Raw genomic sequence first — 67,823 nt, forward strand, 5'->3', positions numbered from 1 at the left:
TGTCTACCATGCTTCCAAATTTTTTTTTTTTTTTCAAATCATAGTAATCAATGCTTATTTAATGAACATTTCAAAAGGCAAGTATACCCTCACATGTTTTACAAAATTCCAATCTTTGTCTCTATGACAATAATTATATCACATTAAATATTATATTATCTTTAGTCATTTAATATATTTAAAACAATTTATATAAAAATTTACTAAACACTCAGACATTGTTTTTTTTAATTATTATTAAAATCACTTTTACAAAAAAAAAACTTATCAAATATTTAACAATTTTATTTTACAGTTGTTTATTCTTAAAGCACAACAAAATAATTTTTTTTAAAAGAACAACAATACCGAACTGGCACTCAAATGCCCGTAAATAGTGTCTAACAAAATAGTCTTATCAAAGTATCTTTCAATTCTTACATCTCAACTTAAAATATGATCCATGTGCTCAAACCAATAATGGACAATGGTAGCAAAACCGACGCTCAAGATTTTCTTTTTCTTTTTCTTTATTTGATGGACGCTCAAGATTCAACAATATAATTTGGTCAAATACCGTACGCACAACATTTAAGCCCGGTTCGTACACGTTCTATAATCGACCAGAGAAACCGGATACTACGGACAATTTTCTGAAAACTTAAATCCACGACCCCGGTTAAAATTTAACCACAGTTAGCTTACTTTGATTAAACCCAAACCAAAACGCCATCGAACCGGTTCACCAGAAAATAAAACAAAAAATAATTAAAAATATTAAAATAAAAAAGGTGCAAAAGAGACGGAGGGTGAAGACTGTTAAGACGTCATAACGGGGTTTAAAAGAGACGGAGCTGACGGTTTAAGAGAGGAAGATGCGGGAGCCGTTCGATGATGGATCGAGGGTGGAGAAAGCTCGGCGTTGGACGTTTGATGTGTGACGGAGAGAGTGACGGGCTTGGTATAAAAACTGGGTTTGAAACGCAAGAGTTCATTTCGTTCCATCAGCAAACCAGAAGAAAGCACGAAGCTCTCTCTCTCTCTCTCTCCCTCTAGAGTTTTAGCCTTCGAGTTTCATTTACTTTTTGAATTGGGAATTCAGATTCGAATTCGTAGAGCTGGACTGTGTGAATGTTGAGGATCCAATCGAAGCTTTTTCTCTGAGTCTGCGAGAGCTTGGAGAGGTTTGAATTCTGGGAACAGAGGTCCTTTTGTGCTGCTTTAATGGAATCTAAATTCGGAAAATTGACTTGGGTTTTTGTTTTTCTGGTGGAATTTATGTTTTGCAGATGCATTCCAAGAGTTTCCGAAGTAGAATTCGATTGCGATTTTGTTGGGTAATTTGCAAAACCAATATCATTTCACTGGAATTTGCAGAGAAATTCGGCGTTTTTCTTTGTTTCCCTGTTCTAATTCAGCGTTTGGTTTTGATTTCGAATTCTCAGGCTCATTTCGAAGAGATTCGACCCGTTGTCTGAAGAAATCCCAACTAGTTTTCTGAGAGTGTCAGGGAGACGAGCTCTGAATTTCGATCGTTTCGTCGATTTTTGGGTGTAGATTTGCAATTTTCGGTCTCAAAGGCCGAGCAGAACAAGATTTCCCAGAAAAAGCAAAACTTCATCTGCAAGTTCCGGATTGTAGGTGGTTGCGAAATCTGAGCATTACAGGTGAGGATTCATTTATCCGGTTCATAGATCAGAGATGAAACCAAAAGTCTCCGCCTTTGATCTTACTGTCGGATTCCATTTCAACCCGTTTTTTGAGTTCATCGAATCTTCTCATCTTTCAACTCCATTTTTGTCATCTCCATCGAGTCGAAGCAATCTGTTTGTTTCTATGGATTCTCAAAAGGACATACTTCTACATCATAATATATGCTTTTCCCATTGAAATTCCAAGAGTTCTCTCTCTCTCTCTCTCTCAAAATCTCAATCTCTGCATCTTCTAATTGAATCCATCTTTCGGTTCGAATCTTCTCTCAAATTTCGCATTCTGGGTTCTGTCAGTTTTCTGCAACTAATACCTTTGTGTTGGTGAAGATTTTATTTTCTTCTTTATTTTTGGTTTATTTATTTTTGTGCCGGGTCATTTCCATCGATTGTCCTTGAATTTTTTTCAGCATTCAAAAGAAACGGCCCTCTCTTTCAATATCCACCAACCTTCCGAGTTTTTTCTAGCCAGTTCGAACTCCGATGTTTATGTTCTTCTCCTGCCAACAGTTTTTTTAGAAATTGAAACACCAGAAGAAGTAAAAAAATTTCTGTTTGTTTCCTGGGAAACTGAGAGCAAGAAGAAAACGAACAAGGCAAGAGATGAAACTGCGCAACATCTTTGTCTCCCCAGTGATCAAATATCAAATTTTAATGCTTTGTCCTTTCCCTACATTTTCTGGATCTTCATCATCTCCATCTATTTGGATAAACTCAATTCTTTTTAATTTGAATTTTTATTTCTGGGTTCTTGCAGTTGCAGACAGACAGCCACAACCTTATTCCAGATTCTCGTTTTTGCCTCCTCTGTCCTCTTTTAATTTTGTTTAACCCCGGTTTAAAATGTAAAAGTACGATTTTAACCTAACCGCTGTAATTAAATGCAGATGGAAAGGGACTGTACCAGCAGTAGAGATAGAACCGGTGGGGATGCGGAGGCGGTTGCGATCCGACACCAAACGACGTCGGATTTCGTTTTGCAGTGGGGGAACCGCAAGCGCCTCCGGTGTATGAAGATCCAGGTCAAGGAGAAGGACGACTCCAGCGGCGCCACGGTTACCCGAACCACGGTCCGGGTTGATCGCCGGGTCGTTCGACCCGATAAGGACTTGGCCAATCAGCCTTCCACCACCGTTAATCAGACGAGTAACGGGTATTTGAATCTCCGTCAACGGCCGTTATCTCCCCAGCAACCGCTACCTCAGCGGATTCTCAGGTCACTACTCTCACTCACGCACTTACCCCTTTCCTTCGCCCGACGTCGTTTGGGTTCTCTTGCTCTTTGCTGATGTGTAGTTTCGTCGTTTAGTGAGGTGTGATTATGGTGGGTTTTTGTCGTTTTTTTAGTTATTTTGCGTTTGGTTTCTAGCCTTTGTCTCGAGGAGGAGGAGGAGGAGGATTTATATGGAATGAGTTCATTGTTTATTCCACTAGTACGGTCAGATTATTAGGTTTTAGATCACCAAGACTCGGTGTTGAGATTTTAGATTTGTGAGAAAATATTAGAATACTTGATCTTAAGCAAAGTGTTTTGTTGCTCTGATTTATCGAAGTACAGTTCTTAATGCACTCTAAACTTGGTGTGACCAATTTAAGTACAATTCTTAATGCACACAAGCTCGAGCCCACCCAAGTCGTCTCCTTTATATGAGTGGGATTGGATAGTGTTTATATAGGATTGGATAAGGCTAGAGAGTCAGCACTAATGATCTTTTTGTCCCACCACCACATGTTTTATATTCCTAAGGTCTCATTCATTTAATTATAAACTTTCAGCTTTAAGCATGTGTTTAATGTTAAGTATGTGTTTAATGTGTAGTTTAATGAAGTTTTTAGAGGATTAGGACAGGTGGGGGTGCAGAGATGGGTAAGTTCCAGAAGGAGAGAGCTCATGGTAAGTACATGAGGCCGCCTTCTTTCCTTGTCTTTCTAGGAAACCTAGTAGCTGAATCACTATAAATAGGTTGCTCATGTAGTCACAACTGACTTTGTGCAACAGAAACACGCTCCACGAAATACTAAATTTAGAGAGAGAGAGAGAGAGAGAGTCGCGCAAGGAGCGTTTACACCCTCTCGTACCTTAAGGTAAGAGTTCGACTCCTGCTCTTCTCATGCCTTAGATCTTAGATTGTGAAACCGATTCTATCGAGTAATTTAGGGGGATCAAGTCATAGTATTGGTGAGTTGTGTTCTAAGGGCAATGAACTTGATTCGAGTTTTAGCTCCAAGAATGACGTGCGCGTGGACAATTCCGAGCCATTGATGTTAGGCACAACTGCCCACCGCATCAATGGTCGGAAATCACTCACGCGTGCTCCATCCCAATACCTTAGTGTCATTGATGAAGCTGATTTGATCATGAATCTGGTATGATATCTTTCTGCTTTCCTGCTTTAAACCATCCAATCCGGTTATAACATGTAGCAGGCTTATTCCTACTGTGATCAGACCTGATCGGAACCTCCACGCCATCGTTTAGCTTGATTGGCATCCGATCCACAACGACCGGCGCCCTGATTCCACGGCCTCATTGGAAACAAGGAACGGGCAATTCCCGTTCCACGTGTCCATCCCATAACCGAATTCCACCAACAACCCATCATCAGCCGTCCGATTGGATTAGGCTAAATGTCGGCCTCTTTCTACGGCCGACACGTGTCCTTAATCCTCCAAAAAGGCGCCCTCGATCCAACGGCCGAAAACCAGCCGTAGAACCAGCTGGCACGTCATACAGTACATCACACATTGCTTTTCCGCACTCTCTCTCTGTGAAATGTATTATCTGGTTTTGTTATTTATTTAAAAAATAAATAAAAAACTAACAACTTCCCACCATAAAAGCAAAGCGCAAAGGTCCCGCAACGAAGCCAAATACCACGCTTCATTTTCTACGCCAAAAACCCACAGAGTTTCTTTCGCTAGCCTTCTGTCACCCACCGATCTAGATCGACCGAGGTCAATCTCGTAATTTGACGCACCCACATCAAAATTTTATTATCTCATTTATTTAGTTTTCTCTTTTGTTTTTTGCGAAAATATCATGTATTATGTTCTATCTTGTGTGCTTTTATTTGATTTGATGATTTGATGATTTGATTACATATCTGGTTCTGCAGAAACTCAGTGATTACGAGCGCTGCTGCCATGAGAGGCCAGAGCAACGGCGGAGGAGGAGGGGTGAGGGGAATTACCTCGCCGGACAGGGGTGCGCACGATAAGAAAAACCACCACCACCACCATAATGAGATTAATCATCACAACAAGTCTGCAGCGTCTTCGGACACGGCGCACGATAGCAAGAAGGGCGGGACTTCGTCGGGGAGCGGAGAGGCGGCGGCGGGGCCACCGATGGTGTGGCCGCCGAAGTTCGTGATTGCTTTGACCAATAAAGAGAAAGAGGAGGACTTCATGGCGATTAAAGGGTCGAAATTGCCTCAGAGACCAAAGAAGCGGGCGAAGTTCATCCAACGCACCCTCAATGTAAGCTCTCTCTCTCTCTCACTCAGTTTTTAATTTAATCTCTACTTAATTAGTTTCCTTAATTAATGATTAGGGATTTAAGTAGCTTTGAACACCATTGCAAAAACCTAGTTTGATTATTAGTTGCTTGATTTAGGAAAAAGTCAATTTGTCAAGGTAAAAAATTTACAACTAGTCGCGACATTATTTTAAATTAATCACGTAGAAAAAAAACATGAAAGTAGAAAAAAAACATGAAAGGAAAACGTTGGCACTGGTACAATAATAGAAGAAGAAAACATGTTTTGAGTTTTGTTCCAATGGTGATGTTGCATTGGCACGAGAGACGTCACTTTAACAGTGTATATGCGTCCTATAAATTGTTCTAGTGAGGCCGTTTGATTTTTATTGGAGACATGGTGTATGATTTAAAAAGATGATTACTTAACATTTTATTTTTATTTTTAGTTTTAGATAAAAAGCCAAAGGAGTATGCTAAAGTGATAGCAAGAACCAAACATACACGTGTCCCAAAGACGTCATCTATATCTAATTCATCCCTTAAAGTTTCTTAGTTGTCCAGGTGGAATAACGAATTATTGGTTTTTTGGGCTTAATTTTTTGTGTAATATCTAATATTAATTTAATTGTTAAATAATATGAACGTGGCAAATGACAATAGTTGGTGGTGGCCTTTCGGTGGATTTCATGGGAAATAAATCATCTTCGGATATCTTTCTTCAAAACTTACGAATAAGTGATCCAGAATTTTGAAATTTGATCTAACAATAAAAAATTATTATAACTTTTAAAAAATTTTATTAACTTTTTTGTTTTTAGTTGTTTGATCAAATTTTAAAGGTCCGAATCATTTGATCCGTGGGTTTTGAAGAAAAAATTCAGAAATGATCTCTTTCCGATTTCAAGGTGATTGGGCGGTGAATTGCCTCCCACGTGTACGCATGTGATTTAGTTGGTATTCGACTTTTAAAAGCCAGTGGGCCCTGAATTATGTTCTTGTGGTGAATAGGGTTATTGTGGAGGGCATATACGTACTTTCGTAGTGATAATTTTGTTAGGTGGCTACGTGAGCCTGACTGTCGTCCGGCTTGGACCGCACTGCCAAGTGCCAACTGCAGAGATAACAAAAACGCTCAATTAATCTGTTTTTTCGATTCCAAACGGAGAAAAGTGCTTATGAAAAAAGCCTGTAGTGCTTTTGCCCGTTACTTAAAGCAAAAGCCAATCCTTTTGCCTTTGTCCATAAAATGCAATGATTAATCTAATTCTTTCCATTATTTTTCTGCATTTATATTTAATAGCTTGTGAGCCCGGGATCATGGCTCTGTGATCTGACGCTGGAACGGTACGAGGTCCGGGAGAAGAAGATTTCCAAAAAGGTATTCAATTATTTCAAATTTTAAGCAATTTTCATCAATTTCGGGTGAAAGTAGTGTACGCGGTGGTTAGGCCACTCTCACAAATGGTCACCAAATGTAGGTATGTCTGCATTGGAAGTTATACCTACTTGGGCCGGATGGTATACAACGGGGCATGTTTCTTTGTGAGAGTGCCTTTCTAAACGCTAATCTCGTCGGTCAGGCTGTCCTATTCAAATTTTCTCATTTTCATGCATTATAACTAAGGAAAACTAATGAAAATGGCTTGAAAACTTTTGAGTTTAAATGATAAGGACAAAATAAAGGGTAAAGTGAATAGTATCAGGATTGATTTTTTAGTGTAAAAATGTGATTTTTCGTTAAAGTGAACAGTAACAAGAGTTTTTCGTTAAAGTTCCCTTATAACTAACTAGTGCTTACTTTTTGGATGATGCAGAGACCGAGAGGGTTAAAGGCAATGGGCAATGTGGTGGAGTCTGACTCTGAATAAAACGAGTTTTAGTAAAAAAAGATAGAATTATAGGGTTTGTGTTGATGGCGAAGATGATAAGGTTGATAAGGTCTTGGTTTTTTTCTTCTTCCTTTATGGCATTCGTTTTGAAGGGATGAGAAAATGTTAGAACTTTGTAAATCGTCCGCCTTTCAACCATCTGAAATAATTAACGGATTTGATTTCCGTTTGTGTATACTGTCTTTGTTTTTACATTCCGTCCAATGTTCCGAACTACACGATCACGAACGAATGAAAATTTACCCTTTGCGAAAGCGTTATTGGGATTTAATTACCTCGGGTCAGTCATGAAAAATGTTACCCGAGGAAAAATACATCGTCAATTGTGGTAACTAATTGTTCGATCTATTCTTAACCCAATGGTAAAAAAGAAAAATGTTCTTTTAACTTTTTTTTTCCTTTATCATTGGATTAAGATCGAAATTTAGGAGATTGACAATGCATAATTAACCTAAGGCTTTTTAGTCAAAATGATTATTGAAATTTGCATAACACATAACTTTGGTCCCTAAAATTGAAAATCAATATAAGTGGTATCTGAGATTGTCCACCATCCATTATTTTGATCAATCCGTTAAAAAACTCCGTTAAGTTAAGGGTATAACACATAACTTTAGTCTTTGAGATTTGCATAACATATCATGTTGGTCCCTAAGATTTGCATACCACATAACTTTGGTCTCTAAGATTGTCCATCATCCATCATTTTGGTCATTCCATTTAAAAGCTCGGGAACCATTTAACGGAATTTTTTAACAGAATGATCAAAATAATGGATGATGGACAATCTCAGGGGCTACTTTTATTGATTTTAAATCTCAATGACCAAAGTTTTGTGTTATGAAAATCTCAATGATCATTTTGACTAAAAAGCGTTAACTTAAAGATAATAGTTTGGTACAAAACTCATTACAAAATATGTATGATTCGTTCATCCGTGTGAATCGAATCTAATATCTCCTCTGACCAAGTAGAAACTAAATATGGACCAATTCATCATTGCATCGAATTGACACCTTTGATAATAATGCTCAAATGGATAACGGGGAGTCTACGTTTTGGTGGGGTGAGTGCTCAAAACATTTGAGTCATAGTCCTCATGGACAATGGAATGCATTTCAGACTTCACCAACCGAGTGGAAACCCGGACTCCATCGCTCTCTAGATGCCAAGATTTTTTTTACATCGTCGCATAATATTATTATTGTATCAGTTATAATATAAGCAGATGAATATATTAATATACCTCATTTTAAAACAAATACATAATTATAATTTAAATAAAATAATAATACCCTGGGACTAAATTCAAGATATAAAAAGAATCACGTACGTGCTAATAATATGGTGATAATAGTTGTTAAGATAATGACAAGTGAAAAAAAAAACACACAGAATTACGTAGACATTAGCAAATTGTCAATGTCACATTACGTTTTATGTGGCATCTCTAATTGGCATTTTACGTGATTAGGAAGACGTGTCAGTAGTAATTTATTTCTAAACGCAATAAACAATTTCAGCGGTAACCAATCAACTGCATTAAACTATATGAAAGTGAGAAAACATGAGTCATTTGGTGGTTGACAGAGAAATAAATAGGAGAGTTGAATAATGAGTCCGTTCACATTTACAATCATAATTCATCATCATTATCATTAAATTCTTAATCTCCTTTAATTAAGACAATAATCACCTCTTAAGAGCCGTTCTCTGAGTCTGGCCCATCACCCATCATCGGAGTCTTGTCAATGGCTAATTCTAACGCTGATTGTGGGGTCCGGATTCCTTTCTTCAAGTTCTCTTTATCAAACAATTCGAACTCTTGAAATTTGATCCAATAGTTAAAATTATTATAATTTTTAAAGTGAGCCTTTATTTGTAACCGTTAGATCAAATTTCAAGGATTCGAATTATTTGATGAGGAGGAATTGACGGAAGGTATCCGGAAAGAATCCCTTTCCCTGATTGTGGAGACCAAAAACTACACATATCACAAAAGTAAACTGCCAATTTGCCCCCTGAACTATCATCCAACTTTCGATTTCCCCCCAAAACTTTTTAATTGGAAAATTAAGGACTTAAACTAATTTTTTTTGGCAGATTTCCTCCCTACCGTTAGTTTTTCATAGATTTCATCCAAATTAACGTTAATTCTTATCATGTGCAAACCACGTAACTCTCCTTTGTGGACAAAAGCATCACTTCACCAGACCTTTAGACACAAAAGCTATAGGATTACACATATTTGCATAGGTTTATATTTTAAAAATCTAAAGTTTTCAATTATTTTAAAGAATGATGCGACTGAACTATCCACACATGTTGTGCACATGCTTCCATTTAACAGAAATTTGGATGGAATGAATGAAAAATTAACATCAGGGGCAAATCGGTAAAAAAAATTAGTCTAAGTCCTTAATTTTTCAATTAAAAAGCTCAGAGGAGAAATCGAAAGTTGGGTGATAGTTTAGAGGGCAAATCGATAGTTTACTCCATATCACAATATTCACAGGTAATTACAAAATATCGGTATTTAATAAATGTGAGTTCGACTAGTTGCCAGAGTAATAACCTTTTCCTTTTGCATTCAAATTCAAATTTCGTTTATTTCCTACAATTATGCTTGAAGGGGCGGACGACGACCCGAAACTTATAAACCAAAACGAAGAGGTTTCTAAAGGTGTTCGGCAACAAAAAAATATTCCGACGTCACATGTTAAATGTGAAGTAGGCCAATTGACCAGACCGTCTGCATGCCATGCCCCCCCCCCCCCAAAAAATTCCGACGTCAACATGTTAAATGTGAACTAGGCCAATTGACCAGACCGTCTGCATGCCAACCCCCCCCCCCAAAAACCCATCATGTAAGTTCGAATTCTATGCATGTGGTTAACAATTGGTACTTGACCACGAAAATTTCGTGATGCATTGTTTTTTCTTCTCTGGATTTATTTCTCTCGGCCAAAGAAAATAATATCCCGAATTGTAATTGTCGTGGCCACAAAACTGAAGAATTGTTATCCATGTGATGAGAAGCAGCTTAAAAATTATTATTTTATCTTTTGCAGCTGGAAAGTATCGCTTTGTTGGTTGCAATAAATAATTACCACCGACTCAGATACTCAGTTTTTTTGCAGTCCATTTCTTTAAGAAAATTCGAAAATTAAATTAAATAACAGATCTGGGAAGTCTGCGGAAACTCACATTATCTACTTGTAATTGCAAGATTCTCATGAAATTAAAATAAATTAAGAGAATAAACTTCGAAATCGCAAGCTAATCACACTCATCAAGCACAGAATTACAGATTTAGAAAGAGGAAAAGAGAAAATTAGACAAACGAAATAAAATAAATGAATTATTTACTCATAATAATACTCAGAAATCCACAAAATCCATCATAGCAATAATGATAATAAAAGCCATCATATGTAAATGAAATCCCTATAGATCCATAGCCACCCGTTACTAAAACGACACTCGCTACTAAATAAAACGAGTCATAAAACCCCAAACCGCTCTACACAGCCACATCCAGACCAGCAGCAGAAAACGCGAACTCAAGCCCTGAGCGCAGATCCGAAGGCCAGAGCGGCGACGGCGGCGACAATGGCGGAGGCGAACGATGGGTAGATGGATGTTGCGGGGGAGTCTGGGCTGGGAGCAGGAGACTCCTGGGCGGCGCCGAAGGCCAAGAGGACGGCGAAAAGGATTGCCATGAGGGCGACGACGGAGGATGCCTTTGAGACTGCCATTGTTGATAGGGTTCGGACCTCTGTGTGCTTTCAGGAATCTAGGGTTTTTGAAGACGTAGAGAGACTGAATGCACAAGTATATGACTTGAGGTGAGAGGTGGAATGGAATGGGCGTGAGGAATGTTATTTATAGGCGGAGTGGCGGGCAGGTCGGGCAGCTGCCCGCGGAACACAGGCTGGCTAATTGTTATTGTTCGGCGCGACAGCTCACATTGCTTGGTATGATAACTTTTTGTACGAATTACACTAATTGCTTTAATAACCCTACAGTTTACCTTAATTTTACTTTCGCTAAAATTTGACACATTTTTCGTTTTGTTTTCATTTCAGTTTGTCAATTAAGAGATATTTTTTAGTGTCTTGAAAACACAGTATAGTACATAAAATGTAATAATACGTTTAGTTAATTTTTTTTCTTTTCAATTTTCATCAAACTGTTTTATTATACTTAGTGTATCGGATCGTAATCTTAGCATACTGAAAAATTTGTTCATTCATTCTTTTGCAAATGTTTTCATTTCCCACTTAATAGCAGTGTTAATCTACTTACATATATATAAAAGGTCGTAAATTCAATTCTCATTCATATCAAGTTAGGCTTTAATTTAATACAATCAGTATATACTCCTCAATGTAAATATATTCATCATACATATTTGTTTTTATATATTTCTTGATTTTTCTTTTGCTTTAGCTTCAGTAAAAAATAAACTGAGTGCAAAGAAAGAAAACAATCACGCGAAAATTGTTTTCCGTGCACAATTGGTGCGAAGTCCAAACACAACTAAATTCTAAGGACTAATGTGTAAGAAGAAAAATTAAATACAGGAAGCTGAAAATTCAAATAAGCTACGGCGACTAATGCTGCAATTCAGCCGCTTTTATTTTCTTCGTAGGTCCCACTAACGTTAAAGAGATTAAATTTGTAAATTAAATCACGTGTTATCAATAACTTAATAAGAATCACGTTTATCAACTTCTAAGTAATAAATTTCAAAACTTTACCTACAAATTTAATATCCTTAACATTACTCCACCGTAAAACACATCGCGTGCGGCATGTGAATTCATTTGTGTAGGCGGGGTCGTTTTATATTTCGGCGGAAACTTACTATTAAATCCAAACGACGACGTATTCAGACACGCCTTAACGACAGGGGTTTCTTGCTTTGGTTGAAGTGGAGAATATATTCTCCGAGAGTTTTTGCCCTGACGCGTGGAAGCATCTTACTCGCGCGCATCAGAATCCGTACTCCCGAATCAGGTGAGTCGACCGTACGATCAACGACGGGGATGAACGCGTGCTAGCACGCGGTAAAGGAAGAAACTATAACCTTTTGCGCGTTAAGATGATTGGTTTTATATTTCTTTCCGTTTTTTCGGAAAAGTTTTGATTGGAAAAAAACAAAAAAGAACCGCCTACAATGCGGCAATCAGAGCGATTGCAGCGCAGAATTGCGTGACTCTCTGGTGAGAAACTGGGGGACCGACAGGGGTCCGACACGTGGGGAGTCTGTAAACGACAGGTGTAGGGTGGAGATTTGATTCTGTTAGCTTCTGATATTTAATTCACGGGAATTCCAGAACATTCGCTTGGCATCATGTATTTGGAAGTTGAGGGGCGCACATGCATGAGTGGAAGTTACTGTAGTGCCCCTAAATGGTGGGGTGCGGCATTTTTATATTCATATTCATCAACCATCATTGGGTGGTCTATCATTGTCTCCGTATGAAATAAAGGTACGTTAGACTATTAAGTCTCCTTTTTTAATTTAAGGAAATAAATTTGCTTTTAAGGCCCGTTGGATCGTTGGACACCAAGTTTCCGTCAAGTTTCCGTCAATTACATATTTCGAACGTTATAGTTTTGTCATTTCAGGTTCACTTTTCTTTTTTTTTTGGGGGCAATTTTGAAGTAGAAAAGTGATTTTTACAACTCATTTTCTTTTCTTTTTTTTTTTTATAAATATTTTCTATAATTAATCAATGATTGAATTTCATGTTAAGTCGAATTTGAGACGAGTGAATAGAGCTAATATCGTTTGAAAAATGAAAAGAAAAAGAATGTGTTTGACCAAAAAGAATGTGAAACCAAACGGGCTCGGAGGCTTTTCAAAAATTTCTTCCACATTCCATGGCGTGTCCAGAGGGCAATGGGTCTTATGTGGGCCCAACAGATTCTTTGTTGGTCACGTCAAATGAAGAGGTTGGGTGGTACACCTACAACATAAATGGGCTTCTCTCTCACGCGCCGTACAATCCTACCAACAATCGCCACGCGTGTAGAGGAGCCGTATGGTAATTATTGAGCCGTGTAGACTTACTGTTAACAATCACTGCACGTGATCAGTGACGGAGTCAAGATTTTAGTCCAGAAATGATCCAAAAGGCTCAATATGAAAAGCTCTCATAATCTTATAAAATTACTCTGCCATGTGTTGAGTAGTTGACCACCGTCGTTTAAGTCTACTATGGTTTCATTCTCATTATTTTGTATCTTGAACCTAAATTTCAAGTCTCTCTAACTTTCTTCTTTTCCTTCTCCTCAAAGCGCATATGCAACAGATTGCTTGAACTTCATAGGAGTCACTAACCTCAAATCAAAACCGATGAAAAAAATTAAACTAAAAACGTCAGATTGGGGCTTGTGCCTACGAAAAAACCCTGAACATCATGCATATCACTACACTTTTATGTGCGAAAACAAATATTAAAATGAGCCTAATACCATCGTCGTCCTTTCGTGACTCCGCCTCTGCACGTGAGCCACTCTGTAGCATATGCTATGATTTATGTACAGAGCAAAATATAGTGTGTCTATCAATCATCAAAATATCAAATTCTCAAATACAAAACTGTGAACAAATGATATTCCCCAATGCGAAATTGGGTGCTACTTCTCTGTAAATCTCAAACTGTTATAAACAGTATATTTTGCCAAAGACCTATCAGGTGAAACCCCAAACCAGCAAATATTACAACTGAGGTTGAATTTATGGTAACAAGTAAATACACACCGTGGCGATTGAGCTTTGCACGTTCTTCGGCTCGAGACGTCGACTTGGCCGACTGTTTATGTGTTAGAAACTTGCAACTTAGAAGCCCAGAAACTTTGGTGCTAAATGCAAAAGAGGTTCCATGGCACTCGGAGCAAACTTCCTTCCAAAAAGAAAGCAGATTGTTGAGTTCTGGCCATTGTAAGTGCAGCGTTGACCCCTGAAAATTCTCTTGAGAAATTCCTCGGTGATATCCGCTCTTCCAAAGGTAGCCGGGTGAGGTCCACCCCGTGACCAATCCACCCAAGTAATGCTTCTATTTGCTAAAGAATTCCCGGCTTCAATGGTTAGCATGGTGGGGAAGTAGTGCTCATCAACGTAACATGCGGGTCTACAGAACTCCTTAAATTTGGGGTAATATTTTGTATCCTCGACAATGCTGACGGCAAGCTTTCGGTTAACTTCGAACCACTGGGAGCCCTTGCGCCAATTGGATATTTTCACTTCAGGTGCCATGTTATAATTGTAGCGTCCTCTTCCATGTGGCCCGGGGTCATCAAATGCACCGACATAGCTGTACTTGGACTTCATCAAGTAGTGGTGAACGACACTGAAATTATAGAGCGGAATGCATGATTCAGAAAGAAGAATGAACCATTCGTTGGATACGTCGAGCAATGCATTAGCCAGGAGTCTTCTCTCAGCATCACATATACTCATTCTTCCCCACTCGGCAACCTGCGCAGGAGAAAACCAAAACTCTTAGCTGATATATTAGACCAGATCTAAACAGCAAGAATGTTTAATGGCAATCAAGATGGCCATAAAACGTTTTCCCTGAAACTCATTTTTGAAGCTACTAAATATGGACACTCTTTTGTTAATTAAATCGTTAAGTGAAAAAGTTAAACGAAGCAGAAAACATACGGAATATAGTCAAACATTTGAAATATATTCATTTATCTTCGGGCAAACATCGATACAAACTTCAATTCTATTGTCCGGTATCATTCACATAAATAGTTCACCTTCTTCTTACTCACAATTTGAAGGCATATATCAATAACACTGTAAAAGGAAACATCATAATTGTGGCACAAGAATGATAGTTAGAGATGAATCAAGAACGTTAATAAAAAATCATGAATATGAGATGAGGTCGGAGTATCGCCCAAGAAGTTATGCTTTTACATCATCTGTTCATATGAATGCATCTGTGCCTAGTGTATATTTCACAAGCAGGATTATCAACTTCATGAATTTAAAAAGTCAAATCCATTCATTCAATTGAGTACATGGAACAAATTGGGTTTCCTGCCCTCTCTCGGAGATGGTATTCTACGTCCCTGTAATTCAAAACATGATAAATTAGAATTGCCCCTTTTCTACCAATACACAGATAGGTTAAACCCTTTCTTTGATGATCTCTAAATATTACCGCCTCTTGCAGAGGCGCATTCCATTTTCGTTACAGTTTAAACTTCAGACAACAACCTAATGCAAGCAACCGGGGTGTGTGCTCACCACAGAGAAAATCAAGATGTGCAAAAAGTAAAAGCCAGAGAAACCATTGAATGAATACCGGAACCAAAAACATAAATTGTGCACTTATTGCAGAATCTTTCATAGAACATGAAATATCATAAAAGGATTTCATATAACATATAGATAGGTGCATACCTGGCTTGGTATATGTCTCCCATAAAAAACTGACGAAGGATTAAAATGGGGTTGAAACGACGGTAGTGAATGAACGTAGACTGAATAAAGCCCTTCGTGTCCCTTCAGAAACCTCTCCCAAAGGGGTGCCAGCGGCAACGGCCCCTTAGTCAAGAACATAAATGCAATCTTTGGAACTTTCTCAAAAGGATATTTCTTTATCCTAGGCGTAAAAGAAGCCCTCCAGAACAGTTCCTCATCGTTCATGGTGTGTTTAACACTTGATGGCGGCTTAATCCATCGGTCCAAACCTCTTGGTTCCTCAAGGCACGGCTGGAAAGAGGTCGCGGCTGTTGTCATGACGCCATTGATTCCAAAATGCCGAATTGTGTATACACCAATGACTGAGAATGTAATACAGAAAAGCAGAAACAGCGCGAATAACTGAAGTAGCCTAATCGGCAAGGCCTTCGTTTGGCTTGCCCGGCTGCTAACACCAGGGTCCTTGCCTTCCTCTAACGGCACAGCCCTCGATTGCAAATTCTGCATCTCAATAAAAACACCCCACCAGAATCAAATTCCTTAACTCTTCCGGTTCCTACAGACTACCTCCAAGTGTCTGAGATCAAAATTTTCCCCACAAACTTACTTCTTCTCTCAAACAAGCAGAAAATCCAGATTCCAAAACTACATCTTGCATCAAGGATAGTAAATTAGACTTGAAATTAACCATATTCCAATCGAAATCACACAGTTTTCTCCCAAATTACAACCCCACTAAGCAAAAACTAACTCTTGGCAGATCCGAAAACTAATTCCACAGCATCCCAATATCCAAACTAAACACTTACTGCATAAAAATCTTAACTTGTTCACATGGGTTGTCGATAAACCGAGGTTATAACTTAAAAACAAGAATCTAAGCTGGGATCAAATGTTAAACAAATCGAACTGCTTGTGCACCAGTAAAAAAGTATGACATACCATGTGACTTTAAAAGGTTGGAGGTTGACTTGAAGGACATGAAGGGAGGGTTTGGATCCTTAAACTTCACAGCTTGAGTTGCGCCCGAAAGTACGGTAAGTGGCCACTTGGATGAAGAACACGAAAAGGCGGTCACTCAGAGAGGACCTGAGAGACAGATTGTCTGAAGCGCTTTTTTTGTGTGAGATTTAAGAAATGATATTTCTGAGATTTCAAGAATGTTTAATTGTTTACTATATTTGACGATTCTACTACTCACACGAGGCGAGTGAGGAGGAGACGGGATCGGTTTGTCGGGTGGTAAATCTCTCTTCTTCAACCGAGGTGGGAAGAAGAACCAAACTATCTCGTCCAGTTGCGCGTGTATTTTTTGGGTAAATTTTGAGTTGGTAAAAGTGAAAATATTTAAGTTTTAATGGTAACGAATCAAAGGAATAAATGCGAGATAGACTCATGTTAACTACTTTTGTCATTAAAGAAAAAGTTGTGCCTAAATTTGTAGAAGAGGGAATGTATTTCTGTTTGGAACTGAAAAATTGGAATTTATGACGAGTAATGTTATTTAGACGCTTGAGATTTACTATATTGCTCATAGTATCGACATATAAGGCGTTATAATCTCCGGTAAAACGTCACAGATAAGATTAAGAGGTTCTTCAAATAAAAAAAAGTCTATTTTATATAGAGAGTGCACAAAAACACAATTAAGCTTGTGTATCTTGTGTTAGTGAAAAATTACTTTTAGGAATCGAAATATAGACAAGTAATAGTCCAAGAGTTTTTTCTTTGCGACGGTGCTTAAAGTGTTGTGACCATGAAATAGAGTAATTAGTGAATAATCCTACAACTTGATAGGTTTCGCATTTTGGCTAACTTCCAGCAAGACAAATGAGACCGTCTTGCACGTTTCCGCCGCCCTTTGAAGCAGCCAGCAGACAAATGCGGAGCATAATTAGCATCGCTCAAAGCAAGAATTAGGCTTTGGATATAGACTAGCCTTTTATTAATACAGCTATTTTAGGGCTTGGTGGGATGTCCAAGCCTAAAGTCAATGTATTAAGAACCCATCGCATAACATGTTTACTACGTAATCGGAATCGGAATAAAAAAAACTTTGATTCCGAATATGGCTCACCAAGCCTAAACTCAGGGCTCGTTTACTAATTTGTAATCAAATTTAAATGAATTGAATTGAGGAGGAATTAGATTGAGAATAAATTGAAATGAGGTGGAATCAGAATTAGATTCATGTTGAAGTTGTTTACTAAAACTGTCTGGAATCGGAGTAGCAATAATGTTGAGTCCATATAAGTTGTTTACTAATTCACTTCAATCAGAATGAAACTAGGTTAATTACTATATTGCCCTTACATAAATAAATTATTTTCATACTAATTAATTAAACTTATATAATAAAATTCATCTATATAAAAATATATAAATAGGTTTTATTTATTTATTAAAAGATGACATGAATGATGTTGAGTCCATATAAGTTTACTAATTCACTTCAATCGGAATGAAAATTAGGTTGATTACTAAATTACCCTTACATAAATAAATTATTTTCAACTAATTAATTAAATTAAATTCTTAATTAAATTTATATAATAAAATTCATCTATATAAAAATATATAAATATGTTTTATTTATTTATTAAAAGATGGCATAATGAGTGTCAAATGAAGGGCAATATTGGGATAATCAGAAACAAGTGAGCATAATTGGTAGAAGAAATCCATTATGGATTCCTCAAGTATCAAGGAATTGAAATACCTCCCTCACGTGGGGAGTCCAATTCCTCCAAAATTAGGAGTTGGATTCCTTAATGCGTGTGAACCCCACATGTATTTTGATTCCCCAAGATTACGTAAACAAAGATATATCGCGTAATTAGAATCCAATTCCGTAAATTGATTTCGATTTCGGGTACGTAAACGTGCCATCAATGTATTAATAACTCATGGCATGTTTACTACTACGTAATCGGAATAAAACAAATCTTAATTCCAAATATAGACTATTCATGCGCTTACTAGCGGCGAAAGAACCAAAACATAAGTAGAAATTTCAGCTACTTAGTACTACGATCTAATGATATTCCTCTTCATTTGTAAATGAAAAGTCTTATGTTCGATTCTCACCACAGAAAAATTTGAACCACATTATTGCTAGCCCATTGTAAGGCTTAGCCCACTCCACCACCCCTTAGTGTAGATAATATCGTTTGTTCAAAAAAGAAAAAAATTAGGAATTCCACAATATAAGAAACTTTTAACTCGAAATTTGGAGAAATTGGACTCTTTGGGTCGCATTGCAGACTGTATAGTCGGAGCCACTGTCAAGGTGTAGTCCCATTCAACCACGGATAAAAAAAGCAGTTCTAACTACTCAAGCGGAGTAGAATTATAAGGCCTTCACCGATCTGAATCGTGATCCTGTAAACATTTCATGATACAACAAAGTTTTGCAATCCATGCATTCATTACGAAAGTACACCATGTTGTATCCACGTTTTAAAACTGAATAACGAGCACAACATGAACTCTGAACTTTCTCAAAACATTTACTGTCTACGAATTACATAGGTTTTTCTGCTCACGGCACAGGAAACAGTCTATCTTATTCACAAACGAACGGTTAGCTTCCCAAGTTCACATACCAACTTTTATGTACCCAGACGCATTTCATGTGGCATACAGTCTAAGAACTCACCACAAAAGCAGCCTGAAGATTAGAAATCATAACTGGGTACTCTCCCTTCTCATCATATTCAACAAACTCCCCAGCCGACAAGTCAATGTTCTCAAAATTTGTGCCACTCAACTACAAAAGAAATGAACACTAGTTTAAGTTTACATAAAGATGCAATACAATTAAACTTGGTGACAATTAAATGTTATTACAAGAAAAGATGGGGTCAAAAAAGGAAGCATCACAATTATCTGCGGTCCACATCTCGAATGTGCTATGCTCATAACATGATATGTAACAGTACTAACCGTGCAACATTTATAGGAAAGGACAGAGACTAAAGCTTTCTCACCAGAAACTAATAAGGATCAAAACACAAGCAAACAACAATACCAAAATAAGCTTTGAAAGGATAGCACAATACAAAACAGGAAACCAATCCTTAATGCTCACTGAAGTTAAAAAGTGAAGAACGAAAGAATTCAATATGTTGATGCACAAAATTCGGAAGATCTTGGACCAATGTAAATCCGACCGTGAATCACACAAACGCTCAAGAACACAAAGATGTATCGTGGTTCACCCCAATGTTTGGGCTACGTCCACACTGATGTTGATTCCATTTACTGTATGAATGTATAGACTACAATAGATCGGCAAGGGAGATCTCTGTGAATGCAGCCCTTGCCATTTTGCTCTCTCTTTGACTGAGAGGGTATTGCCCTCTATATTGTTGCGAGGCTCTCTGGATGTGAGACCTTCTTCCCCCTTAATGAAGGTGAGGAGGATCCCTTTTATAGACTAAGGGTTTCCTCCTCTTACAAGGGTTATGAGCTCAGTAATGAGGCCCAATATATGGTACCAACAGGAGTCCCCCACGTCTTCAGTCAAGAGAGTCTTTTGGCTGGAGACTTCAAATCCAGTCCATGTACGGGCCGAAGTGACTAGATGTAGTCCAGAACTGGTACTTAATACAATGCAATGCTCAACATAAAGCAATACTCAGCTAGAAGTATCACACGTTGCGAGACTGCTCAGCTGGAGGCGATGCTCGTTGCGAGGCTGCTCGGTTAGAGGCTATGCTCGCGGTGAGGCGGTTGCTCGGCTGGAGACGATGCTCGTTGCGAGGCTGCTCGGCTAGAGGCTATGCTCGCTACGAGGCGGCTCGGCTCATGATGTTCCTCATTGCAAGTATGTACTTTATGTCAACGTGCACTCAGTAAGAATTGATTCTCGACATGATTCGGGTCCGCTTGTCGGGTTCGCATATTAGGTCTATGTGTTAGATATTGGGTCTATGTGTTAGATCTGCGGATCGGGTCCGCAAGTCGAGTTTTTGAGTTGGGTCTAGGCACATAGGCGTCCAAATAAGCGAGTGTCCGAGCAAGTGGATGTCTGGTCAGACAAGATATCACTGTTCGGACTAAATATTTGTCACCATAAGCATGTGGCCCATCAGTCTATAAATTGGTAGACTTCTTTAATCAGCAACAATGTTGATCAGTGGATCTAGTTGCTCAATAATTATTGACAGTATAAGTATGACTGTATAATGAATAAATCAAATTGACATAGTTTGTTAATGCAAAATATTGTACCATGTGCCTACTACAAATAAATAATTTATTTAGTCGTGTGGTAAATCACATGTTGTATAAGTGACATAATTTAATGATAGTCACAATACTCTAGGCGATGAATAAATATTGTATAGGTATTTGGGTTAAATATATGTCATTAGGTGATGAATATATATATATATATATATATATATATTCATATTATATTTTCCTTCGTGAGGCTGTTCTGGGATAGTGGGTTGTATTTGTCCCTTCATGATGAATGTTTCATCATAACGTTTAAATAATAAAGATTACTTTCATCATAACATATATCAATAACATATTAAATAAAAAAGATAAAGTTCTTATCTTTTGCATGAGGGTTGTCAACAAAAGCCATCCTCAGATTAAATAGTGAGTCGTATTTGTTCATTCTTGATGAAAGTTTCATCATTTTTCAGAAGTTGGTGGGCATCTTCTGGTACACTTTGATGCTTTTCAATTTTCGAATATTAAGGACGGCACGCGTTTCACGAACTCGTCGGATGAAGAGGGGATATTACCATTGAGGTGAAACTTTCTCTCCACCTGCTCACTTCTTCCTCAGGTCAAATCATCAGCAAATTAGTCTCTTCAACTTTGACCATCAAGGTTGCCCTGCCCACTGCTCCCTCCACTCCCATACGACCCATCATCCGCCGCAGTCTGCCACACCGACTACCACGCCTGCGACGGAGGCTGCACGCCGTAAACCCCAGTGGGGTCCATCGCAGGCCTCCCAATCATCATCCCCCCAGGGCCACCAGCCGGCTGACCCATCGGTGGATAGAAATACGACACCCCACTCGCGTTCATCTGTGGGTGTTCGAAAACCTTCTCCTTTGAATACATGACCCAGGTGTCCACCACAAGCCGCACATGTAATTTCAGTCCTCATTCCATCTGGGTCTGGGTTAAAATTTATGGCCCCAGGAAGACCCTCATAAAAAGCTGGCCAGCCACAACCAGAATTAAATTTGGTTGTGGATCTGTAGAGAGGAGTCTCGCATCCTGCACAGTTATAGATTCCCTCCTCAAAGAACTTGTCATATTCTCTGGGCATCCTGTACAGTTATAGATTCCCTCCTCAAAGAACTTGTCATATTCTCCTGTGCCTGGATACTTTGTGCCTTTCTACCTCAGAATCCAAAACTGCTCGGGAGAGAGCACGGTCCGCCACTCTTCCTTAGACTTCTGAGCCGACCTAAGTGCAACCATGGCTACAACTACCCCGCCACAAAAGCTCCGCTTACGGTGGTGCAAAGACCCAGCAGCGGGTATAACGCTTGCGATGGGTTTTGGAGGTAAAGTTGTGAAATGGGTTCGGAAGAGAGAAGCAGGTTTAGGGCTTGGAGGGCGGAGAAGGTTGGAGAAAGTTTGGTTTTTGTGACTTTTCTGTAAGAGGATAGCAGATTGAGAGAGAGAGAGCTAGAGAGTTTGAGGTCTGCGAAGGTTTTCTGGAAAAGCCCAAGGAGGGAGGTTTTGGGTTCTTGGGTTGTGCAGATTCATGGTGGTGAGATGAAAAAAATGAAAGAGAACCAACATAGCTTTTTGTGTCGTTTCCCACAGACGGCGCCAAAATGTTGATGCACAAAATCCGGAGGATCTTGGACCAACGTAAATCCGATCGTGAATCACACAAAACGCTTAAGAACACAAAGATGTATCGTGATTCACCCCAATATTTGGGCTACGTCCACACTGATGTTGATTCCATTTACTGTATGAATGTATGGATTACAATAGATCGACAAGGGAGCTCTCTGTGGATGCAACCCTTGCCATTTTGCTCTCTATTTGACTGAGAGGGTATTGCCCTCTATATTGTTGCGAGACTCTTTGGATGTGAGACCTTCCCCCCTTAGTAAAGGTGAGGAGGATCCCTTTTATAGAGTAAGGGTTTCATCCTCTTACATGGGTTATGAGCTCAGTAATGAGGCCTAAAGACGAGGCTTAATATATGGTACCAACAGGAGGAGGAAGTGAGCAGGTGGAGAGAGCGCTTCACCTCGATGGTAATATCCCTTCTTCCTCCTACGAGTTCGTGAAACGCATGCCGTCCTATATATTCGAAAATTGAAAAGCATCAAAGTGTACTAGAAGATGCCCACCAACTTCTGAAAAAGAATGAAACTTTCATCATGAAGGGACAAATCCAACCCACTATCCCAGAACAGCCCTACGAAGGAAAATATAATATATATATATATATATATATATATATATATATATATATATATATATATATATAAGGGGCTAAGCAGAGCTTGGCATCTGAGAATGGCTTTTGTCGACAACCCCATGCAAAAGATAAGAACTTTATCTTTTTTATTTAATATGTTATTTATATATGTTATGATGAAAGTAACTTTTATTATTTAAACGTTATGATGAAACCTTCATCATGAATGGACAAATACAACTCATTATCCCAGAACAGCCCCACGAAGGAAAATATAATATATATATATATATATATATATATTATTCATCACCTAGTGACATATATTTAACCCAAATACCTATACAATATTTATTCATGACCTAAAAGTATTGTGACTGTCATTAAACTATGTCACTTATACAACATATGATTTACTACACGACTAAATAAATTATTTATTTGTAGTAGGCACATGGTATAATATTTTGCATTACCAAACTATATCAATTTGATTTATTCATTATACGGTCATACTTATATTGTTATTTATTGTCAGGAATTATTGAGCAACTAGATCCACTGATCAACATTGTTGCTGATTAAACAAGTCTACCAACTTATAGACTGATGGGCCACATGCTTATGGTGACAAATATTTAGTCTGAACAGTGATATCTTGTCTGACCGGACATCCACTTGCTCGGACACTCGCTTATTTGGACACCTATATGCCGAACCCAACTCAAAGACCCGACTTGCGAACCCGATCCGTGGATCCGACACATAGACCCAATATGCAAACCCGACAAGAGCGAATCATGTCGATAATCAACTCACACTGAGTGCACGTTGACATAAAGTACATATTTGCAATGAGAAACACCACGAGTCGAGCCGCCTCGTAGCAAGCATAGCCTCTAGTCGAGCAGCCTCGCAACGAGCATCGCCTCCAGCAGAGCAACCGTCTCGTCGTGAGCATAACTTCTAGCCGAGCAGTCTCGCAACGAGCATCGCCTCCAGCCGAGCAATCTCGCAACGTGTGATACCTCTAGCCGAGTATTGATTTATGTTGAGCATTGCCTTGTGCTGAGTACCAGTTCTAGACGATATCTAGTCACTTCGGCCCGTACATGAATTGGATTTGAAGTCTCCAGCCAAAAGACTCTCTTAACTGAAGACTTGGGGGACTCATGTTGGTACCATATATTGGGCCTCGTCTTTGGGCCTCATTACTGAGCCCATAACCCATGTAAGAGGAGGAAACCCTTACTCTATAAAAGGGATCCTCCTCACCTTCAGGGAGAGAAGAGAGTCTCAAATCCCTTTCACAACAATAGAGGGCAATACCCTTTTAGCCAAACAGAGAGCAAAATGGCAAAGGCTGCATCCACAGAGAGCTCCGTTGCCGATCAATTGTAATCCATACATTCATACAGTGAAATGGAATCAACATCAGTGTGGACGTAGCCCAAACATTGGGATGAACCACGATAAATCTTTGTGTTCTTGTGCGTTTGTGTGATTCACGGCCAGATTTATGTTGGCCCAAGATCATCCGGATTTTGTGCATCAACACAATACATGAATAATTATGTTGATAATTATGATGTTTGTACCACATTTACTGATCACCTCTCTCAAATAGCAGGACTTTTATACATATGTGCTGAAGTTCATGGAGGTACAGGGATTCAGTGCTTAGGAATGTTCACACAAATATTATTTATAAGCTCAATGTCCAACAAAAGGCACCTTTTGGCCTCAAGTACAATGAGAAGTGTTCATTCGATATGCTATATGATTGAAAGTTGCGTGTGAGGAAGAGAAACTTACAGACTTAGCTTTCCAGCCACCACCAAATACATAGTCCACAGGTTCATAACCCCTGCACTCAAACATCATCAATGGGGCGAACTGCCTGGCTTCACTTGTTTCCTGGGTCAGTGGCTTACCTCGACCTGGGTGCATCATAATCATTCCATCGCGCTCACAAAACTTGCACTACAAGGGAAAAATTTGCAAAATCACCAACCATGTATAACAAACTTAAACAGAAAATATTTTGTGTAAAACCAAACATAGGAAGAAACCCCATACCCATACGATCAAAATTCAAATTAAGAAATAGGAATAATGTAGCCATCAAAATCGATAAGTTGCCCACATGTCACAACACAATTTCAAACAGAACTATCTCAAATCAAAGTGACAAATATGGCCAATTCATGTACGATCGGAGCTCTACGAACAACTAAAAAATCTGAAATGCTCACTAAACCAAACGCAAGTATCGATAATAATTCTTATCAGTCAAACAACAAACGGGATAAGAAACAATTTCACACAAACTGTATACAACCAAGTTGAAACCTACCTATGTAAAACATCACCCAACATCCCATTCTCAGAGGCATACATCAAATTGATTGAACACAGGGTAAGCAGAACGAAATGGGAATCTCAAGGTCGTTTTTACAACAATTAGGCACTCAACAAACACGACATTTCACTAATTCACGCAAGAACAAGCGAAAACACAATAATCCTTGGATTTTCTCACTAAACCCTAAACCCTTTACTTACAAATCCCCTTACAAATCCCCTTGTGTAATCAGTAGAGAGAAAGAGGGATTACCTTCTGGATAAGATTGGCGGTTCCTTTGCCGACTGGAAGCGGAACAGTCTCGTTCAAGCTCACACAAGTTTCTCTCTGGCTCACCTCTCCACACCTCTCACATTTCAGCTACAAATTCACAGAATAATAAATAAATAAAGAATCGTCTCAATACTTTTTATAAGCATCAGCAGAATTAGCGACTTAAAATCGACATCGATTCGAAGCCAGAAACCCTAGAAAACGAGAACGCAAACTGAAATAGCAAAAGGAAACGCATCAGACGGAAATGGAGGTCTGACCTTGAAGAGATAGGAGAAGTTGGGGTCGTCGCAGCCGTCCTGAGGCTGGAGGTCGGTCAGGTTCTCGAGTTCCGCGGTGATCTGGAACAGGAATTTCACCATTTTTGGATTTTGACGTAAATCTTAAACTACTCTCTCTCTCTTCCCTTCAAGTCTCACCTGTGTACTGTGTGTGTATATGAATACCTCTGACTCGCTCCCATAACATTTTAGTAATTAATTTTAACTTAGGCTTTGAGTTTTAACGATAAGAACAAAATAAAAAGTAAAATGAATAGTACTATGATTGACTTTTTAGTGTAAAAATATAGTTTTTCGTTAAAGTGAACAATACCAAAAGCTTTTCGTTAAAATTCCCTTTTAACTTTCGTAAACAATTCAAGTAAGTACTTAACCCATTTAAATGTCATATCCATTAAGCGTCAATTAAATTTATGTTAAATTAATAAAAATTTACTTTGTTCGTAAAATCAAAAGAAGGTCATGAAAGCTTGACCTCCACTAAGGCCAACACACAACCGCCCACACCACCCTACAACTCGAGACCACTCGCAATATATATATATATATATATATATATATATATATATATATGTATATATATATATAGCGGCTGTGTTTGGTCAAGAAAAGTATCCACTTCACATCATCACCTACGGATCACATAGAATCTCAACATATGCTAGCAAAGAGGCAAATATCGTGGTAGATGCACTTGTTTGAAATGTTTTAAAAAGTTGATACAAATTTGAAATGACACTAAAAGTTGAGGAGTTTCAGATACTTAATCATTGTTTTTACTAATATGATTTTGTCAAATTTTTACAGTACTTTTTTATGTGCTTGTGAAAAATATTACTAATTATATAAAAATACTCTAACTTTTGAGTTGGAGGAAATAGAGTGACAACTTTTCAAGTTTTGAGATGTGGTGACTTACACGTGACAATCCAAAAAATTGAAAATAAAAAAGAAGTGAAATTTGCATGATTGGAAGTTGAATCATGCAAATTATTTCGCAGAAGTGTAGTTGGCAGAAATGATTTGGATGTCTGCTTAATCACATGCTGCACATTCTGCAGAGACAATGTCCTTTAAATAGATCCAGCTCCCGCTGGGCTCTTCATATCTTAATCTCATCTTAATTACATATTCAAAGTAATTAATTAATTATTAGTTTAGTTAATTAACAACAAATGGGGAAAGGGTTGTGTTTTGGTGAAGTGATGATTAGATTAAGGGGGATGGTAATTATGTTGGGAGTGGCTGTGACTCTGATTAGATGTGGGGTAATTGTGGAGGGTGATGTGTTCTCTAACCACAAGATTTTGGAAGCCGAAAGAAAATTAACCCAACTCAGAAAGCCTGCAGTTAAAACCATTCAGGTATGAATTTACTCACTTCATAAATTTCACTTGCACAGAAAAACCCCAACATATATTAACTCTGATTGCTTGTAGAGTGAAGATGGTGATATTATTGATTGCATTGACATTTACAAGCAGCCAGCTTTTGATCATCCTGCTCTCACCAACCATACCATCCAGGTAACTTTGATCTAATTCGATATATTTTAGGGTAAAAACGTGTATTAAGTACGAACATCTACAAATGACTCATCTGATGGTGTAGTAGACTCATAAAGTAATTATACCATTTATGCTAGGCGAAATATACCACTCAGTGGACCATGACGGTGCTATTTTCTAGTGTTCGTGTTAAGTACGTGTTAGTAGGATAACCGTCCTCGATTTTTCAACATAACAAGTGGTATGAATAATCTTCCGTTATCAGATGGCACCCACGTATGATCCAAGAAGGGAGAGAAAGACAGTGACAAAAATGGACAGATTGAAGAAAAAGAATGAAGAACAATCTTCCAGGATGGTGAAGCAAAAATGGAGGAAAAGTGGAAGCTGTCCTCCGGGAACAATCCCGGTCCGACAAGTCCGGAAAAAGGAACTGCTGAGAGCTAGCTCCGTTAAGGACTATGGAAGGAAGAAGCAAAGCACTGTGTCTCGTCATGCTGCAGCTGCACAGTTTGGTGACAACAAAACCGTGAACGTTCTAAGAGCAAACCACTCGGTACATTAACTCCTCAGTATCACATTTTAATTCATTGTTGAAATTAATTATAAATTTACACGTCGTTGGTTTGGGACTGCTTCTCTTGAAAGCACTTATGCTCATAAGCATTTTCTCTATCTGAAACACTTTATGAATTTTTTTTATCAAAATCTAAGTGCTTTGTGAAGAAGCATTTGACATATGCTTTTACAGAAAGCGCTTATGTGACTCTTGGGCATACCCTAAGCGAAATCATTTCCAAACCCTTTTTAATTTCTGACTGTGTTAATTAATTTGAATTGCAGAAGGCAATATTGCTTACAGTAGGGTACAGATATACTGGAGGCAAAGGAGATATCAAAGTTTATAACCCAATGGTTGACCTTGATGATGATTACAGTACTTCTCAAGTTAGCCTCCTAAATTCACGTGAGATGGTTGAATCAGGATGGGCGGTATAACATAACTGCATAACACCTTCCACTTTCATGTTCTTGATTTGAAATCTTTTACATGGTTGTTGTGAATCCCTCTTCAGGTGAATCCGAGCGTCTACGGAGATAGAGAGACTCGATTTTTCGTGTATTGGACTGTAAGCAGACATGAATCACAAGTTCACAACTGAGTTTTTCGTGATTAATTCCACTGGCTAGGGTTAATTGCACTTCTGATGTTCCCTGCAGGCTGATGATTCAAAGAAAACAGGTTGCTTTGATCTTACTTGTCCTGGATTTGTTCAAGTTAGCAACAAGGTCGCTCTTGGTGCAGCAATTTATCCAGTATCTTTTCCTCATGACCTTCCATATGAAATAATCGTTTACGTCTTCAAGGTAATATGAACAGTTTAACAGCATACCATATCACATTAACAGCTTAACAACATAACGTATTAGATTAACAATTTAACAACATAACATATTAACTAAATTCCTTTATGTTTTGCCTTTCAAATTCAGGATCCGGTGACAAGCAATTGGTGGGTGCAATATGGGGAGAGCATTTACGTCGGATATTGGCCGCCACAGCTGTTCCTTGCTTTGAGTTATCATGCAACTAGTGTGGAGTGGGGAGGTGAAGTTTACAGCCCAAGAGTTGGAACTACTCCTCACACAGAAACAGACATGGGAAGCGGACAGTTTGCTGATTTTGTTTGGGGGACTTCAGGTTCAGTAAAAAGAATCCGAATACACGACAATTCGCCTGAGCTGAAATTGCCGGAATACGCTGATGTGTACATGGACGAGTTCAACTGCTATGATGTCAAGTATCTAGTAGATTATGTTGAAGAACCTGAGTTCTATTATGGAGGGCCTGGTAGAAATCCTATGTGTCCTTAAAAGGGATACCTCTTGCTTTTGTATTCACCTAGATATTTTTCTTATTTTCCACTAATGCGATTTCAATCTAACGTACAATGAGGATGAATCAAACCGTTCATTTCATCATTGAAAGAACATCTCTAATCATTCATATGTGTTGAACGAATTGACAGTTTTGGCAATATATGGCATCCTCATGATGAACTGTCAATTTGTTTTTAATTTTTAGATCACTAAATAGTCTTCCAATCGTATGATTTTTTCCAAGGTTTATCTTGAGATGACGATTAAAAGAATCTACGGTTATGGAAATGATGGAAGTATTATCCATTGCAAAATTGTTCATTAGTTAACATCTTATATTTCCACCAGAGTGGCATATCTTCGATTTCTGCTCAGAAGGTACCAACCAGATTAAATTTTCAAAATCTTTACCAAAGTGGCATATTTGAGATTTCCAAATAAATTTTATGTTTTCTGAATTTCCACACTTTTTTATAGCATCACAACAGTTTGATTCACTGAATACAGAAGTCAGAAGTAACCCCAAAATTTAAAAAAAAAACTTTAGTTTTAATGAAAAATGACAACTAAAGGTGTAAAAATGTGATTTTTTGTTAAAAATAAACAATGCCGGGAGTGTTTAGTTAAAACTCTCTTTTTTCCTTTCCATACATGCAAACTTCTCCAGCTCATTGTGTAAGCCTGCATGAATTGTTCATTTGACACATGGACTAAAACTGAAGCCATGACGCATATGCATGCACTGTATATAATCAAGACATTCTTATCTTCCTCCTCTCAAACCAGACACTTTCCTCTTCCCCTCTCTCTCTCTCTCTGTGTGCAAGATTGAGCGAGACGCCGAGAGATCGAAGATGGGGAAAAGGAGGATTATAATGCTCTTGTTAGCAATGGGATTGTTTGTGTTCAGTGGTGGAGCAGCAGATCATCATCCTCATGTGAAATCTAAAGCAAACCAAGCTACTTTGGAAGTTCGTAAGATGTTGAAGCTTCTCAATAAGCCCGGCGTTAAGACTATAAAGGTCTGGTTTTTCGGCCATTTTAATTATCTTTTCTGCAGACTAAACTCACTTGAACTCTTTGATTTTACGATTTCTTGTAGAGTGAGGATGGAGATATCGTTGATTGTGTTGACATCTACAAACAGCCAGCGTTTGATCATCCAGCGTTGCGGAACCACAAAATTCAGGTCTACTTTAATCCTTTCCTCGAAGAATGTACGAAACAAAAACTTGAAAACATTATGGTTGGTTACATCTAAATGAAACATTTTACGGTTGGAAGATTAATGAGGTTAATATTTATTGCAGATGACACCGAATCTTCAATTCGCATCGGAGGCTCCTAGTTCTAGTCCCAGTCCCAGTCCCAGTCCTAGTGCAAGTAGTCCTGTACAAAATGATCATAATTCTTCTCAGCAGATTTTGTCTCAGATTTGGCAGAAGAGTGGAAGCTGTCCAGATGGAACCATTCCCATTCGGAGAATTCGAAGGCAGGACTTACTGAGAGCTGCTTCACTTGAACACTTTGGGAAGAAACCGGCAAATTCCTACTACTCAACCAACGATGAGAAAGGCGCTGTAATCATCAACGGCACCAGAGTCGAACTCGGTCCTCAAATCAATCGTTCAGTAAGCAAACGTTATGTTTAGAATCATTCGACAACTATTTCAGTTTTTAGTTTGTAATTGTATCTTGTGCAATTTATGGTCAAATTTTATGTGAACGTGCAGGCTGCTATCCTTATAACAGTTGGATATAGTTATACAGGTGCTCAAGGGGATATAAATATTTGGAATCCAAGAGTTCAATCGCCAAATGAGTTCACTACCGCTCAAATCTGGCTCAAGAATGGACCCGGAGACGCCTTTGAAAGTGTCGAATCAGGCTGGGTGGTAAGCAACTCTGGACTCTTCATCCGTAGACTGAAGATGAAAAAAAAAAACCAACTTTAGATCTATAAAATCACACTTTGACACATATGCATGAACCTTCCTTTTTCGCTTCTAGGTAAATCCGAAGTTGTATGGTGATGGAGCAAGTCGACTTTTCGTATATTGGACTGTAAGTACTTCATTACAAAAATGATCAGTCAGGATAATGTCATTGGTACCAGCTTCCATATATTTTGATTAAAATGCGAGGGACAGAAGTGATAAGTTGTGAAACCCCGGAGAACTTCTCCAATGAAAACCCTTTTCTTTCATTTTTTTCAGAAGGACGCATACAAATCAACAGGTTGCTTTGATCTCACTTGCTCAGGATTTGTGCACACCAACAAAGACCTAGCCCTTGGCATGGCACTTGGACCTGTTTCTTCTGAAATGGGTCCACAATATCAGGCCACCTTCAGCATCACCAAGGTCTGAAAGGTCAACTGGATTACGCTGAACAAACAATAAGCCGTTTTTGTCTCCCTTCAGTCCATTACAGTATTGTTTTTTTATTAAAAGTTTGTAACCCGTTCTATTCCTGCTGTAGGACTCTCACACCAACAACTGGTGGGTGCGTGTCGGCCAAAACATCCCCGTCGGATACTTTCCCCCGGAGCTCTTCTTTTACCTAACAAAGGGTGTTGCAGCTTTAGTCGAATGGGGTGGGGAGGTTTACAGCTCCAAAATTAAGAAAAACCATCCACACACTGCAACTGAAATGGGAAGTGGTGATTTTGCATGGGGCAAATTGGGGAATGCATGTTATATTAAGCAGGTTAGGATCATAGATTACTCAATGCAGCTCAAGTATCCTGAGTGGGTAGGGACTTATACAGACGAAGAGTATTGCTACACTGCATTGAACTATGCTGCTTCACTTGCCGGAGAACCTGTGTTTTACTTTGGCGGCCCGGGTTTAAATCCTCCTGATTGTAACTAATTACTCTAAATCCTAAGATGGGTGCTTAATCTCCTTTGATTTTGAAATAAAGTCCAATTTTGTTTTGCTCCAGTTGATTTGTAATGTGATCAGAGATTCCGAAGTACTTTTTTAGTGCCAGGAAAGAGTACTTATAAATGCGATCCATCTAAGTGAAAAAAGAAAATAAAAGATGAAAGAATGCACTAGATGGAAAAAAGAAAATAAAAGATGAAAGAATGCACGAGTGCGATTCAAATAAGTTTTAAATTTTAGGTTTTAGGTAACCAGAGTGCGATTCAAAAACCTAGAATCGACGCTCTAAATGATGATTTAATATAAGATAATCAACCATGTCAATAATGTGATCAAAATATCGTATCCGGAGAATAGCAAAAATATGGTGTAATTTATGGGAAGATATTTCCAGCTCTGATTATCTTCTATTTAACAACAATCAGATGCTCAAAAATGGGCAATCAGATACTTACATTATATTCCCACTATAACATAATACAAGAGAAAACATCTCGCATGTTCAGATTACACTGCTCTGCTTGTGAGTTTTCCAGAGGTATATATATGATATACATTCACAAGACCGAGACATGCGAAAGAAAATACCTGTTACACAATATAATACCGAAAATGGTACATGGAAGAAGTGGCCGAGCCACTCCAACTTCGAGAAAATTAGCTAGGTTGAAACCTGCTGTTTTCTCTCTGCTTGTATGGACTGGAAAATTCGAGCGGCCGACGCAGTTGCAGTTCTTGGATTGTGAGGCACAACTTTTATAGCTCGCGTTGGCTGGCCTGTGTCGCTAGATTGGGGAACTCCGTCTGGAATCACTGCAGCCATGGGGAAAAGTTGGAGCGCATCGCTTCCTTCAGGATTTTGATCAGTTCTCATTGGTGCTCTGTCGCCTGTATTATTTGCTGTACTTCCTTGTAACCCACTGTCATTAGATGGCTGAAGCCTTTTGGCGTGAGGAATGGTGACATTTTTCTGGGATGGCATGTTGCATGAGCTTTGGTGCTGCAAATTGGAGTTTGCACCCCCTCCAGATGACTGATTGGTGTGACCATGTGAAACGGGTCCAGCAAACCAATGCATTTGTTCAACTGCTGAGCTCGGCATGCCAGGATTCATAACGGACATGCCATATGGAGGAAAGTAAGTATGACCACTGAGTGATGGAGGGACAGGAAGAACCCCCATTCCTTGAAGATGATGAGATGGAACCCCGTAGGATGGCTTAACAAAGTTGCCTGTCATCGGAGTTGAGCCATAGGGTCCACATCCTCCACAAACTGGTCCTCCCATAAATCCTGGTCCATTATACGGCTTGAACACAAGTCCTTCAGAAGGCGACATTACCGGAATTAAAAATTGATGTCCTGGAGACTGATGGAAACACCAAGGACTGGCTTTATTATCAGAAGCCATAAGAGTTGGCTGTGGATTTCCTAAATATGGCCCATAATTTGAAGTCTGACTACCATTCTTCACAGAATTATGAGATGTTTTCCCTACTGCATTTTCCGCAGAACATTCCATTTTGTTGTTTGGCTTCTCAGGTTCGTGTTTGCGCTTTACAATATGTAGTAGTGGCTTTACAACATACTCTGATGAGAGTTTTTTTGCTGGGGATCCCCTTAAAGTAGATGTGCCCATAAAAGCAGTATCTTCAAGCAAAAGATGTGGAGATCCAGCAATCAGTTGTTGGACCTGTTCAAAAGAGAATTTTATTCAGCTAATTCTTCCGATCTAAGTCAACCGATATGTGTGTGTGTGTGTGTGTGTGTGTACATTCTCAACAAAAAGAAATCAAACACAATCTATCCATTTAGTCTTACCTTAATGAGTCTATGCAACTCAAATACTTGAACCGCAAACAATCTTTGCTGACTGTAGAAAGTACAAGGAGTCGTGTCAAAAACATAGTTGCACAATACACACCAAACCATATGAAACTTGGTAAATCACAAAAACAAAACCAATACGAGAAAACAAAACAATAAACTGGACATAAATGAAAAATCGGGCAGTTGACAATCATTTGTACCAAACAAATCCCCACTGTGGATTATTGGATTACATGCATCGGAACAGAAAATAGAAACTCATGTTATTTAAGAGATAACAGAAAAATGACTAAGTGCTTTAGTCACAAAATATCTGCTTACCCATGAAAAACACCATAGCCCATTAACTCCACCTGACCAACCCCAAGGTAATCCTTAGGCGTGATATTGATTAGGATTGTAGACAAATATGACAGTTACCAAACATGGGAAGGAAACAGCTTAAGGATGGATGCAGCAAATTGCTCATCAGAAAACAGTTATACACAACGAGGTAATTCAGAGCAATAAAATTAATAATGGATACAAAAACCACTTCAAAACTATAAAACAATAGCTAAATGCTACAACAGATATAAAACATAGCAAATATCTGCGACATAAATCTTCAGAGCAATATAAAAGAAAGCTAAATGCTACAACAGATTCTGAAACATGGCAAATATCTGTGACATAAATCATTTAGATGTCTGCAGATCTCCTTTCTTTAACATAAAAACAGCTTAAATTTTGTAATATTCAATTAAAATCATAAAAGCATTGTACAAACTAAAGCTTTCTTATTCACATTTCATAATGAAAAATAAAAGCGGTGTAATGTTTAGAAGAACACATATATAGGGGATACTCTCATATTCTATAGTGTATAAGAAAGACAACGCAAACCCCGACCAAATAAAATCTTCCAAGTTCCATTACACCACATCAAAATACTACATAAGAGATGTAATCCTCCTCACCACCATGTCCACCACCATGTCAACTATATAGTCTATATTGTCAAATATAGTCCAAGATCCACACAATGTAGTCCCAAGGATAATCCTTCATTATTTGTTCCCCTTCTTGCTCCCAGCCCTCAAGTGCCATGAAGGGAAATCTTTTCATAGTGAACAGGGAAACCCCCAAGCATTACCAAACCGAGACAAGAATAAACCCAACAGGCAGATACAAAAGGGATGTGATATCCACACACCCCATTTTACTTCTCACACACCTTTTTAATTTTCGGCCGTCGGATCGGATGAATTGAAGAAGATCAACGGATGGAAATTATCAAGGGTGTGTGAGAAGTAAAATGGGGTGTGTGGATAGCACACCCCCTACAAAAAGGCAATGAATAACGAGATGATCCGCTGTCTCGGAGGTCACGTTGCACAAGGTAACTCTATTAAGATGTATATTTCCTGCTGTAAGATGATCCATATCCACTGTTAAAATGTTATCGAGGGCCTTATAACACAAAAAAATTCCACTTTAGAAGGAATCCCGGGACTCTGCACTATGAAATCTCACCTACCTTCAAATTATATCTATATTCCTAATTGTTATATAAATAACAGTCTAAGACAGCTATACGGAAGAAAAAAAAGTAATAGACAAAAATAATCACAAAGCATAAGTGAAGAAATACTCAACAACACGAAGATATTATGAGACCAAATGCTTCATATACCGCATACTGGGAAAAAAGTGAACTTCAAAATTCTAAAGCGCAAAGTAACAACTGAAATGAACTACCGGAGAAAATAGAGACTTACTTGACAATTGCTTTTCTTGCCTTCCAGAACTGTTTCTGGCCTATTATTCCTACAACATCATCAGGAGAGATGTCCATGCCGGATATAGAATCCACCATGGAGGTCTCTGAGACATCATCACTTTTGTCTACATGTCCCGTTTGAGGTGAAATACACTTTCTGTCTCCACGGTATTCACTGTCATTATCAGGCTCATTGGGACTGGTAGGATCCGCCCCAGAACAAGAAACACTTTTTTCCTGGGAAAGAGTTCCCTTCTCTACATCCCTTGAAGACTCAACAAGACCATCACCTTGTCCAGTTACGTTTGGCTGCGACCCAGTTCTAGACTCTTGTTGTAAGCAAGCATCACTCTCAGCTAACCTGTTGAATCTCGGAACAGAACATTCTGCATCCTCTTGATTTGGTGATGCATTCGCTTCTACAGGCCCATCAATCTTTTGTATGGTTGATATTTTTGCCGCAAATTTTCCTGAATGGCCCTTACTCGAACCGCTTATATTTATTAGGTCCTCTTCTCTCTCACTTCTCAATTCTCGTCTTAAATTCAGAGTTGAGGAGCTTATTTGTTTTGGATCCTTCTTCCCCACGTTTCTTACTTTTACTAAATGGTCAGAATGAGGCGAGCTGATGGGAGTAAGTTTTTCCTCACTACCAATTTGAGTTTTACTGTGACCAAGACCCATCCTTGATTGAACAAATACAGGAACACTAAAATCATCTTCATATCCGATCTTCCTTCTTAGGTCGGTTTGTCCGAACGGCACGTTTACATTTGCTCCATCAGACTGGCGACCATGAAAAATCACAGCCTGATGAGTAGGTGTAGATGGATGCCCATGAAGTGGAAAAGCCAAATTTCCATCCGAACGACTCCCCTGAAAACATAAATTGCTCCCAAAATTCAGATACGCGATAATCATTTTCCGTCCACACTAAACAAGCTTCCAACACTATTTATCAACACACCGTTGCTTTTTCCCTCTTAATTGCAGCATGCTGCAAATAGTAGCTATATTGGCATATTTTAACTTCTTTTTTTTACAATTAATAGCCATTAAAACACAACATATAGACATAGTAATATGCAACATTACTCAATATAGCACAAAACAACACTTATAGTTACCTACCACAAAAACAAAAATCCAAAAAGCCTGAGAAAATCCATAACCTAACTACAAGTTTAAAACAATAACATTTCAAAATAATCCAAATAAATAATTAAGAAAAGAGTAAGCACAAATTATGATTAAATTACCTGGTTAATTGAATTAAGAGGCAGCACCCCAGGATTGAACCTCTGAGATGGGATGCTCAGCTGCTCATAGAGGGCCATCTTGTTCCTTGGAGGAGCTCTCGGCCCTCCTTTATCTGCATCATTCACATGGAGCCTTGGGAACATAGGTCCCACAACCTTCTCCTCGTTCCCTCTCTTCATTTTTCAACACCAACACTCCAAACCCAAGTGCAAAAAACCGATTTTTACATTCAGTTTTGAAAACCCACTTGAAAATTACTCGAAAAAAAAGCTCCTTTGTTAAAGGATCTGAAAAAATCTACAGGTAGATAGCTGAAAAGCCTTCACCTTTCTTAAAACAGATCAAATTCCAGAGAACCCAGAAGCAGAAACCAGGCTTTCCAAAAGCTGAACCAGTTAGTTGATAACAACCCAGAAAGGGAAGCTCGAAATCAGGCAGACCCCAGATGTCAAAATTCACAGAAAAAGTTGAAAAAAAAAATGAGAGATTTCTGGATTATCCCAGAAGAGGAAAAAAGGACTTGGGGAGTGAAAACTGATGGAGGAACGAACTCAGAGCGTGAATAGTGGGAAAGAAGGGATAGGAGTAAAAGCAGAGCCAAGAAACAGATTGGGGTTCGAGGGCTGAGAGAGAGGAGAGAGAGGACAAAGCTTAATTTAGGGATTCCGCAAATGAGAGAGAGATGATGAAAAGGGAAAGTGAAAAAGTGCGGGGTTTGTTGGGCCCTGGTTTGGATGGAACTAGATTGCTAGAAGGAAGAACCTCCACTTTTTATTACTATAATGCATTTGGCTCCTTTTATTACTATATTGCATTTGGCTTTTGGTAATTTATTTTATTTTTCTTCTCAAAGATGGAAAGGGATATTATTCAAATCCCTTCCACTAAATTCATCAAATTACTTAATTCAGACCTTTGAAATTTTATTTAACGGTAAAAGTTATTATAACTTTTAAAGAGACTCAATGATTATAGTTGTCAGATTAAATTTTAAAAACCTGAATTAATTGATCGAGTGGATCAAATACTGCTACTTAGGGTGGGAGATAATATATTTTTATATGAATTTAACTACTTTATCCAAACTTAATTGGAGTTTACAAAGACAATGAAGGCCTATTTAACTTGAGATCAATTTATTCTATTTTTCATCATTATTCCTCTATTTCGTTATAAACAAAGCGATATGAGAGCAGGCGAAATAGAGAGACGAGAAACTAGATCACAAGACTTACTAGAAAAAGTAAAAATTATAAACTATTTAAGCTACAATTTTTTCATAAATATAGATTTAAAAACTCGATTTATTTCAACAACTTGTTAATTCACATTTTTTTTCTTGTACAAGCCATATTACAGGATGGAGAATTGAAGTCTCAGACCCACTAAACTGCATAACTTTTGCTATACGTTACTTTTGATGGAAACGGTCCTAGTTTAAAAAGAATTAAAATTAAAAATTGAGTGCTATAAACCACTAAAACACTTTTCGTATTTTAATTAGTATTTTGTCAATTTAAAAGTGATTCAGTAGACATTTAGTATTTAATGGTATTCTTCTTTACTTACAAGTGAGAAATTCAATTCTCATAAAAAACAAATTTGAACCACATTATTACTGCAATATAAGATTAAACTCAACTCTTATTTTTTAACGTAAATAATATCGTTTATTATAAAAAATAAAAATAAATTCGGTAAACTTGTGATGATATTAAAAAGCGGGAAAGCTAAAGGTAAAATAGAGATGCGAGTCAAAGTTTGCACTTTTTGTTCCGACGTGTAGCTGCCACGTGTACAATTTATGTAGTGGGGGATCTAAATGGTGGGAAAGGGATCCTATCCGGATCTTCCACCAAATTCATCCATTAATTAATTCGGACTTTTGAAATTTGATCCAACGATTATAAATACGAAATTTTTTAAAAATTATAATAATTTTAACTGTTTGATCAAATTTTAAAAATCTAAATTAGATGATATGATGAATTTAATGAAAATGGTCCGAAAATGATCTCTTTCCTAAATGGTGAACAGCTTGAGAAGCAACACACAAAAGTAAGATTCGGGTAAAATCTGCTGTTGTCACGTCCCACTTACACCCAACTTTATCAGATAACATGGAGAGGGAGGACTCGTGGACACAGGATCGTCACAACACAAAATCATATACGTCACCATAATTTTGGACCAAAATAAAATAATAATGATAACTTTAACGAAAAACTCTTAGTACTGTTTACTTTAACGAAAAAGCATATTTTTACACTAAAAAAATCAATCATGTTACCATTCATTTTACTATTTATATTGTTCTTATCGTTAAAATTCAAAATTTTCAAGTTATTTTCATTAGTTTTCCTAATAATATATCACCAGTACCTTGTAGTTGTGGTGGGAGCCGTGGGGTCCACTTTAAAAAGCACAGTATTTTTCGAATCGAGGTATACAGTATATTTACGTAGTATAGAGGAGCAAGGCGAACAAAATATGTATTTTGAGTATTCAACTTGCAATTTACTTGTTCATATATTGTTCGTATATGGTCAAACAAAGAGTAACTGGAGAGATGAGGTAGACGTAAGCATTTTTTAGGCCGGTCTATAAAATTAGAATCATATGAATGATAACTTGTATTTAGTTTATATAATTTTTTATTGCAAATGATATTCTGTATTTAAAGGGAGAGGGGAGGGTTTGAAAAATTGAAAAATAAGGGCTTGAACACCATGGCAATCTGCCACTTGTAAAGTAGAATGTGAATTGCTCTGTTTCATATTAATTGTCTTTAAATCTCAAAAGAATAAAAAAAAAATCAATAACCTTTTAATATTTTGCCAAAAAATAAAAAATAACCTTTTAATATATTTTGAATATATAGTAGATAAATTTATATCAAACTCTTCATAATCGAAAATGATCCGTATAGTTGCCACCCTGATTATAATTATTTCAAGTAAAATCCGAAAGAACAGACGAGCTTTGGTATACTTTTATAATATATAAAAAATTTAGTCTAAGATTATTAAAATGAATTTAGGCTAAATTTTTTTTTCAATAACTTTTTTCAAAAAAAAAATTTATGTAGATTATCATAATTTAATTTTATGAACATTTTAACTTTAAAATATTTAGATTCTAATAAAAGTTAAAAGTTCACTAAACCAATCCCATGAAACATGTATTTATAAAGTTTATGGGTGACCTTTTGATTTAAATTTTTTTTTTTATTGTTTTAGCTATTGAATTTAATTTTGAAACATTAAATTTTTTATATTTGATCATATTATATATTAGCCATTTAATTTAATTTATTTAAAATTTTAAAATTAAATATGTTTGAATTTGAACCATTAGATCAACCAACAGTCTCATAATTAAAACTGTCTAAAAAAAAAGTGTTGTTGGGCTCATTTTGTGTGGCAGACATTCTCGACAAATCTCACATCCTATCAGCCCTCACGCTTCTCACATGTTGATATATCTAGACCTGTAAACGGGTCGGGTTTATTGGGTTTGGGTCCGGTTCAACCCGACCCGTTAAGTTAACGGGTCATCCGAACCCAACCCGTTAAGCAAACGGGTCACCCGAACCCGACCCGTTAAGCTAACGAGTCACCCGTTTCACCCGTTAACAATTATTATTATTATTTTTTTGCATAAAGTTTATTTTTTGTTATTAAGACTTTACTAAAATTACTAAAATATTCTCAACTAACGGGTGCTAACGGGTGTTAACGGGTCCTAACGGGTCTAACGGGTTGACCCAAAGTGACCCGTTATTTAACGGGTTGTTAACGGGTTCACCCGTTAGCGACCCGTCCCGTTAAGCATTCACCCAAATACAAATATTAATGGGTTGGGTCGGGTCAGGTTAACGGATTGGGTCCAAAATGCCAGGCCTAGATATATCGCCTTGTTATGATCTCCACCTTTCCATGCACGTCCATGCACATAAGGTGGGCCAGCCCTTTAACCCTTGATGGAATTCTGGGTTAAATTTGCCCATATTATATGTTTTAACCTAAACATATTTTAGGCCAACCATTAAAAAATGATTGTGTTAGTTTAAAATTTTTAGATTTTAACCCAAGTGTTAGAGATATCTTAAGGACTTTATTCATCTAAAGAGAACGGGTCGGATTACCCAACGGGTTGTCGGCTTTCCACCGCCGCTGAAGAAAAGCGTAAAAAATAATGAAATTGGGGGCTTAATATAATTTGGTGAAGTGGGAGAGAATAGAGTTTAGTTGGTTTCGGAGGCAAAATTAAAGATTGCGTGGATGGTCCGATCGCATGGCCTCTTTACCTCCTCCCCTTGAGTCTCACCTTCCTCTCTCGCCTGACCCAGGTCAGTCTTCTCCAGTCCAATCCAATCCAATTTCCCCAATTTCCCCAATTCCCATTTTTCAATTTTTATTACAAGCTTGGGTGCACCTTTAATTTTTTTGTTTTTTTTTTCTTTCGATTTTGGTCTGTTTGTTTGCTGGGAAAATGCGGGAAAGCAAAAATATATGCAAAATGTTGAATCTTTGGATGATTGTCTTCAATATCTGTGTTGCCCCGAATATTTGTGAAGTGGGTTTTATGAATTTGAACTAAATTTGATTTCTTTTTGTTTAATTTCATGTGAAAGTTAGCTGTTTTTTGGGTGGACTGCAGGTGAAAAACCCCTAAATCATGAAACCCAGTTGCCAATGGCTCCTATTCATATAGTTACTCATGCATCTCAGCTGCCTGCTGAGTTCTTGGAGCCATCAGCTGAAAGGCCATTGATCATTGGTTTCGATTGCGAGGGAGTTGACCTCTGTCGCCATGGAACTCTCTGTATTATGCAGGTATGTCAAATTGATATTTTCTCTGTAATTTTATGGATTTTGTATCAGCTTCGACTTTGGGTCCAACCAACCTCATTTATTAGTTGTTTGTCTAATCTAAGCAAGGCATATAGGGCCCGTTTGGAAATGCTTCTGTAGGAACCGCTTTTGCTTCTATACGTTGACACTTGAAGTGCTTTCATTAGAAGCAAGTTGAAATTTTATTAAAATTCCAAATGCTTGCTGAAAAAAAACAATTGGAAGTTATCTGGAAAAGCACGTAGCACGTGCTTCTCCAGAATATGTTTATATGACTGCGAAGCGCTTTGAAGCTTTTTTGCTAATAGCCTACTTCAAAAAAGTAAGTAAATAAAAAAACTAAGAGTCATTGCTTCCCAAATTGGTTGTCCTTTCGCTTTCTGATTAGATTTCTTGGATTTACATGTATTTTTTGTTTATCGGAAGTATATAATGAAGGCAATCTCTTGTATGTAATTTTCTGCTATTTTAATATACTGGAAGTGTTTGTTTCTGCCAGCTTGCATTCCCAAATGCTATATATCTTTCATGACTGCAAACGAGATAGTGAGGTCTCTGATAAGTTTTATTTGCATCCCAGCTTGTACCTTTTTGTAACAAGACATTTTATTGCTGGTATTGATTTTTGTTTTATTTTTACAGGCCTTGTACTTTCAGTTTGGCATCAAGTTGAACAATGTTGTAGATACCCAGGTGAGCATCCTTTATCACTTGTCAGAAATTTCTACGTATTTTTCGATGTGAAATCTAACATAAAAAGAATCCTTATCTGTCCTTAGACGGAGAGAAGTTTAATCTACGGGGACTAAATTGAAATTTAGTTTGAGGACCTGTCCATAGTGGGCTGGCTTAGAATGGCACTGACATCACTTACAAATACATCTCTATGTGTTCTCGTTTGAATCTAACCTTTTCTGATATGTGGCTTGCTTTTGTGGTCTTGATAATTCTTCGAAACCACTTGTATTGAAGGTTGGCCTGATAGTAGTGCTTCATCGACTCCTACTCCTGTGCCTAGTCGACCTTTAACTTTTATAAACATATGGTTTATCTTTGGTACAATCTAATGATCGATATGATTCTTAATTGGATCTCTCCAGCTATCTATATTTGTTTGTTAGGCATGATGGTAGATTGAAAAATAATATAATTTTTGGCTTTCAGATTGCCTATTCACTGATAGAGGAGCAAGAAGGACAGAAAAGAGTGCTAGTTGATTATATATCATTCGTTGGCCTCCTTGCTGATCCACGCTATTGTGGTATTATATATTTTGTGGTATCCATTGAAGTTTCTGTTTTTTATCATATTTCCATATACTTTCGGATTACATTGATTTGATGAAAATAGCTTATGCTTTTGTTTTCTAAGAGTTTCAAATTGATCATAAGAATAATTTGTTTGAAAGTTCATTCATCAAGTACCACACCCAAGTATTTCATGTTATCCAATTACATTCAAAAGTTTTCGGGATGACAAAATTAGACATGGGGACATGATGAATTGGATTCTTAGGCTTTGATCTTCACACGATGGCTTCAGTTTTCACTTTAATAGTCTGATTGCAGGAATATCTTATCTTGAGAAGGAAGAAGTTCGTTTCCTCCTTAGGCAGGTTAGTTTCAACTTCATAACAATTGTTCTGGATTCCATTTATTATCTTTTTCTCCCTGTCTTGATTTTCCATATAAAATACATTGAAGGTTAAGTCGGTGTGATGGTAGACAGGGAAAATGATTATGAGATTACAGCCTGATGAAAAAGGTTTCGAAAGAAGTGGTTTGCACTTAGATTATCAACAACAGAGCATTGACCATAACTTAAATTTGCATAGTTTGATGTTGAATCATATACACTTTATATCTTATAGTCATATTACATCATTTTGAACTAGGGTCTTCTGTCGATGACATGTATTTAATATATGTACAGGATCCCAACTTTTGGACATACAGACCTTTATCTGAACAGATGGTCCGTGCAGCTGCAGATGATGTCCGCTTTCTTCTGCATATCTATTACAAGATGATGGAGAAATTGAATCAACAGTCATTATGGTATCTTGCAATTCGTGGTGCGCTCTATTGCCGCTGTTTTTGCATCAGCGATAATAATTTTGCAGACTGGCCATGTCTACCCCCTATTCCAGGTCTTGAATCTTTTTCAATATGTATGCCACACAAGTAATACTGAAGACTTCAAAACGAGATGAAACATTCTGCATGCATATAACCTAGGTTCTCGGAAGCTGAATTATATACAAGCTTAAAGGCTTAAAGCTATTATGTATTGCATTATTCAAATCCAATTAATTCTGCCACTAAAGTTTATGTGCATGTCATCCATCAATCAGTGTTCGTAATGTTAATTTTTAACAGATAAGAATCCTCCGTAGTTTGTGTACAGAGTGTAATTAAATCGGATGTTATTTCTCCTAGCAGATAACCTAAAAGTGGAGGGTAATGCTCCGGAGGAAGAAATCCTTTCAGTCCTTGATGTTCCTCCGGGAAAGATGGGCCGTGTTATCGGGAGAAGAGGAGCTTCCATCTTGGCAATAAAAGAGTCTTGCAAGTACAATTCTCCCACTTCCTCTGTGTACCTCCATCTGTTTTCTCGCTGTTCTCTCTATCGCCGCCTAATTATTATTTTACTGTTATGGATATGACAGTGCGGAAATTTTCATGGGAGGCAACAAGGGTCCGCCGCATAAGGTCAATCCAGTCCATCGAATCTACATGATATAACAGTTTTTCGAAGTATTCGCATGGAACTAATCCAAGTTTGTGGGGGGGGTTTTATCTGAATGTAGGTGTTTATCATAGGACCAGTGACGCAGGTGAGGAAAGCAGAAGCCATGGTAAGGGGGAGGATGATGGACGTGCAGTACTACTAGAAACAACAACAAAAACATAACAAAAAACATGTGTGATGATGTCCTCTTCAACCCTTTCTTTAAAATAAAAATTATAATTATCTAATAATTCGGGCTCTGAGGTTTTATTAACTCCTCACATTAGTTCTAGAAGTGGTTTATGAGTTTATCCACAGTAAATCATTTTGATCATTCGTAATAAATTTGTCGTTGATAAGAGAGTGCGCAATCCAGCAAAGGAGGCGCAGCAGAAGATTACAATGGAGTTCGGCATGCCAGGGCCGAACAGAAGATTGATTTGAGGTGTGACCAACTTTATTCGTTACACGTAAAACTACACTTAAACATAGGCTCGATGTCAAGGGCGAGTATCCACTGGAATTTATATTAAAAAGCGTCGAAACCATCTCGACTGAGGATCAATGCATTCCTCGAATCACAATATTCCCACCGATGATTACGAACAAAACAAGCACAGCAAAACATACGACTTCCAATATTTTGGCCGAGCAGGGTTAAAGAATATGCAGACACGAAAAATGGCGGAAAATAACAAAATTACTTTTGGAATCCACCGTACTGGTATTGCTGGTTGCCGCCGCTGAGACTTGAGAAGAGGTCGTCGTCACCTATTCCTTGTGAAGATGGGAACCCTGATTTCCCAAGACCTGTCCCCGAACCCATTGCTCTTCCCATGTAGTACGAAGTTGGGGGCCCTTTCTCCCTTTCGTCTGTTCCATCAGTTAAGCCACCCACAATCCCCACATCCGCCAGATTCACCTTCTTGGCTGCAAGTACATGAAGTGAATAAGCAATTACATAAAAACCAAACTAAACATGTATTTGATGTGCAAAAACGCAAAATTTGCGCACACAATTACTAAGGAACCAGAGATGTGCACCACTATCCCAAATTATTATACATAATACTTACGAAACACAACAGGCATTTTCCTAAGCAAGCACTAACAAAGATATAAACTCGTCACTTCAACGAGAAACCCACTCCAAAAGTTTACCCAGTCAATCCACTAACCGAAAATGAAATAGACTCAAATCAATAATCCCTGGCTATGTATCATGATTACAGAGAACCTTAATCCTAACACAATCCAGACATTTATCACATTTTTAGATAAACCACAACGGCAAGTTTTCTGAATCTCAATTCTCAACTCACACCTTGAACATTAAGCAAATTTTATTTCATGTGCAAACCAATAAATTATGCTATGGAAGGAAGTATGCTAGTTGACATGGATATACTTACGAGCAGATATATTGAGATCAATCAGTCCACGGCTAAGTGAATCGGCCCAAATGCCAGATTTCACTTGGAAATCCTTCTTGGGTGGAGTCTTCGAATCTGCTAAAGATTGTTTCCCCAAATTATTGTGGCTGCCATCATTGACAGAACTTTGGGAAGGTTCTGAAGCTGCTGAATCAGAATGTGAGGCGAACGCCCCCATTATATCAGATCCATCAAAATTGTTAAGAGGAACAGTGGCAAAGGGATCAACAATGTTGGTGTTTGTTGGTGCAGCATTTGTAGACTTGGTTTCTGGCTGGATAACTGGATCAGGAGTGGCAAAAAGATCAACTGTTGAAGAGGCTGGTGGAGAAATGGTTGGTTGAGAAGCAAATAGATCAACGCCATTCTGTATAAATTAGTTGCAGAAGAAGTCTGTTAGCAACGAACTTCAGACCCGTTTGAGGAATTAAAAAACACTTAAAGGAAGTCCCTAAAATCAGTTCCTTGTAAGAACTACAAAATCATAAATCAAAACATTTCACATGCTTAAGCAAACTTCTGCAAAAATTGCATATATAGATGGGTGCAATTTAACTTATACCCTCTTTGTGTTTGAAATTTTAACCCAAACATCACCTTTGAAACATAGGAATGCCTGACCTGAGAACTCACTCCAGTTGCTGCCTTGGGTGGTGCTGATACAAAGGTCGAGTCTGCAAATACTCCAGTTGCTGCCTGGGGTGGTGCTGACACAAAATCTGCATCTGCAAACAGATCAACATCCGCTGAACTGCTGTTCATGCCAGCCTTTTCTTCAGGAACAGATGCTGGAGCATCTATGAAGTCATCCATCAAATTTTGTCCAAACAGATCCACTTGGTTTGAGCTTCCAACAGCAGCCTCTATTGAAAATAATATAGTATACAGAAATGTTAAATTAAATCAAAGAAATCATTCATATTATTAAAAAAACACACACTACATACTTATTCTGTTAAATGTATTGGAATAAAAAGCAGGAAACTTTACGTCAACCAAAAGTAGAGTGATATTCATATAAAGCGTATATGTTTGAACAAATAACGTAGAACTCAACAAACGATGTACTGTGTTCCATGGCACAAGCAGCCTTCAAAAGATCACTGTGTTTAACAAATCAGACAATCTTGACAGGCCAAATGGCATGGAATTGATTGCAACTAAACACCATATGCCAATGTCTTCCCACAAGGCTTCCTTTTAGTTTTGCATTAAGCTGCCGATTGCATCAGCGTTCATATGTACTTACTAGTAGTAGAAGTCCCTCGTGGATCAAAATCATCATCATCATCATCAGGAATACTTGCGCTTTGAGTATGAATTGAACTGTATGCATCAGCTTCGTTTGATTTGTTTGATGACTTTGACACAGTAGATGATATATCATCCTGACCCTTCCTGCATGATAAACATTTTAAGATTAATCCAGACACGATCACATAGCAGAAAAATTATTAGGACAATATGTATGGGCTTCGGTCTCTCTGTGTGCAGAGGGCAGGATGTGTGTGAGTGCGTGTACATCTGTGAGAAAGAAAGCTGCAGACAAAATTAGCTATTACTGACAGAAACCATCAATACTCCAACGCATTGCAGTTCTGAGTCTCAGAAGAACCTTTTTCAGTGTTATCCAAAGTATCTCAGTCTAAAGGCACGATAGCTTAAGGTTGCAACCTCTCACGAACTGTAAAAATCAAATACCTGCTTCGTGTTGAGCCCTTCTTTGAAGAGCTCTCTCGGTTCTCACTTGTAACTCCACGGCGTGATCTGCCAGAGCTGAACTTCTCAGTCTTGTCTTCTTCATGTCTGTCTTTGTAGCTATCCCTGAAACTATCACCAGCTCCTGTACCACCTACACCTCCATATCGGTCGCTACTCTGATAGCTGCTATTACTATACGAGGATGAAGTCGCTGAACCTGCCTTATATGTTATCCCAGTAGATGAAAGTCCAAAGTACCTAAAGTTGGCAACGTGCTAATACTTTATAAGATAAAATCTAATCAAAAGATTTCAGAGAAGTTGAAGTAAACTTGAAAAGCTAGTCGCCTGAAAATAAGCTTACTTGTCACGATTTGCAGCAGCTTTGTTTCTAACTTCTTGTATTTTATCTTTATTATTCAGAAGGGCCACTATAGTTTCCACCTTCTTCCTCACATTTATACCATTATCTTTCCCACTTGGCTCAACATATTCAAAGCTTGAGAGTGACTTCAACAGAAAGAAAACCAAAGGAGAAACAGAATATTTGAGCATATTCAACCTTATTCTCAACTTGATATACCAAAAAAAAAAAAAAAAAAAAAAAAAAGGGTTCAGAACATATAAAAAAAAGCCCTTACTGAGATTTGGAAAGTATGTTCTATAATGTCGTCAACAGCACGTTCAGATCCATGTGACACCAAATATTCTATAACAGCCAATGCCTGATACAAAAGTGGTTTCAGATAGCGAAGGGTTAAAAAGGCACATGACTCAACGATGTCAAAATTTAGTATATATGCATCTCTATAAGCACCATATTTGCACAGTCCAATAAAATTCTACCTTATAAACATGGCGCCAGTCTTTTCCCGTCTCACTCAGTCTTGTCCATAAGACATTCATTACCATCTGACATTCCGAACTAAAAGATAACAAAAATCAGCAAGTCTGTGTAAGTACATGTCCCTTCAAGATTCCGGAAATTTGTACTATAAAAAAGATTTTAACACGAATCCTTAACAGTAATGCAGTTGAGACTCACAATTTTTTAGTGGCCTGTGCAATCTCTGCCAAAGCAGAGCCATGAGGACCCCAAGGTTCATTATCCGTGGCATCCAACACCTGTTGTATAACAGCAATGAAATGAATTCGTTAAGCTTAAAAAAATCTTGAACTGGACATAGCTAAAGTAAATCATAATTATCCAGAGTTCAGCTCCCAAAACGAGATTAAACAAATTCATGTCAGCCAGTTGATCTAGTATATGCGAAAAATAGACGATAGATAAAGCAAATCAATGCAGGAATTTCGTGATTGGAGAAAACTTGTTGATGTGACCTCTCAAAGCTAAACGACTTAAAAGTATAGCTACAATATCAGCTCAAATGCACCTACAAGGATAGAATCTAAGTCTGCAATGCTACAATAACTATTGAGGACGAAAATTAAATAATAAATTTTGGTGTTTGTATCCACCATGAATACAACAATTCGAGTTCAGATCTATAATTTTCGTTACACGATAAGAAATTCCTATGAAAAAAGTAAATTTCGTCGAATTAACAGTAAATTACCTTTTGTTCCATCTCCGGAACCTTCAGAACCTTCAGATTCACCTCCCTCTTTCTGCACATCAAGATTAAGCAAACAAAATGTCAATTCAATTGCAAACAATATCAAATTAAAACGGAAAAATTGCGTAAAATCGCAATAAAAACTGACATTTCTCGGACCGTCTGATCGAAGACCTTCATGAAATCCATGACGAATCTGAAAATTCGGAAATGCGCGAGGAGATTGGAAAAACAAAATTGCGACTGAATCAGAGCGAATCGGAGAAATTGAAGTCAAATTTTGGAGGAATGCAAGAAGATTAAGGAAAAAAGAAGAAGGACCTTTGAGTAGAAAGTTGAAGAGAAAGGAAAGGAAAGGATTTTCAGATCTCGGCGTGCGTCGCCAGACGCGAGAGAGAGAGAGAGAGAGAGAGAGAGAGAGAGAAATAATCGGGTGGTTATTTTGTGGCTTTTAAATTACAGAGTACCGGTAAAATCCAACGAGGCCCCGCGATGGTGTAATTGCTGTTTGTTTTTGGGGAATCCGGATCCTCGCTGTCGTTGGTTACTCTTTGTAAGGATCCGAGATCTGTAAATTATGACCGTTTATCATACATCGTACGATCAGATATTATTTTAAATACTTTTATTTAAAATTAAATACAAATAGTACTTGATAAAAACTGACCGTACAATATACAATTAACATACACTATTCATGAAGTCTCAAAATTCTCACCAAAATTATCTCGAGAGGATCCTGTTACGTGCACTCAAAATTTGCATCGGCAGACTTCCCAATATGCCCCTCAATTGTAAGTTCAACCCACGAAATGTTTTTAAGTTGGGTAAACTTGATCCACATTTAGGTACCAATAAAGCCCTTCTGTATTTCACTTGCAAAAATAAATATTAAATAATTCAATATTTATTTTTTGGTGAAAAAAGGAGGTGCCGACGCCCAAACCAAACTAAGTTGTATAATTAATAACAATAAAACAGCTCATACGGACATCAACAAGGTCTTCCATTAGATGTAGCATAAGCTATTGGGGAAGGAGTGCAAAAATATACAAACCAAAGTCCATATTATAGCTCTATTCGACTCAGCGACATAGTAAGTTGGTCATAATAAATTAGTATTGAACTCGTCACCAACAAAATATAAATATCATTAGAATAGTAGTTGTGTTCTCCCAATGGGAGAATGCACATATTCCGTCTTTTACAAATAACGTATCTTTATTGTACAAACTCCATAATTAGTTGTTTAGTTTTTTAATCTTGATTCAAAGATCATCCATACTAAAAAATCATTTGAATCGAAAAGCGTGTGTTTCATCCAAATGTATAAAATAAATGGATGATTCATTATGAATGTGGTACTTGATACTTTGTCAATTTGTTTAATATATTTATTATGACTAAATGATCTCTTATTCGAATGATTTTTTGTAAAGATGATCTCAAATGAAGATTAATAAATTGAACTATTCTAATTATGAAATTGATATGATGAATATTTTTTTCGAAAGAAGTGGAATATGTGCATTCTCTCGTTGGGGAACTCAAGTATTATTCATATCATTACATTGTAATCATTTGTATCCATCATTTATAAGTAAATATCATCATACTCTAATACTCACGTGTTTCTTTTTTCTTAAGATGATTTTATGGATGAGCTTGGAATGGCTCTTTGTATCTAAGGTTTAGGGTACATGGCAATATTTTGTATTACAAATATTATAATTGTAATTGTAAATTATCTTTGTCATCATATTTAGAAGCATTCATTCAATACTAAAACCGTTTAGTCACATATAAATCAAACAAATTGACAACTCATGTTGCCTATTAGTATTACCATAATCATCGGTTTGTTTGATACATGCGAACAGTTATACGGTCTTCAAATTAAATTAAATTTTCTAGAGACGGTCATTATATAAAGATAAAGAGAATCAACGATTCTGATTATAACGTTTGTACAATGAAATTATGACACCTCGTCAATAAAAGAGAAATATCATTCTATAAACACAATAATACGATTAGTTCTCTAGATCTCATTCATGATTTGAGAGTATTTGGTCAATGATTTTAAGGTCGGACCCACATATTTTTTATTTAATAGGTGTTACTAAATTTTAAAATTCTTGAATTCGAATATTTATTTTCGGTACTCATTCATGATAAGTAAACACGATGACATTTTTGCGGTGTCTAAATTGGGTTTGGGAAACGTGAACAGTTAAGTTGGGCAGTTGGCCCAAAAGATTGGTTTGGGTTTATATTATTATTAACACACGCTTGGACCGACAGGCTTCGGCGTGCCGGTTCATAAACAATATTAACCAACAAACCGCCGGTCACATTACTTCGCCTAACAAACAAATCCAATCATCGCATTCCCACTAACTATTCGTCCGTCAGAAAACAATTCCTCACAGCCCGTTATATAAACCTGCCTCCCTCCATTTCTCGTTAAAGTTAACTAACTTTCCTACCAAAAAAAACCTACCAGTTTTTAGTTGTCCCTCCACATTACTCTTTTACGGTTTACCTGTCCAAGTTCTTCCCTTTCAACGCGGTTTTGAATATTGTCAGTCTGAAATTTTTTATTTTTTTCTTTCAATTCTTATAAATTTAATTTTTATAACTGTAATTCATATAGTTTCATTTGTTGACTATTGCATTTTTTTTTTCAGTCATATATTTTTCAAGTATTTATGGGTCAAAGTCGCTGATCAAAACTTTCGATTTGGTTGCAGGGTTTTTAAAGTCGGTTGCTTTCTCTTGTTCTGGGAACCGATCGAAGCGAAAATGTTCAAGCGAGCGTTTGGGAAGGCTAAGCAGGAGGCCAGTCCCCTGCCCACGATTCACAAATTAAACGATGTATGAATTTTGGGGTTTTTTTTTTATTATTAAATTTGTTATGTTTTGCAGAAATTATGACGAGGAATTGGGTTTTGTGATTGTAATTGTTTGGGGTGTTTTCTTCTTCTGATAAGTGTTGGCTTTTTGGGATTTTGCAGACACTTGACATGCTGGAGAAGAAGGAGAAAGTGCTTGTGAAGAAGGCAGCTCAAGAGACGGAGAAAGCTAAACAATTTACTCAAGCGAAAAACCGAAATGGTAAGAAACCCGAACAGGTTAGATTCGATTTTTTCGGTATTCTTTGTTTTGTGTTAGCCCATTTGAATGTTTTGTATTGAATTCGAACAGAAATTTTGCTTTATGTCGATTTTGATTGGCTTCTAAGAATGTGGGTAGGCTGTTCAGTGTCCAATTTTGTTTTCGCGTTTTCCATTTACGGTGGACGGACAAATTGTAGTCACTAGTTACCTGCTTAGGTCTGAATTTTTTCGCGCAAATCATGGTAGGGGATCATGATCGTGTGTAGATTCCGTTGAGTAAATCTGTAGGTTGTAAAAGAAAATGAGTGGACCTGTGTGACTCAGACTTATAGCGAGATTGTGAAACCTATGTTCTTGTGTGGTAATTATTGTTACATCGTATACCTTGTTGCTATTTTTAATACAGCGGCGATAAAGTGTTTAAAAAGGAAGAGGCTTTACGAACAACAAATTGAACAGCTTGGAAATTTCCAATTGCGCATTCATGATCAGGTACTTGTTGCATTGTTTGAACTACAATGAAGTTACATGTGTTGAGAGTTTATGTTGAAGACCTGTTTTGCGTTGGGGTTTTAGATGATAATGCTGGAAGGCGCAAACGCTACGACAGAAACTGTTGATGCATTGAGAAGTGGAACCTCTGTAATGAAGGCCATGAACAAGGCCACGTAAGTTGCATCTGAACTGAATTATATAGAAGTTATAGATTCCATGGTCCATCATTTCCATGACTATAGCATAATCGTAAATACGTCTTAAATTACTCGTTTCACTTTCCGCTTACATTGCTTTGTTTTGAAGAATGAATGTCTTTGGAGGTTCTGCCAAATGAAGCATTCCGTAACCTTTTGTTCTGCATAGTGTAACTCAACTTCGGCCCGTTTTTCCTATACAGGAAAATTGATGATTTGGAGAAAACAATGGATGAGATCAATGACCAAACTGAAAGCATGAAACAAATTCAGGAGGCATTGTCAGCACCTATCGGTGCAGCAGCTGATTTTGATGAGGTATTGTCTTTGCAAGTTATTAGTTCATAGATTCAATGCTTTTTCCAAACGTATAGTTCAAATATTACAATTTTATTTTCGCAGGATGAATTGGAAGCAGAGCTTGAAGAACTAGAAGGAGCTGAATTGGAGGAGGAGCTTCTTCAGCCAGCCACAAGTGCTCCTGCAGCTCCCGCACCTCCAGTATCTGTAAATCCTGAAGCAGGCAGGCAGCCAACACGACCAGCTCCTCAAAGAAATAACCGTGAGGAAGATGAGCTTGCTGCATTACAGGCAGAGATGGCACTTTAAGCGGTTATATGTGTATAAGGTAGATAATTTCTCTTGATAATACAACCATAATAGTTTATCACTCAAGTGGGTAACGCACATAATGCAATTTAAATTATCACAAAACTTGAAAAAGATTTCTTAATCGTATCAACCATCAACCACTGCTCAATTAGGGTCATTGCACACCACATAGATTATCATTCAAAGCACAAACTGGTCATTTTAGAAGAAAAAAAATGGCATGCTGAAAACGGTCCACATGTATGTCGAATTACGGTAGTTGCACACCACAGAGATTATATCATTCAAAGAACAAGCAGGTCATTTTAAAAAAGGTCGTTGTGCTGAAAACGCTTAACATGCATCTTATGACAATTGAGAAAGACACCGATTGTTTATTTGCTTGATCTTTTCCTGTGCTGGAATTTGAATAAGAGTTATGTTTCTGCAAGCATTTGATGCATCTGCCTTTCGTTATGTTAATTTCATTCAATCTGACGGGTTTCGTTTCTCTGAGTGCAGTAGTAACATGTAGCAGCGGACGCTTAATAAACTCTGGACGACGATGCGAATCGCTGGGACTCTCTCCATACTGACTAGTAAACTTTTTATACTGCATTTGATGTTGAGGACACACTGTAGATAGATAAGTTTAGATAACAAAGTGTGTACTTTGTAATTTACTCGAATATTGTAGGCTTCTTTGCAAAACTAGTAGTGGGAACCTCTGTGTCCTCTTTCCCCCAGTTCAAAGACTAAAAAACCAGATGGGAATACAACGTTATAATTTAGTGATACAATTATTTAGGGTAAATTACATAGTAGCCCCTCAAGTTTGAGGTCTATTACAACCTCATACAACATATTTAAAACATTTCATTTTCATACCTCATGTACTATTTTTTTTCAAAATAATACCTCCGTTATATTTTTCATCCATTGATCTGTTAAGCGTTGATGTGGCTCCCACATTTGTGCCACGTGACAAAAAAAAATTATTTTTTAAAACCTGAATCTTCTAAATAAATATAAAAATAAAAAATAAAAAAATAAAAAACCAAAAACAAAAGTTGAAACACACCTCCTTGCAATCCCCAATTCGTCTTCCCTCCCTCCCTCCCCCACCCAACCAGCAACCTAGAAGAAGAAGAAAAGAAAATAAAAAAACCATCTTCATCTTCCCCGGCTCCCCTTTCTTTCCCCTCCAGTCTTCCCCAAACCCACCGCACCCAACCTCCACGTCCTCCTCCGCACCCACCCTCTTCCCTCCTCTACACACCCCACTCTTTAAATCCACACTCATTGGGGAATACATGATATGGGTTGCAAGGAAAGGGAGATGGTTTTTTTTTTTCTTTTTTCTTTTCTAGGTTGTAGGTAGTGGGTGCGGAGGAGGAGGTGGAGGATGGGTGCACGGTGGGTTTGGGGAAGACGGGAGGGAGAAGAAATGTGTGGGTTGCAGGAAGGGGGGTCGGGGAAAATGAAGATGGGTTTTTTTTTTCTTTTTTCTGGGTTGCAGGTTGGGCTCGAGTGGGGGGGGGGGGGGTGGGAAGATGGGTGTGCGAAGGAGGATGTGGAGGATGGGTGAGAGTGGTTTTGGATTTGGGTTGCAGGGAGGGACAATGGATGGGGAAAATGATGAAGGGGATGAGGTTTCGGCGGACAGCCGGGGCGGTGGAGGGTGGGGTGATGGGATCTGGGTTTTCTAATTCTTTTTTTCTGGGTTGTAGGTTGGGCTCGGGTGGGGGGGGGGAGATGAGGAGGAGGTGGAGGATGGGTGCACGGTGGGTTTGGGGAAGACGGGAGGGAGAAGAAATGTGTGGGTTGTAGGAAGAGGGGTCGGGGAAAATGAAGATGGGTTCTTTTTTTCTTTTTTCTGAGTTGCAGGTTGGGCTCAAGTGGGGGGATGGGAAGATGGGTGTGCGAATGAGGATGTGGAGGATGGGTGGGAGTGGTTTTGGATTTGGGTTGCAGGGAGGGACAATGGATGGAGAAGATGATGAAGGGGATGGGGTTTCGGCGGGCGGTCGTGGGGTGGAGGGTGGGGTGATGGGATCTAGGTTTTCTAATTCTTTTTTTCTGGGTTGCAAGTTGGGCTCGGGAGATGGGAAGATTGGTGCGCGGAGGAGGTGGAGGATGGGTGCAGAGGAGGATGTGGAGGATGGGTGGGAATGGTTTTGGATTTGGATTGTAGGGAGGGATGACGGATGGGGAAGATGATGAAGGGGATGGGGTTTCAGCGGGCGGGTGGCCGGGGGGTGGGGGGGCCACGTCAGCGCTTAACGGATCAATGGATGAAAAATGTAACGGAGGTATTATTTTGAAATAAAATAGTACGTGAGGTATGAAAATGAAATGTTTTAAAGATGTTGTATGAGGTTGTAATAAACCTCAAACCTAATGGGCTACTATGTAATTTACCCAATTATTTATGTCATTTTTTGTCAATGTAAATTTTTAAATCCATGCATATTTAAAGGTGTAAAACGTCGTCGTATGGAAGTGGGCAAAAGCCGCAAACATGCATGCAAAAATTGCAAAGGGACATGAAAGATCAGATTCATACACTACACCACAAACCCTCGTTAATATCATGTATCGAAGGATTCAATGACAGAGAGAAAAAAGAAATTGTATAGTATTGAAACACAATCCCGTGTAGTATAGATAAATGACAGGCTTATATGATGTTATTAGCACTCTAACTATATAAAAACACAAGGGCAAAATTTGTATAGACTGCATAGACGAGTGCATAATGACATTTTTGAATGTCAATAACAACTTCCTCTACTTATTTTCTGTTTGAACAAAGAAAATAAACTTATAATTTTGATAAAAGTCAGAATTTATATAGTTAAGCATCAATTCTTTGTTTGGATTCATACATCCATGAGTGGCCATCATTGCCACTCAACCACCGTTGCTGCCGCCACCACCATCACCCGGCATCATCATCACCACCGCCACCTCCACCACCATAACAAATCATATTATGTTGCAATGTTTAAATATCAGAAGATTCCCCTACTTAATAGAACAAAACATAAATGATGGGGGACCATCTACCATCAATCCATCAATCCATCATCATATGACTATATACAGGAAAAACAAGAACTTATACATATTGTTTTGATGTGGACTTTCAAATATTTTACTAATTCAGATTTTAACTTTTAGACAGACAACAAAGTTGGCAATGGCATTTATAAGATTATCTTTTTTTCCTTTGACTTGAGATCACTCTGTCTGTCATAAACAAGAATTTGAAAGGGATATATGTCCAATCTTAACTCACTGATTCCTGCTTGATGTTGGTGTTTTTGTTCTTAATCATATCTGATTAATTGCAAGATTCTTCACTTGATTTATATCTTAAACAAGAAATGGAGAACAAGGTTGCCTTTGCTTACTTCCATAAGCATTTGCTCAAGTGTGAAAACGATAAGAAAAACTCTCACGTCACGTGGATATGTTACCTCTCTCTTTTTCTTATTCATCAAAGTCATCATTCGAAGGATGAACGATGAGCGAGAAATATCAAAATGGGACATATCTCTTAGATAGGTAATTACTATTTGGGATACATGGGATGTATGCATATTTTTGGTTGTGTTCTAAAATTTATTTGGGGAAGGGATATTCATCCACAGATAATGCCAACAAGAAGCAGATAACTTACATTCATTAAGTTGCAATTTTTAGAGTTCAATGTGAAAACATGAGAGAGACAGATAGAAAACAAAATTTGAAGCCCAAGTTTTCTAAACCTCTCTTTTATTGGAATATAAACACTAATTAAGAAACTTAAACACCAGATTAAAGCCTGTCAAACAAACCCTAATTACGGCATCTCACATGGATGTAGAATATGCAATGTTTTGGTAGTTTATAGCATGTGAATTAATTAATTAATCTCATATTTTAAGGTGATGACTAACAAACTACAATGGTTTATTAAATTATGCTTTTCGAAAACAATGATGATTAACTAAGTTTAATGAAGTTAATAACTGAAGTGGTTGAGGCTTAAATAATGGATTAGCCTTAACACATGAAAAAGTCTTCATACGCAATTGTTTTATTTAATTATGTCCTCTCGATAATCACTACGGAGTGGCCCAGTTGTAGGGTGAATTCTAAACCCGTATTTCATACGGGTGAGTTTAAGTTTGATTCCTGGCGCATGTGAACTACATGATAATGGTCAGAGAACTCTGTAATGTTTCTGTGAGTCTTCTCAACTCTCTAAAAAGTAAATTATCATAGCTTCGTCACCTATTAATTTTTTTTAATATTATGTACTCTGGATTCTTGAATAGTCAGACTTCATAGTACTTGGCCGTACAATTAACAATTTGATCCAATTTAAGTTAATATTTTGATTTGAACTACAGCTTTCAAACAGTGACATCGGACCTTCGGCAGCGCACCGCAATCTGCATGACTAATTAAAAGCTTATAATATGATGTTAATGTATGTGAATCTGACAAATATGATGCTGCAAACTTTCAATGTGTTCATATCGCTGACCGAGCCAGAGATTATAACATACAACCGTGTTTTATCTTCAGCTTTTCTTGATATTTTTTGCCATCAGGTCAAGATAGGAAGAGAGAGATGTCTTCGAAGATGGTAAAAAATATCTCGTTTTCATGATATCCTCAACTTTCAAAAGGTTACAAGACTGACGAAGTTCGGACTAGATTGGTTGTTTCTTAAGCTTAGTTTTCGCTTTGTCTCCTTATAACTGAAAGTGAAATATTCGAGAATCAGAAGAATTATTATTTTTTCTTGAAATATTTCTTTTTTTTTTGTTAAATAATTCATTGACCATATATAACCTTTGATTTTTACCACTTCATATCCCAAACTTGCAAACGTGATGTATGTTATGACTGTAAAAATCAATACAGCTAGGGCAGAATATCTTTATGGTTGTTGTGTCGAGAGAGGGACATGAACTTTGAATTGGCCAGACTCCCGCACAACTCATGAGATGACCTCTGACCTACAAAGGAAACGGGCAAACATGATGAGGCCGTCATGTTCAGAAATTTCTCACAACCCAACAATGGCAAATTTGAGAAAGTTGAAACCTTCACACACATAGCACAATCACGCAGAATTCCAATTCACGTGATGGGAGAGATATAGAGGTGTACAACCACTTGATGTGACAAATAGAGAGAATGGAAGATCAATGCATGCTCATAAACTAGTCATCGACTTTATTTTGGTTTACATAATATGTTCTCATCCATGAACAGAACAAACACAGGATTTCAATCACATTACACAAGAAATACAAAGACGATCACATGAAGTGACAAATAGGGAGAATGGTGAAGATCAATGCATATTGTTCATAAACTAGCCATTTACTTAAATCTGATTTACATAATATGTTCCCATCTATCAACAGCACCAGAGTTCCAAACAACACTGAAAACTAGAGCAAGTGAAAAAAAATTAAAATCAAAGATAGAAATTAAAGCATTTCTAGCTAACTAATTTGTGATTTTTCTTCCCCCCATTTCCTTTACCAATTCAAACCCTTTTGATTCAGTAGTTGTAAATTTCAGCTTGAAACAATTCACCCAAATCCGTGCAGCCTGATGGGACAGCTTCACTGGTTGTTTTCTCAAAACACATGCCATAGTAATTGACATTATTATCATAAGCCAAACCATATCCATAATCCATACAAAACCAAGAATCCTGATCAAGATAACCGTTCCCAGCAATCGAAGACGAATCCGAAACGCTTGATCCTTCCTGAGACAATGAAACAGTGGTGCTGAAACTCCTCCTTGAACTTGCACCGAAATTTGAAAAACCCAAGAACTTGGGGCTGTATAACTGATCAGGGTTTAAGCTCAGGGTCTGGTTGTAGGCATTGAGTCCAGAGTTCACATCGGATAGCGTCTGCAATGTGGCTGGTTGGAAAGTTGAGAAGGCAGGGTCTTGGGGTTCCTCAGTTTTTCGGATTCCAGAAAAAATGGCATTGTTTGTAATCGTGGGCTCTCTCTCTTTGCTACTGATATTCTTTACCTTTCCTCCCAAAACCATAAGTTTCTTCTTTAATTTGGTATTCCAATAGTTCTTCACATCGTTGTCTGTTCTTCCAGGCATGTGAGAAGCAATGACTGACCATCTAAAAAATTGGGGGAAATTTAAAAAATGCAAATAAATTAGAAAACTGATCAAATTAAATGTTGCGGATTATAAATTAAGAAATTGAAAAAAAAAAAAAAAAACCATTTAAATTTGTTTACTTGCCGGCTTCCCATCTGGTTGTAGAGGCTGCAGATAATGCTGTCTTCCTCTTCAGTGAAGCTTCCATGTTTGATGTCTGGCCTCAGATAGTTCAGCCACCGCAGACGGCAGCTCTTCCCGCACCGCCTCAGACCTACAAAGTGTAGAAAAATTAATAAAGTTGAGAACTGTTGCAGAGATTGGCAAAGAAAATAAAACCCTTTTCTCATTTCTCCTAGAACTTTCATTCTTTTGAGCCCAAAAGATGGAATTTAGAGAGACAGAGAGAGACCAGCTTTTTTGGGGAGAAGAATCCAGTTGCCGCCGGTGCCATGAGACTCGAGGTAGGACTTGAGAGCTGCGTCTTCTTCCGGAGACCACGGGCCTCTCTTCACGTTGTCTTTGTCACAGCATGGAGTGCGTCCCATGGTTGCTTACTCTGTGCCCTCACTCACTCCCTAAGGACCAACCAGAAAGGTCAGAGACGACAAGGAAAAAATTCAGACGCGCAAAATGCAAAGGGTTTTGGGGGAGGAAGGACTTTATAAAATGGTGGCACCTTGAAATAAATAAATAATAAATAAAACGCTTGACCATTGTACGGATGCCCTTGTTGTTCAATTTCACTTGTAATATTTTGTGTGTGATACTTGTTTCTTGCTTAACAAGATAGATGCCCTGTCAAATGCATGTGTATTTGACTTTGTATTATTTGGTTCTTTTAATCATGGAGATGAATTAATATTAAAACAGTTGACGTTCATATTACGATTTAGTATTATTTTTCTCTATTTATAGAAGTGAGAGACTTATATTTGATTTTTTTGATAATAGAGTTCGTTTTCATTCCCCATAAATTAGAACATTGTTTTATCGTTCAAAGTATAATATGCTTATTAGTTATTAGTCTTACACCTAATAACACAGTGGTTGCAAATGTCCTTTAATTTGGTTGGTCGAATTGTACTAGTTTGATTCTATTTAATAGGTGCATGTGTTCTAAGCTAGCGTCACAAAATATGGACTTCGTCACAAGAGAGGCAAAAGTGGAACACAACCCTACTCTCTGATTTTCTCCACTGACAAGTGATTAGTGGTAAAAAGAACATTGCTTATCAACATGCTTTGCGATCAAATGGCAAGAAAATCGTGGCTAATTACATACATATGTATGGGATGGATTTGTGACATTACTTTTTTTACACATGTTTTGTGGGACCTATTTCATAAAATATTTTAACGATCTGAAACGTCTATCTTTTAGGTCTTCCCTCAAAAGATCATGTATACAAAAAAACACCCAAATCTGAAACCATGTGATTGTTGAATTAAGAGTTGAGGGTTTTTTTTATTTTTTTTATTTTTTTATAACCATCCTATATGTATATGTAGTTGCTTGTTGATTCTTTACACATTCATTTTTTTTATTATTGTCGAGGTGACATCATTTTATCGTAAAAACATCATAATCTAAACTGTTTATTCTCCTTATCATAATCTAAATACCATTTAAAAAAAAATTTATTTGATTTGAAAATCGCTTGGTTATCCATATAAATCAAATCAAGTGAAGTTTTCAAAGTGGGTTTGTGCTATTTTAGTAAAATTACTTTGTGCTATTTTAGTAAAATTTAATTTTACTATTCATGGCTTTGGACCAACTTACATTTAAAAATTTTAACCATTACAATAAGGTAGCAAAAAGGGGTAAAACTTGAGGGCGGTGACTGCTTTTTGCTCTCTCCTTTTGACTTTGTATTTTGTTGTTTTCTCTGTTTTCAGTCTTCAGATTCCTTGTCACGGACTCACGTTTACGTTTCTCCGTCGGTAATCTTCTACAAAATGTTACATCAACAGTATCATTTTAACACAATCCACGGCGAGTGTTTTGGTACACGGACGGTTATAATTATGTTTCTGTGTGTATTTGTCTTTTCTTTCTAATATGGAGTCTCTTCCTACTCTGCATGCTCGAATAACTTTGAAGTTGGTATATACTAAATTAAGTATAAAAAAAGCAAACTCTGATCTTATGAACCAAATCAATAACTCGTGATGTCTAGTTCAATCAAGACTAGTGATAAGCGATTGTTCTACATAAATAAATGAACTACACAAGTACCGTGAGAGCTAGCCCTTTCGAACTTTGGGCCGCTGCTATTGCAGTTCTTCCGCCATGCCAACGCCCGCGGACCCCCGGGATAGAAGGAATTGAAATCTTACTGATTGTAGCTTTGTTCTGACGTCCGAGAAAAATACGAGACGAAAGGCTTGAATGGTAGGATTTCTCCATCACTCCACGATAAAGGAACAATCTTGCTCTTGGTCTGTGAAGTTATTTGATAACCTCACAACCCAATTACCTTTTGGGCCCAGGATATGCAGAACCAATGTGATCTAAGTGCGATCCACTTGGGCTGGGCTGGTATGGGCTATAAATGTGTATGTTAGCCCAGTGAATAAGGCATTTGATATACGTGTCGTGTGTACTGCGACGATTATTTAAGGAGTGTCACATCCACATATCACTTGTTATTTCTCACATGCTTTTATAATTTTCAACCGTCGGATCGGATGAATTGAAGAAGATCAATGGACAAAAATTAATAAGAAAATTGTGAGAACTAAAAAAAAAGTATATGGATATCATACTCTTTTTTTTAAGTCAGAAATTTCCAAGAGTAGAAAAAAGATTCTTTAATGTACGAACTGCGAATCTGAATGAATATGGAATCCAATGTAAAACAAGGAATTTGGCTGTCCCAAACAATCATAAGAATGTTGATTTTTATGTAGCGAATTTTTGTGTCGAATTAATGGTTCATGTAATAAATTATCAAATTTAAATTCACCGTATCAACCCGCCTTAAGAAAATAATTTGATTCAAATTGTCCCCACACGAGAAAAAACATGAATTGTCATATATAATTTATTGACCACTTAGCATTACGATCTTGTGGTTTAAGTTTGGTTTTCATCGATAAAAAAATTGAACTAACTATCATAGCTAGTTCATAATATAACTTAGCCTAATCCTCTGCCACTTAATGTAAACATATCGTGAATTTCACCATAAATATATCACGAGTCAATAATCGAAAATCATACACAATGTACACAATAGTTAGATATATGGTGTGCCAACATTAACTATACGCACCTTCATACGCATCATAATTTATGGAGTTTGCATAATTGCGTTAATACCAAGAAGAACTAAAGGGATTTTAAAAAGTGGAGTAATGTAAAATCAAGAAAATATTAATGCCGAAATTTTGAACCTAAGTTACACCTCCTATGCTTTCTTACTTCTTCTTTTTTTAAGGACCAACTGTTAGTTTTGTTACGGCATTCTACTTTTTTGGGGGTCGAAAAAACTCATGAAGGCATTTCAACCTCTCTCTGCTCACCATTATGTGATTCACCAGTGTTAGGAATCAAACTAAGGACGTGTTATGTGGAATATGGATCTGAAATTCGTCATCATTTACCCGAACCATAGTAATTCCATTAAAATGATGATTACATTATTTTTCTAATTACTACTTCCATTAACTTAAATATATTTTTAATGACTTCGAAATCAAACTTAAGAGCTAATCATTACATATTTGTTTTGCATTACACGACATTTTATATAAGATAAAACAGATATGGATATCCATATATATATATGTGGATAAGATCCTAACTTGTCCCCATCATTTTATGCAACCACTACATTTTCAATCCAAATAATTAAAAAATATTAATGTATTTCCTTCTTGTAAGCAATTTAACACCCAACAAACAGATGGGTCAAAGGGGAAATTAGCTCCAAAGATTAGCATACAATTCTCTCAATCTAAGCACGATTGCGACAATGTATGAGACATTGAGAGGGACTCGGGGTCCCAAGCAACGTTTACTTAATCGGGGATGCTTATTAGAAAACACGATTGTTTTTAAGTATTTTTTCATCACACTATTTTTTAAAGATGTTTTTATAATCTACAAACATTTTCGAGTTCCTATGACAAATGTTGAGAGAAGCATTTTTAGTTATTTTAAAGCCTTAATGTTGTAAACACATTTTTATACGAGGGGTATGAGGTCGGACGAAGAAGTGATCGTATACCTCTTTTACGTGTTAATCCTTTTAAATATGAGATAGGCGTTAGCTTATGTCATTGTTGTTGAATTGCTTATGCATATTTAAGGTCAATTTCAAATTGTTTATGGAGAAAGTATTTATGCTTATAAACATTTTTGTTTAAAGTGAAGTGATTTTATTACCAACATGTTAATTAAACTCCTCTTAAACATTTGGAAGTGCTTTATACATGAAGGGGTGTGTTATCCACACACTCATATTTACTTTTCACACAATTTTTGTTAATTTATGTCATTTTCTTTATTTTTTTTAATTTATTTGATCCGATAATCGAAAATTAGATAGATACGTGAGAAGTTAAAAAAAGTAAGGATATCACATCCATACATGGAAAAAGTATTGGATAAGCTTTTCTTTATGAAAGCTTTCCATAAGCTACAAACACTTTTGACCTAAAAAAAACACTACAAACACTAATTTTTCGGTCAAACTTAGTCGAAAACATTTTCAACTATCAAAGTATTTAATTTTTCTATAATAGTATGGATTATTGGATATTACAGAAAGGACGGGACTTGATTTCTGAAGAATCAGGTCCAGCCGTGATAGGTGATCAACATAGAGTGCTGCTGATCCTTACAGAAGCATTGCACGTAGTCAAACAGAGTTGAAACACAAACTTGAAAGTGCTTTTGTGATGTCTAATGTTGGGAAGATTAAATTTTAAAATTAAATTTACAAACTAAATGATGTATCACCAATAAAAATAAGCATGTTTATCAATGTTTAAATAATAAATCAATCATCAACTTTTATGTTCCTTAATTTTTAAAATTTTCTCTCTAAATTTAATTTCCTTAGCATTACATTTTGTGATTGGAGCTTTTGATGGTAGAGAGACCCACCAACTGAAACAGTTCTGAGGGGCACGCCTCTACAGGATTCGTCCCCTCCCACCCAACTAAAAAAGTTCCCGTGGTTCGACGAAGAGGACAAAATAAACGAAACCCTAGGAAACACCGTCCACTTTGTCTCCCCTTTTCGTTTTTTTAATTAAATCACTCCTTCATTTACTAATCCTGCAGCTTGCAGCTTGCGATAGATTTTTCAATGTGATCGTCACACGAAGCAGTATATCACGTGTCGTTATATAAACAGTATGATATATATGTTAAAAAGTTAATAATTTAAAAAATAAAAAAATTTCATCACTTACATAAAAATATATGATATACCATTCGTGTTCCCATTACAATTAAAAATTTCTCGCGGCCTGCAGCACTTACTCTTATTAAACTCAATAATTAATATCTACCTTATGGACTTAATGAGATTTATTAATCAGAAACAGTATTTGCGGATTTGATTGCAATATAAAATTATTATTTTATATTTTTACATGGATGTGCTTCTCTTATCCTTCCATTTTGACCTTTGGTTGATTCTATAGATGGATAGAATCAAGACAATGTGTATTTTAACTATGAACAAAGCGAGTTCGAAACATTCTACAAATATCATCCATAAGCCATAAGATTCAATTCGAGCTGGAGGCTTATCACACGCATGAACGTTAATATTCATATTTAAATCCCAGTTTGTTAACTGAATCGCCATATAAACGTCAATGAGTTTCAACTCGCGTCTTTTTAATTATCTCATCATTAGTCTGCAGCTTTGAAATGTGTTTCGAATCAAAATAAAGGCTAAAACTCCTTCTATAAGTCTTTCAAGGTGAGAGACGGGTCTCGCAATGAACTCTTTATAACTTTATAAAATATTATACTAAAATATAAAGTGTCGGATAATCCATCGAGAATCTTATTTTGGTAGAGTCTGGATTTCTCCCGGAAGAAATGTGCTACAAAAGCATTGAGTAACTTGAGTTACAGCCCGCAGACAATGATGGCTCCTTGACCATATCCCGTGTTCAAAAGTTCAAAACCTTCACATCAAAGATATTATATTTTTCCAGATAACGCCTGAAGATGGAAGAATAGTCAAACACAAGTGGGGCACCAAAACCGGATGATAAGAAAGATTTTCCAAGTGGATAAGGACGGGCTTATCCACAGGCCACGTCACAAATCCAATCACGTTGTTGCCTGAAAAACAGATGATATAATTGTTTACTGACAAAGGTAGTGGTGCTGGATATAATTCTACTTTACACATCTTTAATCATTTTCTTAAATTTCAAACCACACAGTTTTTTTAACTATAAAATAGGGGATTTGGATCCTCTCCTGAGCTTAAGGAGAGGATCCTCCTGACCAACACATGTGAACCGTTGGATGAAAATCTAACGGTTATAATTATTATAACTTTAAAAGAATCCCTGTTTGTAGCTGTTGGATTTTCATCCAACGGCCCACATGTGTTGGTCAGGAGGATCCTCTCCATAAGCTCAGGAGAGGATCCAAATACTAAAATAGGAATGTGTTATCCATACATATTTTTTTACTTCTCACATATTCCTTATTAATTTATATTCCTTGATCTTTTACAATTAATCCGATCCGACAGCCGAAAAACTTAAAAAGATAAGAGAAGTAAAAATGAATGTATAGATATCACATCCTATAAAATATTTTAAATGGACACTTTAACTACAATGCTTTGTTTGGTTCGCAAAAAGAAATTAATCAGGAATCGTCCTTTTTTTTAAATTTATTCTTGTTTAATTGGCAGAAGAAGAGAATAACTAATTTCTTATTTTTTAAATTTATTTTCCTGCAGAACTAATTTCTTATTTTTTAAATTTATTTTCCTGCAGACCAAATTTTTTTTAAGTTATTTATTTTTTTATCAATTTTTCCGTGCAACTTATATAAAATCTTTAATTTATTTCTTTAATTATAATTTTAATCGATTACTTGCTTAAATTTTTATGATTAATTAACTCTATTTGAAATTTAATTTTAACTAATCATCCCTTTAACCGTAGATTTTAAAAAAATTTATTTAATTTTTTATTTATTTTAATCACGCGAATAACACTTGACAACTCTATAATGATAAAAAAGTGAGAAATTATTATTAAATCAAGAAATGGTCCCTGCTAATAAAACTCCCAGAGAGTAAGTGAGCCACAGATTCACACACCCATTGCATTAAAATTAAAATGAATAATCTTTAAATAAGATATTAAAATGTTCAAATTAACAATAATAATAATAAAAAAAAAAAGACAATTGTAATATTTTTCAACTGAAAAACTAAATTGAGATGACAATGTTATCAAATTTGACAGCGTCAAATATATTTTTATTAATTTTTTTATGGGAAACGCTGAAACTGAAGGCAAACGAAGAAGCCAGAAAGACCGAAGCTTGAATTTTGGAAAACCAGAGAGAGTACAGAGAGAAGAAAAGCAGAAAGCCAAACGCAGAAGCCAGCAAGCACGAACTTGCTTCCCATAATACGTGAAGGGCTGGGCGGCTGACCAGGCGCGGAGGATCGAGTTGGTGACTCGGACGCGATGGAAAATAGCGGAGGCTTTTTTTGGTGGCGGCGCCGGTTGTCGGTTGCTGGGAGTGGTCGTCGGTTCCGTCGGCGCAGAGTTTTTGGATGTCTTCAAAAGGAGGAGAAGGAAAAGGGGGAGGATGGGGATGACGTGCCGTGAATTTGAACCGTTGATTTGCTCCACGGCCGCCACAATTGAGGGTAGGGATCAGAAGTTGGATTTTAGCAAAACCCAGATGAAGAATTGCACAAAGATAGAAACTTTATGAATTGGGTTGAAGAAACAGTGTAATAAAATAATATTTAATTTGACATATCTAAT

At 37.3% G+C, this 67,823-nt stretch overlaps 9 protein-coding genes and 1 long non-coding RNA gene across 21 annotated transcripts; 5 read left to right on the plus strand and 5 right to left on the minus strand.

The window, feature by feature from the left end:
- The first annotated feature begins 626 nt into the window (after positions 1-626).
- Positions 627-7,233, plus strand: LOC139192353 (uncharacterized). 4 transcript variants are annotated; one of them, XM_070814344.1, is made up of 8 exons: positions 967-1,163; positions 1,269-1,316; positions 1,425-1,646; positions 2,576-2,904; positions 4,805-5,168; positions 6,470-6,547; positions 6,648-6,744; positions 6,984-7,233. In XM_070814344.1, exons 4-8 carry the CDS (start codon positions 2,576-2,578, stop codon positions 7,025-7,027), a joined length of 912 nt encoding a protein of 303 aa, XP_070670445.1. In that variant the 5' UTR covers positions 967-1,163; positions 1,269-1,316; positions 1,425-1,646; the 3' UTR covers positions 7,028-7,233. The 4 variants fall into 4 exon arrangements, with proteins under 4 accessions (XP_070670447.1, XP_070670445.1, XP_070670444.1 ...); XM_070814343.1 differs by having other exon boundaries at positions 973-1,163; positions 2,446-2,904; XM_070814346.1 differs by lacking the exon at positions 6,648-6,744 and having other exon boundaries at positions 627-1,163.
- On the plus strand, positions 3,556-4,252 carry LOC139192354 (uncharacterized). The gene is made up of 3 exons (XR_011576459.1): positions 3,556-3,582; positions 3,688-3,773; positions 4,113-4,252. It is a non-coding gene; the product is annotated as an uncharacterized lncRNA (long non-coding RNA).
- A 6,392-nt stretch (positions 7,234-13,625) lies between the features above and the next one.
- LOC139192355 (glycosyltransferase BC10-like) lies at positions 13,626-16,831 on the minus strand. Of its 4 annotated transcripts, none has more exons than XM_070814351.1 (3): positions 16,456-16,831; positions 15,493-16,014; positions 13,626-14,550 (listed from the first exon to the last, which is right to left on the minus strand). In XM_070814351.1, exons 1-3 carry the CDS (start codon positions 16,456-16,458, stop codon positions 13,912-13,914), a joined length of 1,164 nt encoding a protein of 387 aa, XP_070670452.1. In that variant the 5' UTR covers positions 16,459-16,831; the 3' UTR covers positions 13,626-13,911. The 4 variants fall into 4 exon arrangements, with proteins under 4 accessions (XP_070670452.1, XP_070670449.1, XP_070670451.1 ...); XM_070814348.1 differs by having other exon boundaries at positions 15,493-16,321; XM_070814350.1 differs by having other exon boundaries at positions 15,493-16,158; positions 16,456-16,815.
- Positions 16,832-18,911: 2,080 nt separating this feature from the next.
- LOC139192356 (uncharacterized) lies at positions 18,912-26,063 on the minus strand. Its single transcript, XM_070814352.1, has 4 exons — positions 25,832-26,063; positions 25,551-25,658; positions 24,749-24,916; positions 18,912-19,282 (listed from the first exon to the last, which is right to left on the minus strand). The coding sequence occupies exons 1-4, from the start codon at positions 25,931-25,933 to the stop codon at positions 19,160-19,162; spliced, it is 501 nt and encodes a 166-aa protein (XP_070670453.1). The 5' UTR covers positions 25,934-26,063; the 3' UTR covers positions 18,912-19,159.
- An 886-nt stretch (positions 26,064-26,949) lies between these two features.
- On the plus strand, positions 26,950-31,694 carry LOC139192483 (uncharacterized). Its single transcript, XM_070814648.1, has 13 exons — positions 26,950-27,216; positions 27,292-27,378; positions 27,626-27,916; positions 28,204-28,353; positions 28,437-28,490; positions 28,582-28,728; positions 28,855-29,234; positions 30,152-30,263; positions 30,344-30,430; positions 30,552-30,872; positions 30,975-31,136; positions 31,252-31,305; positions 31,458-31,694. The coding sequence occupies exons 1-13, from the start codon at positions 27,028-27,030 to the stop codon at positions 31,608-31,610; spliced, it is 2,187 nt and encodes a 728-aa protein (XP_070670749.1). The 5' UTR covers positions 26,950-27,027; the 3' UTR covers positions 31,611-31,694.
- Positions 31,695-32,556: 862 nt separating this feature from the next.
- On the minus strand, positions 32,557-37,729 carry LOC103455842 (protein EARLY FLOWERING 3). The gene is made up of 4 exons (XM_008395444.4): positions 36,982-37,729; positions 35,721-36,598; positions 33,952-34,003; positions 32,557-33,823 (listed from the first exon to the last, which is right to left on the minus strand). The coding sequence occupies exons 1-4, from the start codon at positions 37,159-37,161 to the stop codon at positions 32,792-32,794; spliced, it is 2,142 nt and encodes a 713-aa protein (XP_008393666.3). The 5' UTR covers positions 37,162-37,729; the 3' UTR covers positions 32,557-32,791.
- A 3,445-nt stretch (positions 37,730-41,174) lies between these two features.
- Positions 41,175-44,819, plus strand: LOC103455843 (uncharacterized). 2 transcript variants are annotated; one of them, XM_008395447.4, is made up of 10 exons: positions 41,188-41,333; positions 41,645-41,820; positions 42,338-42,389; positions 42,481-42,531; positions 43,003-43,099; positions 43,407-43,453; positions 43,771-43,987; positions 44,280-44,409; positions 44,507-44,549; positions 44,648-44,819. In XM_008395447.4, exons 2-10 carry the CDS (start codon positions 41,798-41,800, stop codon positions 44,729-44,731), a joined length of 744 nt encoding a protein of 247 aa, XP_008393669.2. In that variant the 5' UTR covers positions 41,188-41,333; positions 41,645-41,797; the 3' UTR covers positions 44,732-44,819. The 2 variants fall into 2 exon arrangements, with proteins under 2 accessions (XP_008393668.2, XP_008393669.2); XM_008395446.4 differs by lacking the exon at positions 42,338-42,389 and having other exon boundaries at positions 41,175-41,333.
- A 249-nt stretch (positions 44,820-45,068) lies between these two features.
- Positions 45,069-49,820, minus strand: LOC103415403 (clathrin interactor EPSIN 1-like). 4 transcript variants are annotated; one of them, XM_070814355.1, is made up of 12 exons: positions 49,427-49,724; positions 49,279-49,330; positions 48,747-48,826; positions 48,548-48,626; positions 48,343-48,426; positions 48,066-48,211; positions 47,703-47,960; positions 47,251-47,399; positions 46,698-46,864; positions 46,623-46,646; positions 45,981-46,368; positions 45,069-45,498 (listed from the first exon to the last, which is right to left on the minus strand). In XM_070814355.1, exons 1-12 carry the CDS (start codon positions 49,465-49,467, stop codon positions 45,269-45,271), a joined length of 1,698 nt encoding a protein of 565 aa, XP_070670456.1. In that variant the 5' UTR covers positions 49,468-49,724; the 3' UTR covers positions 45,069-45,268. The 4 variants fall into 4 exon arrangements, with proteins under 4 accessions (XP_070670456.1, XP_070670455.1, XP_008351959.2 ...); XM_070814354.1 differs by having other exon boundaries at positions 46,599-46,646; XM_008353737.4 differs by having other exon boundaries at positions 46,623-46,864; positions 49,427-49,820.
- Positions 49,821-51,746: 1,926 nt separating this feature from the next.
- Positions 51,747-54,480, plus strand: LOC103455845 (vacuolar protein sorting-associated protein 32 homolog 2-like). Of its 2 annotated transcripts, XM_008395448.4 has the most exons (8): positions 51,747-51,862; positions 52,032-52,155; positions 52,296-52,395; positions 52,804-52,889; positions 52,974-53,065; positions 53,293-53,407; positions 53,492-53,717; positions 54,203-54,480. In XM_008395448.4, the coding sequence occupies exons 2-7, from the start codon at positions 52,084-52,086 to the stop codon at positions 53,696-53,698; spliced, it is 672 nt and encodes a 223-aa protein (XP_008393670.1). In that variant the 5' UTR covers positions 51,747-51,862; positions 52,032-52,083; the 3' UTR covers positions 53,699-53,717; positions 54,203-54,480. The 2 variants fall into 2 exon arrangements, with proteins under 2 accessions (XP_008393670.1, XP_028950480.1); XM_029094647.2 differs by lacking the exon at positions 51,747-51,862 and having other exon boundaries at positions 51,961-52,155.
- Positions 54,481-59,025: 4,545 nt separating this feature from the next.
- On the minus strand, positions 59,026-60,474 carry LOC103455846 (transcription factor MYB87-like). Its single transcript, XM_008395450.4, has 3 exons — positions 60,235-60,474; positions 59,967-60,096; positions 59,026-59,841 (listed from the first exon to the last, which is right to left on the minus strand). Exons 1-3 carry the CDS (start codon positions 60,368-60,370, stop codon positions 59,250-59,252), a joined length of 858 nt encoding a protein of 285 aa, XP_008393672.2. The 5' UTR covers positions 60,371-60,474; the 3' UTR covers positions 59,026-59,249.
- Between the last annotated feature and the right edge of the window lie 7,349 nt (positions 60,475-67,823).

This window comes from Malus domestica, chromosome 15, assembly GCF_042453785.1.
Source record: "Malus domestica chromosome 15, GDT2T_hap1".
Classification (NCBI taxonomy): domain Eukaryota; kingdom Viridiplantae; phylum Streptophyta; class Magnoliopsida; order Rosales; family Rosaceae; genus Malus; species Malus domestica.

What these genes read in the sequence shown, in the direction of transcription:
- LOC139192353 (XM_070814343.1), top strand. Translation starts at nt 2,570, where the DNA reads ATGCAGATGGAAAGGGACTGTACCAGCAGTAGAGATAGAACCGGTGGG. An exon ending in TCATCCAACGCACCCTCAAT is followed by an intron (nt 5,169 to 6,469) that starts GTAAGCTCTCTC and finishes TATATTTAATAG; the next exon opens with CTTGTGAGCCCGGGATCATG. An exon ending in AGAAGAAGATTTCCAAAAAG is followed by an intron (nt 6,548 to 6,647) that starts GTATTCAATTAT and finishes CACCAAATGTAG; the next exon opens with GTATGTCTGCATTGGAAGTT.
- LOC103455846 (XM_008395450.4), bottom strand. Translation starts at nt 60,370, where the DNA reads ATGGGACGCACTCCATGCTGTGACAAAGACAACGTGAAGAGAGGCCCG. An exon ending in TCTTCTCCCCAAAAAAGCTG is followed by an intron (nt 60,097 to 60,234) that starts GTCTCTCTCTGT and finishes TACACTTTGTAG; the next exon opens with GTCTGAGGCGGTGCGGGAAG. An exon ending in TACAACCAGATGGGAAGCCG is followed by an intron (nt 59,842 to 59,966) that starts GCAAGTAAACAA and finishes CCAATTTTTTAG; the next exon opens with ATGGTCAGTCATTGCTTCTC.
- LOC103455842 (XM_008395444.4), bottom strand. Translation starts at nt 37,161, where the DNA reads ATGAAGAGAGGGAACGAGGAGAAGGTTGTGGGACCTATGTTCCCAAGG. An exon ending in GCAAGAAAAGCAATTGTCAA is followed by an intron (nt 34,004 to 35,720) that starts GTAAGTCTCTAT and finishes TACTTTCTACAG; the next exon opens with TCAGCAAAGATTGTTTGCGG. An exon ending in AGTTGCATAGACTCATTAAG is followed by an intron (nt 33,824 to 33,951) that starts GTAAGACTAAAT and finishes TCTTTTGAACAG; the next exon opens with GTCCAACAACTGATTGCTGG.
- LOC139192483 (XM_070814648.1), top strand. Translation starts at nt 27,028, where the DNA reads ATGGGGAAAGGGTTGTGTTTTGGTGAAGTGATGATTAGATTAAGGGGG. An exon ending in TAATCGTTTACGTCTTCAAG is followed by an intron (nt 28,729 to 28,854) that starts GTAATATGAACA and finishes TTTCAAATTCAG; the next exon opens with GATCCGGTGACAAGCAATTG. An exon ending in GTCCTCAAATCAATCGTTCA is followed by an intron (nt 30,873 to 30,974) that starts GTAAGCAAACGT and finishes GTGAACGTGCAG; the next exon opens with GCTGCTATCCTTATAACAGT.
- LOC139192355 (XM_070814348.1), bottom strand. Translation starts at nt 16,020, where the DNA reads ATGCAGAATTTGCAATCGAGGGCTGTGCCGTTAGAGGAAGGCAAGGAC. An exon ending in GGAGACATATACCAAGCCAG is followed by an intron (nt 14,551 to 15,492) that starts GTATGCACCTAT and finishes TCTCCTGCGCAG; the next exon opens with GTTGCCGAGTGGGGAAGAAT.
- LOC103455843 (XM_008395446.4), top strand. Translation starts at nt 41,279, where the DNA reads ATGGCCTCTTTACCTCCTCCCCTTGAGTCTCACCTTCCTCTCTCGCCT. An exon ending in TTCGTTTCCTCCTTAGGCAG is followed by an intron (nt 43,454 to 43,770) that starts GTTAGTTTCAAC and finishes ATATATGTACAG; the next exon opens with GATCCCAACTTTTGGACATA. An exon ending in ACAAGGGTCCGCCGCATAAG is followed by an intron (nt 44,550 to 44,647) that starts GTCAATCCAGTC and finishes ATCTGAATGTAG; the next exon opens with GTGTTTATCATAGGACCAGT.
- LOC139192356 (XM_070814352.1), bottom strand. Translation starts at nt 25,933, where the DNA reads ATGGTGAAATTCCTGTTCCAGATCACCGCGGAACTCGAGAACCTGACC. An exon ending in ACTTCTCCTATCTCTTCAAG is followed by an intron (nt 25,659 to 25,831) that starts GTCAGACCTCCA and finishes GTGAATTTGTAG; the next exon opens with CTGAAATGTGAGAGGTGTGG. An exon ending in CCGCCAATCTTATCCAGAAG is followed by an intron (nt 24,917 to 25,550) that starts GTAATCCCTCTT and finishes TTTCCCTTGTAG; the next exon opens with TGCAAGTTTTGTGAGCGCGA.
- LOC103415403 (XM_008353736.4), bottom strand. Translation starts at nt 49,467, where the DNA reads ATGGATTTCATGAAGGTCTTCGATCAGACGGTCCGAGAAAT. An exon ending in ACTGGCGCCATGTTTATAAG is followed by an intron (nt 48,427 to 48,547) that starts GTAGAATTTTAT and finishes CTTTTGTATCAG; the next exon opens with GCATTGGCTGTTATAGAATA. An exon ending in GCTGCTGCAAATCGTGACAA is followed by an intron (nt 47,961 to 48,065) that starts GTAAGCTTATTT and finishes TGCCAACTTTAG; the next exon opens with GTACTTTGGACTTTCATCTA.
- LOC103455845 (XM_008395448.4), top strand. Translation starts at nt 52,084, where the DNA reads ATGTTCAAGCGAGCGTTTGGGAAGGCTAAGCAGGAGGCCAGTCCCCTG. An exon ending in TCAAGCGAAAAACCGAAATG is followed by an intron (nt 52,396 to 52,803) that starts GTAAGAAACCCG and finishes TTTTTAATACAG; the next exon opens with CGGCGATAAAGTGTTTAAAA. An exon ending in AATTGCGCATTCATGATCAG is followed by an intron (nt 52,890 to 52,973) that starts GTACTTGTTGCA and finishes TTGGGGTTTTAG; the next exon opens with ATGATAATGCTGGAAGGCGC.